Below are 70,639 nucleotides of genomic sequence, written 5' to 3'. Positions count from 1 at the left end.
ACCCTCTCCCTTTGGAAAACGGTGTCAGGGCTGGGGAGGAGTAGCCTCCCCCAGCCTCTGGAAATGCTTTGATGGGCACAGATGGTGCCCATCTCTGCATAAGCCAGACTACACCGGTTCAGGGATCCCCCAGCCCTACTCTGGCGCAAAACTGGACAAAGGAAAGGGGAGTGACCACTCCCCTGACCTGCACCTCCCCTGGGAGGTGCCCATAGCTCCTCCAGTGTGCTCCAGACCTCTGCCATCTTGGAAACAGAGGTGCTGCTGGCACACTGGACTGCTCTGAGTGGCCAGTGCCAGCAGGTGACGTCAGAGACTCCTTCTGATAGGCTCCTTCAGGTGTTGCTAGCCTATCCTCTCTCTTAAGTAGCCAAACCTCCTTTTCTGGCTATTTAGGGTCTCTGCTTTGGGGAATTCTTTAGATAACGAATGCAAGAGCTCATCAGAGTTCCTCTGCATCTCTCTCTTCACCTTCTGCCAAGGAATCGACTGCTGACCGCGCTGGAAGCCTGCAAAACTGCAACAAAGTAGCAAAGATGACTACTGCGACCTTGTAACGCTGATCCTGCCGCCTTCTCAACTGTTTTCCTGGTGGTGCATGCTGTGGGGGTAGTCTGCCTCCTCTCTGCACTAGAAGCTCCGAAGAAATCTCCCGTGGGTCGACGGAATCTTCCCCCTGCAACCGCAGGCACCAAAGAACTGCATCACCGGTCCTCTGGGTCTCCTCTCAGCTCGACGAGCGAGGTCCCTTGAACTCAGCAACTCTGTCCAAGTGACTCCCACAGTCCAGTGACTCTTCAGTCCAAGTTTGGTGGAGGTAAGTCCTTGCCTCCCCACGCTAGACTGCATTGCTGGGAACTGCGTGTTTTGCAGCTACTCCGACTCCTGTGCACTCTTCCAGGATTTCCTTTGTGCACAGCCAAGCCTGGGTCCCCGGCACTCTAACCTGCAGTGCACGACCTCCTGAGTTGTCCTCCGGCGCGTGGGACCCTCTTTTGTGACTTTGGGTGAGCTCCGGTTCACTCCACTTAGTAGTGCCTGTTCTGGCACTTCTGCGGGTGCTGCTTGCTTCTGAGAGGGCTCCTTGTCTTGCTGGGCGCCCCCTCTGTCCCCTCACGCAATTGGCGACATCCTGGTCCCTCCTGGGCCACAGCAGCATCCAAAAACCCTAACCGCAACCCTTGCAGCTAGCAAGGCTTGTTTGCGGTCTTTCTGCACGGAAACACCTCTGCACGACTCTTTACGACGTGGACATCCATCCTCCAAAGGGGAAGTTTCTAGCCCTTGTCGTTCTTGCAGAATCCACAGCTTCTACCATCCTGTGGCAGCTTCTTTGCACCCACAGCTGGCATTTCTTGGGCATCTACCCACTCCCGACTTGATCGTGACTTTTGGACTTGGTCCCCTTATTCCACAGGTACTCTCGTCAGGAAATCCATTGTTGTTGCATTGCTGGTGTTGGTCTTCCTTGCAGAATTTCCCTATCACGACATCTGTGCTCTCTGGGGAACTTAGGTGCACTTTGCACCCACTTTTCAGGGTCTTGGGGTGGGCTATTTTTCTAACCCTCACTGTTTTCTTACAGTCCCAGCGACCCTCTACAAGGTCACATAGGTTTGGGGTCCATTCGTGGTTCGCATTCCACTTCTAGAGTATATGGTTTGTGTTGCCCCATCCCTATGTGCCCCCATTGCATTCTATTGTGACTATACATTGTTTGCACTGTTTTCTATTGCTATTACTGCATATTTTGGTATTGTGTACATATATCTTGTGTATATTTGCTATCCTCATACTGAGGGTACTCACTGAGATACTTTTGGCATATTGTCATAAAAATAAAGTACCTTTATTTTTAGTATATCTGTGTATTGTGTTTTCTTATGATATTGTGCATATGACACTAGTGGTACTGTAGGAGATTCACTCGTCTCCTAGTTCAGCCTAAGCTGCTCTGCTAAGCTACCTTTTCTATCAGCCTAAGCTGCTAGACACCCCTCTACACTAATAAGGGATACCTGGGCCTGGTGCAAGGTGTGAGTACCCCTTGGTACCCACTACAAGCCAGTCCAGCCTCCTACAGTCCTGAGCTGAGGTGACTCTGACTTTTAGAAATCCTCCATCTTGCAGATGGAGGTTTCCCCAATAGGGATAGGAATGTGACCCCCTCCCCTCGGGAGAAGGCGCAAAGAGGGTGTACCCACCCTCAGGGCTAGTAGCCATTGGCTACTAACCTCCCAGACCTAAACGCGCCCTTAAATTGAGTATTTAAGGGCTCCCCAGAACCTAGGAACTCAGATTCCTGCAACCTAAGCAGAAGAGGACTGCTAAGCTGAAAAACCCTGCAGAGAAGACGGAGACACCAACTGCTTTGGCCCCAGCTCTACCAGCCTGTCTCCCCACTTCTAAAGACACTGCTCCAGCGACGCTTTTCCCAGGGACCAGCGACCTCTGAATCCTCAGAGGACTGCCCTGCATCTAGAAGGACCAAGAACTCCTGAGGACAGCGGCTCTGTTCACCAAAGACTGCAACTTTGAAACAAAGAAGCAACTTTGCAACACCTTGCGTTTCCTGCCGGAAGCGTGAGACTTGACACTCTGCACCCGACGCCCCCGGCTCGACTTATGGAGAACAATCACTTCAGGGAGGACTCCCCGGCGACTGCGAGACTGTGAGTAGCCAGAGTTGCCCCCCCTGAGCCCACACAGCGACGCCTGCAGAGGGAATCCCGAGGCTCCCCCTGACCACGACTGCCTGCTTCTAAGAACCCGACGCCTGGTAGGGACACTGCACCGCAGCCCCCAGGACCTAAAGGATCTGAACTCCAGTGCAGGAGTGACCCCCAGGAGGCCCTCTCCCTTGCCCAGGAGGTGGCTACCCCGAGGAGCCCCACCTTGCCTGCCTGCATCGCTGAAGAGACCCCTTGGTCTCCCATTGATATCTATTGAAAACCCGACGCGTGTTTGCACACTGCACCCGGCCGCCCCTGTGCTGCTGAGGGTGTACTTTCTGTGTGGACTTGTGTCCCCCCCGGTGCCCTACAAAACACCCTGGTCTGCCCTCCGAAGACGCGGGTACTTACCTGCTGGCAGACTAGAACCGGGGCACCCCCTTCTTCATCGAAGCCTATGCAATTTGGGCACCACTTTGACCTCTGCACCTGACCGGCCCTGAGCTGCTGGTGTTGTAACTTTGGGGTTGCTCTGAACCCCCAACGGTGGGCTACCTTGGACCCAAACTTGAACCCCGTAGGTGGTTTACTTACCTGCAAAAACTAACAAACTTTTACTCCCCCCAGAAACTGTTGAAAATTGCACTGTGTCTAGTTTTAAACGTTTTAAACATTTAAAAATGCGATTTATGTGAAAACTGTATAAGCTATTTTGCTAATTCAAAGTTCCTAAAGTACCTACCTGCAATACCTTTCATTTGAAGTATTACATGTAAATCTTGAACCTGTGGTTCTTAAAATAAACGAAGAAAAGATATTTTTCTATACAAAAACCTATTGACCTGGAATTGTCTCTGAGTGTGTGTTCCTCATTTATTGCTTGTGTATGTACAACAAATGCTTAACACTACTCCTTTGATAAGCCTACTGCTCGACCACACTACCACAAAATAGAGCATTAGAATTATCTCTTTTTGCCACTATCTTATCTCTAAGGGGAGCCCTTCGACTCTGTGCATACTATTACTTACTTTGAAATAGTGCATACAGAGCCAACCTCCTACACCCACTGGTTCTGGAGGGGGCAACAAGCCCATTGCTCTTTCCTGTGGAGTGCAAGGCCACAATCTCTCATGTGGGTGACTTGCACACTGGTTCTGGAGGGGGCAACATGCCCTGTGCTTGGTCCTGGGGAGGGCAAGGCCACAGTCTCTCAAGTGGATGACTTGCCCACTGGTTCTGGAGGGGGCAACATGCCTCGTGCTAGGTCCTGGGGAGTGCAAGGCCACAGTCTCTCGAGTGGGTGACTTCCCCAATGGTTCTGGAGGGGCCAACATGCCCATTGCTCTGTCCTGCGGAGTGCAAGTCCACAGTCTGTCAAGTGGGTGACTTGCACACTGGTTCTGGAGGGGGCAACATGCCCTGTGCTTTTTCCATGGGGAGTGCAAGGCCACAGTCTCTCGATTTGGTTACTTCCCCACCTCTGGAGCTGGCAACATGCCCATTGCTCTGTCCTGTGGAGTTCAATGCCACAGTCTCTCAAGAGGGTGACTTGCCCACTGGTTCTGGAGGGGGCAACATGCCCTGTGCTTGGTCCTGGGGAGTGTAAGGCCACAGTCTCTCAAGTGGCTGACTTGCCCACTGGTTCTGGAGGGGGCAACATGCCCTGTGCTTGGTCCTGGGGAGTGCAAGGCCACAGTCTCTTGAGTAGGTGACTTCCCCAATGGTTCTGGAGGGGGCAACATGCCTATTGCTTTGTCCTGCGGAGTGGAAGGCCGCAGTCTGTCAAGTGGGTGACTTGCCCACTGGTTCTGGAGGGGGCAACATGCCCTGTGCTTGGTCCTGGGGAGCACAATGCCACAGTCTCTCGAGTGGGTGACTTCCCCACTGGTTCTGGAGGGGGCAACGTGCCCACTGCTTTGTCCAGCGGAGTGCAAGGCCACAGTCTCTCAAGTGGGTGACTTGCACACTGGTTCTGGAGGGGGTAACATGCCCTGTGCTTGGTCCTGGGGAATGCAAGGCCACAGTCTTTCGAGTGGTTGACTTCCCCACTTGTTCTGGAGGGGGCAACATGCCCATTGCTCTGTCCTGCAGAGTGGAAGGCCACAGTCTCTCAAGTGGGTGACTTGCACACTGGTTCTGGAGGGGGTAACATGCCCTGTGCTTGGTCCTGGGGAGCGCAAGGCCACAGTCTCTTGAGTGGGTGACTTCCCCACCGGTTCTGGAGAGGGCAACATGCCCATTGCTCTGCCCCGGGGATTGCAAGGCCACAGTCTCTCAAGAGGGTGACTTGCCCACTGGTTTTGGAGGGGGCAACATGCCCTGTGCTTGGTCCTGGGGAGTGCAAGGCAACAGTCTCTCAAGTGGATGACTTGCCCACTGGTTCTGGAGGGGGCGACATGTCCTGTGCTTGGTCCTGGGCAGTGCAAGGCCACAGTCTCTCAAGTGGATGACTTGCCCACTGAATCTGGATAGGGACAAATGCCCTGTGCTTGGTCCTGGGGAGCGCAAGTCTCTCGAGTGGGTGACATCCACACTGGTTCTGGAGGGGGCAACGTGCCCACTGCTTTGTCCAGCGGAGTGCAAGGCCACAGTCTCTCAAGTGGGTGACTTGCACACTGGTTCTGGAGGGGGTAACATGCCCTGTGCTTGGTCCTGGGGAATGCAAGGCCACAGTCTTTAGAGTGGTTGACTTCCCCACTTGTTCTGGAGGGGGCAACATGCCCATTGCTCTGTCCTGCAGAGTGCAAGGCCACAGTCTCTCAAGTGGGTGACTTGCACACTGGTTCTGTAGGGGGTAACATGCCCTGTGCTTGGTCCTGGGGAGCGCAAGGCCACAGTCTCTTGAGTGGGTGACTTCCCCACCGGTTCTGGAGAGGGCAACATGCCCATTGCTCTGTCCCGGGGATTGCAAGGCCACAGTCTCTCAAGAGGGTGACTATCCCAATGGTTCTGGAGGGGGCAACATGCCCATTGCTCTGTCCTGGGGAGAGCAAGGCCACAGTCTCTAAAGTGGGTGACTTGCCCACTGGTTCTGGAGGGGGCAACATGCCCTGTGCTTGGTCCTGGTTAGTGCAGGGCCACAGTCTCTCAAGTGGATGACTTGCCCACTTGTTCTGGATAGGGACAAATGCCCTGTGCTTGGTCCTGGGGAGCGCAAGTCTCTCGAGTGGGTGACTTCCCCACTGGTTCTGGAGGGGGCAACATGCCCATTGCTCTTTCCAGCGGAGTGCAAGGGCACAGTCTCTCAACAGGGTGACTTGCCCACTGGTTCTGGAGGGGGCAACATGCCCTGTGCTTGGTCCTGAGGAGTGTAAGGCTACAGTCTCTTAAGTGGATGACTTGCCCACTCATTCTGGAGGGGGCAACATGACCATTGCTCTGTCCTGGGGAGAACAAGGCCACAGTCTCTCAAAAGGGTGACTTGCCCACTGGTTCTGGAGGGGGAAACATGCCCTGTGCTTGGTCCTGGTGAGTGCAGGGCCACAGTCTCTCAAGTGGATGACTTGCCCACTGGTGTTGGAGGGGTCAACATGCCCTGTGCTTAGTCCTGGGGAGCGCAAGTCTCTCGAGTGGGTGACTTCCCCACTGGTTCTGGAGGGGGCAAAATGCCCATTGCTCTTTCCTGCGGAGTGTAAGGCCACAGTCTCTCATGTGGGTAACTTGCACACTGGTTCTGGAGTGGCCAACATGCCCTGTGCTTGGTCCTGGGGAGTGCAAGGCCACAGTGTCTCAAGTGGGGACCTCCCAACTGGTTCTGGAGGGGGCAACATGCCCTGTGCTTGGTCCTGAGGAGTGTAAGGCTACAGTCTCTCAAGTGGATGACTTGCCCACTCATTCTGGAGGGGGCAACATGACCATTGCTCTGTCCTGGGGAGAACAAGGCCACAGTCTCTCAAAAGGGTGACTTGCCCACTGGTTCTGGAGGGGGAAACATGCCCTGTGCTTGGTCCTGGTGAGTGCAAGGCCAGAGTCTCTCAAAAGGGTGACTTGCCCACTGGTTCTGGAGGGGGCAACATGCCCTGTGCTTGGTCCTGGGGAGCGCAAGTCTCTCGAGTGGGTGACTTCCCCACTGGTTCCGGAGGGGGCAATATGCCCATTGCTCTTTCCTGCGGAGTGCAAGGCCACAGTCTCTCACGTGGGTGACTTGCACACTGGTTCTGGAGGGGGCAACATGCCCTGTGCTTGGTCCTGGGAGTGCAAGGTGACAGTCTCTCGAATGGGTGACTTCCCCACTGGTTCTGGAGTGGGCAACATACCGATTGCTCTATCCTGGGAAGTGCAAGGCCACAGTCTCTCAACAGGGTGACTTGCCCACTGGTTCTGGAGCTGGCAACATGCCCATTGCTCTGTCCTGGGGAGTGCAAGGCCAGAGTCTCTCAAAAGGGTGACTTGCCCACTGGTTCTGGAGGGGTCAACATGCCCTGTGCTTGGTCCTGGGGAGCGCAAGTCTCTCGAGTGGGTGACTTCCCCACAGGTTCTGGAGGGGGCAACATGCCCATTGCTCTTTCCTGCAGAGTGCAAGGCCACAGTCTCTCATGTGGGTGACTTGCACACTGGATCTGCAGGGGGCAACATGCCCTGTGCTTGGTCCTGGGGAGTGCAAGGCCACAGTCTCTCGAGTGGGTGACCTCCCTACTGGTTCTGGAGAGGGCAACATGCCCATTGCTCTGTCCTGGTGAGTGCAAGGCCACAGTCTCTCAAGTGGATGACTTGCCCATTGGTTCTGGAGGGGGCAACATGCCCTGTGCTTGGTCCTGGGGAGTGCAAGGCCACAGTCTCTCAAGTGGGTGACTTCCCCACTGGTTCTGGAGGGGGCAACATGCCCATTGCTCTGTCCTGCAGAGTGCAAGGCCACAGTCTCTCAAGTGGGGGACTTGCACACTGGTTCTGGAGGGGGTAACATGCCCTGTGCTTGGTCCTGGGGAGCGCAAGGCCACAGTCTCTTGAGTGGTGACTTCCCACCGGTTCTGGAGAGGGCAACATGCCCATTGCTCTGTCCCGGGGATTGCAAGGCCACAGTCTCTCAAGAGGGTGACTTGCCCACTGGTTTTGGAGGGGGCAACATACCCTGTGCTTGGTCCTGGGGAGTGCAAGGCAACAGTCTCTCAAGTGGATGACTTGCCCACTGGTTCTGGAGGGGGCAACATGTCCTGTGCTTGGTCCTGGGCATTGCAAGGCCACAGTCTCTCGAGTGGGTGACTTTCCCAATGGTTCTGGAGGGGGCAACATGCCCATTGCTCTGTCCTGGGGAGAGCAAGGCCACAGTCTCTCAAGTGGGTGACTTGCCCACTGGTTCTGGAGTGGGCAACATGCCCTGTGCTTGGTCCTGGTGAGTGCAGGGCCACAGTCTCTCAAGTGGATGAGTTGCCCACTGGTTCTGGATAGGGACAAATGCCCTGTGCTTGGTCCTAGGGAGCGCAAGTCTCTCGAGTGGGTGACTTCCCCACTGGTTCCGGAGGGGGCAATATGCCCATTGCTCTTTCCTGCGGAGTGCAAGGCCACAGTCTCTCACGTGGGTGACTTGCACACTGGTTCTGGAGGGGGCAACATGCCCTGTGCTTGGTCCTGGGAGTGCAAGGCGACAGTCTCTCGAATGGGTGACTTCCCCACTGGTTCTGGAGTGGGCAACATACCGATTGCTCTATCCTGGGAAGTGCAAGGCCACAGTCTCTCAACAGGGTGACTTGCCCACTGGTTCTGGAGCTGGCAACATGCCCATTGCTCTGTCCTGGGGAGTGCAAGGCCAGAGTCTCTCAAAAGGGTGACTTGCCCACTGGTTCTGGAGGGGTCAACATGCCCTGTGCTTGGTCCTGGGGAGCGCAAGTCTCTCGAGTGGGTGACTTCCCCACTGGTTCTGGAGGGGGCAACATGCCCATTGCTCTTTCCTGCAGAGTGCAAGGCCACAGTCTCTCATGTGGGTGACTTGCACACTGGTTTTGCAGGGGGCAACATGCCCTATGCTTGGTCCTGGGGAGTGCAAGGCCACAGTCTCTCGAGTGGGTGACCTCCCTACTGGTTCTGGAGAGGGCAACATGCCCATTGCTCTGTCCTGGTGAGTGCAAGGCCGCAGTCTCTCAAGTGGATGACTTGCCCATTGGTTCTGGAGGGGGCAACATGCCCTGTGCTTGGTCCTGGGGAGTGCAAGGCCACAGTCTCTCAAGTGGGTGACTTCCCCACTGGTTCTGGAGGGGGCAACATGCCCATTGCTCTGTCCTGCAGAGTGCAAGGCCACAGTCTCTCAAGTGGGTGACTTGCACACTGGTTCTGGAGGGGGTAACATGCCCTGTGCTTGGTCCTGGGGAGCGCAAGGCCACAGTCTCTTGAGTGGTTACTTCCCACCGGTTCTGGAGAGGGCAACATGCCCATTGCTCTGTCCCGGGGATTGCAAGGCCACAGTCTCTCAAGAGGGTGACTTGCCCACTGGTTTTGGAGGGGGCAACATGCCCTGTGCTTGGTCCTGGGGAGTGCAAGGCAACAGTCTCTCAAGTGGATGACTTGCCCACTGGTTCTGGAGGGGGCAACATGTCCTGTGCTTGGTCCTGGGCATTGCAAGGCCACAGTCTCTCGAGTGGGTGACTTTCCCAATGGTTCTGGAGGGGGCAACATGCCCATTGCTCTGTCCTGGGGAGAGCAAGGCCACAGTCTCTCAAGTGGGTGACTTGCCCACTGGTTCTGGAGTGGGCAACATGCCCTGTGCTTGGTCCTGGTGAGTGCAGGGCCACAGTCTCTCAAGTGGATGAGTTGCCCACTGGTTCTGGATAGGGACAAATGCCCTGTGCTTGGTCCTGGAGAGTGCAAGTCTCTCGAGTGGGTGACTTCCCCACTGGTTCTGGAGGGGGCAACATGCCCATTGCTCTTTCCTGCAGAGTGCAAGGGCACAGTCTCTCAACAGGGTGACTTGCCCACTGGTTCTGGAGGGGGAAACATGCCCTGTGCTTGGTCCTGGGGAGTGTAATGCTACAGTCTCTCAAGTGGATGACTTGCCCACTCATTCTGGAGGGGGCAACATGCCCTGTGCTTGGTCCTGGGGAGCGCAAGTCTCTTGAGTGGGTGACTTCCCCACTGGTTCTGGAGGGGGCAACATGCCCATTGCTCTTTCCTGCAGAGTGCAAGGCCACAGTCTCTCATGTGGGTGACTTGCACACTGGTTCTGCAGGGGCAACATGCCCTGTGCTTGGTCCTGGGGAGTGCACGGCCACAGTCTCTCGAGTGGGTGACCTCCCTACTGGTTCTGGAGAGGGCAACATGCCCATTGCTCTGTCCTGGGGAGTGCAAGGCCACAGTCTCTCAAGTGGGTGACTTGCCCACTGGTTTTAGAGGGGGTAACATGCCCTGTACTTGGTCCTGGTGAGTGCAAGGCCACAGTCTCTGAAGTGGATGACTTGCCCATTGGTTCAGGAGGGGGCAACATGCCCTGTGCTTGGTCCTGGGGAGTGCAAGGCCACAGTCTCTCAAGTGGGTGACTTCCCCACTGGTTCTGGAGGGGGCAACATGCCCATTGCTCTGTCCTGTGGAGTGCAAGGTCACAGTCTCTCAAGTGGGTGACTTGCAAACTGGTTCTGGAGGGGGTAAGATGCCCTGTGCTTGGTCCTGGGGGGTGCAAGGCCAAAGTCTCTAGAGTGGGTGACTTCCCCACTGGTTTTGGAGGGGGCAACATGCCCTGTGCTTGGTCCTGGGGAGTGCAAGGCCACAGTCTCTCAAGTGGATGACTTGCCCACTGGTTCGGGAGGGGGCAACATGTCCTGTGCTTGGTCCTGGGGAGTGCAAGGCCATAGTCTCTCGAGTGGGTGACTTCCCGACTGGTTCTGGAGGGGGCAACATGCCCATTGCTCTTTACTGCGGAGTGCAAGGCCACAGTCTCTCAAGTGGGTGACTCCACACTGGTTCTTGAGGGGACAACATGCCCTGTGCTTGGTCCTGGGAGTGCAAGGCCACAGTCTCTCGAGTGGGTGACTTCTCCACTGGTTCTGGAGTGGGCAACATGCCCATTGCTCTGTCCTCGGGAGTGCATGGCCACAGTCTCTCAACAGGGTGACTTACCCACTGGTTCTGGAGGGGGCAACATGCCCTGTGCTTGCTCCTGAGGAGTGCAAGGCCACAGTCTCTCAAGTGGATGACTTGCCCACTGGTTCTGGAGGGGGCAACATACCCTGTGCTTGGTCCTGGTGAGTGCAGGGCCACAGTCTCTCAAGTGGATGACTTGCCCACAGGTGTTGGAGGGGTCAACATGCCCTGTGCTTGGTCCTGGGGAGCGCAAGTCTCTCGAGTGGGTGACTTCCCCACTGGTTCTGGAGGGGGCAACATGCCCATTGCTCTTTCCTGCGGAGTGCAAGGCCACAGTCTCTCATGTAGGAAACTTGCACACTGGTTCTGATGGATACAACTACCTGTGGATTCCTCACCTAATGAATACTCCCATGGCGCCAGCATTCGACGGAAATCTTCTTCCTAGTCTCTGCACGTCGACGAGGACGTCACTCTAGCCCACGCGACGCCGTCTGACGTCATACAGACAATAAGAGGTCCTCGACGACGTGCCGACGTCAGTTCCCTTTTATCCGTGCATTCGAAACGGTTATCTTCGAGTGAGCTACTGTTACTTTAGTGGTTACAGTGTGTTTTCTGCTGCGTAGTTCTTCTCTGCGGTAACAATGTCTCAGAGAAAGTCGGGTTTCAAGCCCTGTCGAGAGTGTGGGGGCAAGATGTCCGTTACAGATCCTCACTCCGACTGTCTCTGGTGCTTGAGCTCCGATCACGACGTTGTGACTTGCGATTCATGTCAGCACATGAATCCGAAGGCCCTCAAGGAACGTGAGGCTAAATTATTCCTGGCGAAGTCGAAGAGAAAGGAAAAACATCACAAGAAGTCTTCCTCGCCAAGGTCTCATCGGCGTCATCGAGACTCCCGGCGCCGTAGAGATTCACGGCGTCATTCAAGCAAGGAGACTCGTTCGAGGTCGCCTTTGGCTCGACGTCGGAGGACTTGGGAGGTCAGTCCCACGGTCACGCCGCATCCATCGACGCCGTTGCCCTCTCCGGCGTCACCGACTTCGCCTGGACAAGCGTCTGTGGTTGAGGTGATGCAGCCTCTTGTGATGTCTCCGGCGTAGCGGACGTCGAGGCCGGCGTCGGGGTCGCCTTCGATCCAGGCACCCCAGGCACCCCAGTATCCGGCTTTTCCAGCCCCTGGAGCCGATAGTACCGCATTTCTGAATGCGATGTATACCATCTTTTAGCAGATGGCTCCAGGAGGTGCTCCGGCTGGTCCTTCGGGGCCTTTGGCCTTTTCATTGGGTGATCCTGCGTCTCTTCGGCCGGCACCCTTTATGCCCTTTCTCCCTTTTGGGAATGTGGGCTCGGCGTCGGTGTCGGCGCCGGTGGCCGCTCCGGTGGCTTCAGAGGGATTGGCTCCGGATGTTTCCATCCCGTCGACGTCGGGATTTCGTCCTGTGACTCCGGTGGGTCCATCGGCTCCAAGATCCCTTTGTCCTGTTCCTTCATCGGCGCCGAAGCTGTCTGTGGCGCCGGATGCGGCGTCGGATGCTTCTGGAGATCGGCGCCGATCTTCAACTTCGGCAGAGGCCATGTCGACTCCGCGCATTGAGCAGAGACTACATTCAAGGAGGCGTGCTCTCCGTCTGTTGGAAGAGCAGGAGTACCAGCGAGTCCTGGAGGAAGGAGAGGTTGAGGACTCGGGTGATGGACTGCATGGTCTGGATACGGCCAGTGGGCTGGATTCCCCTGAGTGGGACCTTTCATCTTCAGGGGAGTATACGGAGGAGGCTGCTTCCTTTCACGCGGTGGTGAGGAAGGCGGCTAATTTTCTGGGCCTGGCTTTGCCGGTGGCAGAGGCGAAGCAGAATTTATTAACGGAGGTGCTGCATCCGGCCTCTGCTGCAGCGGAGCCTCTCTTGCCGTTTAATGAGGCTTTGCTTGATCCGGTGTTGGAGGTGTGGAAGAAGCCTGTATCTTCCTCGGCAGTTCATAGGGCTGTGGCCAGGAGATATCGGACTACACCACCTGATCCTGGCTTTCTTTCAAGACACCCTACGCCGGAGAGCTTGGTGGTACAAGCCTCCTGTTCTTCAAAATCAGCGCCTGGATCCTTCCCAACGGTGCCAGGAGACAGGGACTCCAAAAAACTGGATGCGCAATCCAAGAAAATATTTTCTTCTTGCAGTTTGGCGTTGAAGGCCACCAACGCAACTTGCATTCTGGGGAGATATGTCCATGCTCTTATGGATGATATTTCATCTTCTTTTACGGAGCTTCCCCAGGAACTCTTGGATTTTGTCTCAGACGCCCAGGCTGCCGCAACCCAGATTATTCAGTCTGGACTGGACACGACCGACTCGGTGGCTAGGGCGATGGGCACGGCTGTGGTGGCAAGGAGACAGACCTGGCTCCGTAATTCAGGGTTTTCTGCGGATGTACAGTCGACCCTATTAGACCTCCCGTTTGATGGGGACAAACTGTTTGGAGCAAAGGCAGATTCGGCCTTGGAGCGATTTAAAGAGAGCAGGGCCACAGCCAAATCGTTAGGGCTGCAAGCTCCTTCTTCCTCTGCCTCTTCCAGATTTTTCAGGAGGTTTCGTGGATTTGGGCGTGGCTCTTCCTCCTCTTCCTTTCGGGGGAGGTTCCAGCAAGCCGCCTCCTCTCACCCCTATAGATCATTTAGAGGGATCTCCAAGAGAGAACTCTGTGGCTGAAGCTCCCCATGACAAAATAGACGGCCTAGTTACCATCCTTAGTTGGAATATTGCAGGCTTGGAGAACAAAATGAATAACCCTGAATGGGGCAAATTTATAGACGAACACAATCTATGTATTTTCCAAGAAACATGGGCACTGGAACCCAAATATAGAATTGGCTATAAAAGCTACTGGGTCCCAGCAATTAAGACGAATTCAGGGAGGCCCTCAGGCGGCCTGCTAATATGGCTCAGTTGCTCTTTTAAATGTCGGATTGAAATAACTGACTTGGGCTGCCCTGATTTAATGGGTTTATTAATACCATCCCTTAGAGAGAAACCATTTTTAATAATTAATATTTACAATAGGAGTCTGGGCAGCAAGTATGAGTCCGACGCACTGACTATTTTGGATAGTTTTCTTACTTATAAATCACCTTCTCATTTTATTCTCATTGCTGGAGATTTTAATGCCACTTTTGAACCCTACTCGCTGGCCCAGGAATTATATAAAGATGAAGACGCTTATTGGGGTATTCCCCAGCTGGTGTCAAGAAAAAGACCAAAAATTAATAGATTATCTCACCAGGTCATGGACATTACACTGGCACATGGCTTGCGGGCCTGTAATGGTCGCTCCCGTTCGGACCCTAATCTCCACCCTACATTTAGGCGCGGGTCACAGAAGAGCCAAATAGATTATATCTTGCTCGATATCCGCTTGTGGGGCCATATGGTCGACATGAACATTGTAGAACATGAGGAAAGTGACCACGAACCACTGATTTTATCTCTTAGGAATTTATTACCCCTTCCTGAAGTCTCTTGTCCCAAGACCTACGGACAACAGCTCGCACTGTCCAACAATAGACGTAATGTCAGATGGGAATCCCTGAACACTGACACAACCATTTTGACAACGGCGTATAGGCAGCTGGCAGATCATATGGACCATATATCTCAATTTCCAGAAGATAGTGGTGGGCTTATAGCAGCCCACACACAATTTTTTAACTCCTTAAAAAATCTATTTACCAAAGAGTCGGTGAGAGAACCTAAAAAGAAATGTAATACAAGATGGTTCAACGCCGCATGTAGAGAAGCACAGCACAAATTGCTGAGAGCTCTAAGAGGAGGTCAGATAGACTTTATAAGGGAAACTAGGAAAGCCTATAAACAGGAACAAGCTAGAGCCCGTAGGAAATGGGACGAATCAAGATGGGTCTCCCTTCTGGAATCTGCTAAAATAAACAACACCTCTAAATTTTGGAAATTGGTGGCTGATGCCAGCGATGAACCTAACTGTTTGCCTGGCGCCTCAATACTCCCTGTAGAGTGGACCGATCATTTTTCCCGATTATATCTTGGGACCATTGGTGCCACCGCCAGGGAACTGACCCACATCATGACCACTGAGACCCCCAAAATTGAATTTTCCCTGGCAGAAACCAAGGCTGCGATCGTCTCACTTAAATGGGGAAAGGCCCCCGGCCTTGACAAAATACCAGGTGATCTCTACAAGACTGACCCAGATGTTTGGGCTCCATATTTAAACCTCATCTCTAATGTGATAGCTGCAGGAGCACCTGTTCCGAGCTCCTGGTTAGGAGCAGAGATAGTTCCCATTTTTAAGAAAGGCAACCCCTCTAACCCTGCTAACTACCGCCCAATCTCCTTACTCGACAACTTCCAAAAAATTTTTGCAAAGCAAACTTTGTCTTCTCTAGAGGAATGGATTTTGGAAAACAATGCCATTTCTAATTTACAAGCAGGGTTTAGACCAGCAATCAGTACCATAGATCAAGTACTAAGATTTCTAACAATAAAATGGAATACTGTAGAAGTAGGAGGGGGTAACCTTTATGTAGTTTTTATCGATCTTAGAGCCGCGTTTGATCTGGTCCCTAGAAATCAGTTATGGCTGACACTAGCCAACATGGGTGTCCCGCATGGCCTTTTGAAACTTATCGCCCGACTACATGAGAATATCTATGCCCAAATTAGGAATGGCAAGAATGGTGATCTTACTGAACCAGTGGCTATCGAGAGAGGAGTCAGACAGGGGTGTGTGTTGGCCCCAACTCTTTTTCTTTTATATATCAATAACTGTATCAAGTACTTAGTAAATTGCACAAATGACTCCCCCATGCAGGCTGGAACCAAAGTCCCTTGCTTACTCTATGCAGACGACACTATTCTTCTGTCTAAATCATCTATGGGAATACAAAATCTGGTCAACCAGTTCGGTGCATACTGCAGAGACTTTGGGTTAGACATTAATCTTAAGAAAACCAAACTCATGATATACAGCGCCAGGAAAAAGAAGCTCAGCGCAAACACAAAGATGGATTCAATCCTTGTGGAGAGAGTAACGGAATATGATTATCTGGGCATCAGACTATCTGACAAGGGCGGTTGGGATCCAGCTATAAGGAAAGGGGCATTAACAATCAGCCAAAGATGTGGAGTAATAGGACGTAAAGCTAGCACCGCAACAAGCCCCCCTCTGATCCTCATCTCTGAAATATACAAAGTACAAATCCGTGCTGCGGCCCTGTATGGAGCAGAACTTTGGGGATCCCACAGACAAATGGATACTCTTCAAACCATAGAAAATAACTTCTTCAGACACATAGCCAGACTGGGGAGGGGCACACCAATGCTCCCCCTCAGACTGGACCTGGGTCTACACAGTATCAAAGACATAGCATATCTAAGACGACTCCTGTACTGGGTCAGACTATGGAAAACGGATGAACTCGAACCCTACAGGGCAGCAGTTAAAGAACTACTGCCACCTCGTCATGGATGGGAAAAAGTACGGTGGCTTAGGGAGATGAAAGCAGCATGGACCAAACTGAGTCTATCCCATTATTGGGAGAATCCCGAGATGATTCCTGGCAATGCTAAACGCCTGATCAAAGACCACTATTGGGAAAAGATCTATGAGGAATCCCTCGGCTCAAATAGTTCAGGTCGGCTGACAGCAGAGTTCCTGCTGGTAAAGCATGTTCCTCTGTCTGAAAGCTTCCTGGACCTCCCTATACCAGCCCACGCTCGCTCCTTATTACTCCAACTTAGGTACGGAACATTGGCAGTCAACAGTTTCACGGCCGGCTGGTCGACTAACAGTTCTCCATCGGACAAATGTATAAACTGTCACCTATGTAAGGAAACTTATGAACACGTTCTATTTTTTTGCCCTCTGTATAAATGTCCTCGAGGGAAGTGGATTACCCCTCTGTGCAGAACACTGCCCTCGCCATCTCGCAATAGTGTACTCAGAATATGTAAATATGATACTTCCATACTGACAGTGTGCTCTGTTTCCAAATATTTGGCAGCAGCATGGAAAATTCGCAGCAGGATTATTTCAGATCCCAATCCATCAGTTGAAGAGCGGTCTAGCAGCCAGTAAACCAGCATTCGATCATATTAGTCTGGGACTCTAACGAAAACCGAGACCTATCATGGATATTAGATTGTATCCCCGAGTATGCTGTTTAGTGGGTTACCACAACTATATAATTTTATAAATGCTAAGTTATATCCTATTCTGACCAATCTATTTAATAGAACTGACCAATCATGGGTACCATTCCTTATGGCCCGACCTCTTAACTTTCTTTTTTTTTAATCTGTGCTATTTTCTGGAGTTTTAATGTCTGATTTTATATAGTGATTGGTCTTAGAACAGTTTTTATCTTTTTAATAATCGATTAGATTGGTTCTAGAACAGTTTTTATCTTTTTAATAATTGATTAGTATTATTTTAGTGTCCAGCATTATGTACAGGGCAAGATCCGGAGACCACCCTGAGTATTCTTCTTTTTACAACTATTTATGGAAATATTTTAGCTATACGACCCCTTCTTATCCTTTCTTTTACTATACATTGGTTTATGGTTTTTATTTCTATGTATGTATGTTTACTTTTAAAAATGGCCTAAATTTGGACCGAATAAACTATTGATTGATTGATTTAGAGGGAGAGGTAGGGCCCGCACCAGAGGAGCCTCTCAACAGCACTCTGCCTCTTCCTCGTCCTCTGGAGGGGTGCAGCAGGGAAAGCAGCCTTAGGCTTCCACCATTTCCCACTCACTCCTCTCCTGTAGGGGGAAGATTACGGCATTTTCTCCACAAGTGGGAGACTATTACAACGGACACTTGGGTTATCAGTATTGTGGAGAAAGGCTACACCCTTCCCTTTTGGGAGTTTCCGCCCCCCCTCCCGCCCGCCCATCTTATTGTTCAGAAGAACACCTCCTGTTGCTAGAACAGGAGGTTCAAGTCCTCCTTTCAAAGGGCGCAGTGGAGTTGGTTCCAGAGCAGGAAAGGGGTCAAGGTTGTTACTCAAGGTACTTCCTGATTCCCAAGAAAGATGGTCGGTTGAGACCGATCCTGGATCTGAGGATCTTGAATTGGTTCCTCAATCAGGAAAAGTTCAAGATGCTGACCCTAGCACAGGTGCTTTTGGCGTTGAACAAAGAAGATTGGATGGTGTCTGTCGACTTGCAGGATGCTTATTTTCATATCCCGATACTCAAGTCGCACAGGAAGTATCTCCGGTTTGTGGTAGGGTAGCAGCACTATCAGTTTGCGGTCCTCCCGTTTGGTCTTACTTCAGCACCTCGAGTCTTCACGAAGGTGATGTCAGTGGTTGCGGCAGAGCTCAGAAGGAAGGGGATAGCAGTATTCCCTTACTTGGACGACTGGTTGATCAAAGCCAAGTCCCCGGAGCTTGTGTCGTATCATCTGCAGTCAACAACCCAGTTGTTGTTCGACCTGGGCTTTTCGGTGAACGTGCCCAAATCTCACCTGGAGCCCTCTCAGCGCCTCCTGTTCATAGGGGCAGTACTGGATACAACATTGAATCGAGCCTTTCCTCCGCCTCAGCGGGTTCAAGATATTCAGGAATTGGTTCCAATGTTTCGAAATGGAGCGGTAGTTCCAGTCCTCAAGGTCCTTCGTCTGCTCGGTCTGTTTGACTCCTGCATACTGTTGGTCACGCATGCTCGCTGGCACATGAGGGCTCTTCAGTGGTGCCTCCGAAGGCAGTGGTCTCCACACAAGGGAGATCTAGAAGGTGCGGTCAAGATCTCCAGAGATGCTGCTGTGGACTTGAAGTGGTGGATTGCGAGCAACAATCTTTCACAAGGAAAGCCGTTCGCGCAGTCGCCACCAGTGGCCACGGTCATAACGGATGCTTCCACTCTAGGGTGGGGAGCTCATCTGGGGGATCTGGAGATCAAAGGACTTTGGTCTCCAGAGGAACAGAGGTTTCATATCAATCTGTTAGAGTTACGGGCTGTACGTCTGGCTCTCAAGGCCTTCCTCCCTTCCCTTCGTGGTCAGTCGGTACAGGTCCTGACGGACAATACTACCACGATGTGGTACATAAACTAACAGGGAGGAGTAGGGTCGTACCTTCTCTGCAGAGAAGCTCTTCGACTATGGTCCTGGGCAAAGGACCATCAGATTTGCTTGGTAGCAAATCATCTGGCCGGGGTCTTGAATGGACGTGCGGACAGTCTCAGTCGCCAATTCTCGGCCGACCACGAGTGGCGTCTCCATCCAGATCAAGTCCGTTTAATCTTCCAGATGTGGGGGTTTCCTCGGATAGATCTGTTTGCCACTCGGGAGAACGCGCATTGTCCGTTATTCTGCAGCCTCCAGTATCCGGGCAGGGAGCATTGGGGGACGCGTTTCTGATAACCTGGTGCGACCAGTTGCTTTACGCGTTTCCCCCCATACCCTTGATTCCTCGAGTATTGAGGAAGATTCGCCAAGACCGGGCTCAAGTCATCTTAATAGCTCCGGATTGGCCAAGTTGGGTGTGGTACTCCGACCTTCTCCAACTCTCGCTGTGCCCTCCGCTCCGTCTCCCTCTCAGGGCAGACCTCCTCTCGCAGTCGCAGGGGCAGGTTTTACACCCCAATCTCCAGAGTCTACACCTACATGCCTGGAGATTGAACGGGGCCACCTGAGTTCCTTCTCTCTCCCGCCTGATGTAGTGGATGTTATATTAGCGGCCAGGTGACACTCCACTAAATCTATCTACGCTAATAGGTGGTCTAAATTTGTTATATGGTGTGGAGAGAGACAGATTGATCCCTTACATGCTCATCTGTCAGATGTTTTGTCTTTTGCTCTGTCTCTAGCGCAGAAAGGTTGTGCAGTGGCTACCATTAAAGGTTATTTGTCTGCCCTGTCAGCCTTCATTTGTCTTCCAGATCAACCATTGTTATTTAAATCCCCTATTGTTCTCAGATTCTTGAAAGGTCTTCTAAATAAATATCCTCCAAAACCATTCGTGATGCCTCAATGGGATTTGGCCTTGGTCCTCACTTTCCTTATGGGGTCCCCTTTTGAGCCTATGCATTCTTGCCCATTAAGGTATTTGGTTATTAAAACAGTCTTCCTGGTGGCTATAACATCTGCAAGGAGAGTGAGTGAGTTGCAGGCCTTATCGGTAAAACCCCCTTATACAACTTTTTATGGGGATAAGGTGGTGTTGAGGACCAAGGCTGCTTTCCTCCCGAAGGTTGTTTCACCCTTCCATTTGGCCCAGACAATTACTTTGTCCACGTTCTATCCTCCGCCTCATCCTTCAAAGGAGGAAGAGAGACTACATTGATTGGACCCAAAGAGGGCGTTGAGCTTCTTCATTGATAGAACGAAGGATTTCAGGCTGGAGGATCAGCTGTTCATCGGATACGTGGGCAAGAGGAGAGGAAAGGCAGTCCACAAGAGAACACTCTCCAGGTGGGTTGTTCTTTGCATTAAAATCTGTTACTCTTTGGCAAAGAAGGATCCTCCTGATGGCATTAGAGCTGATTCCACCAGAGCTAAGTCGGCCACTACGGCCTTGGCCAGAGGTGTTCCTGTGGTCGACATCTGCAAGGCCGCAACTTGGTCGTCCCTTCACACTTTTGCGAAACATTACTGTTTGGACTCTGAGGTCAGAAGGGACGGCCATTTTGCAAGGTCAGTGCTGCAGGATTTCTTGGTTTGACCATACAGGCACCCTCCACCGGGAGTGGTACTGCTTTGGGACTCTATTCATTAGGTGAGGAATCCACAGGTAGTTGTCTCCATCAGAAGAACGAGTTACTTACCTTCGGTAGCGACTTTTCTGGTGGATACATTAGCTACCTGTGGATTCCTCACGGTCCCACCCGCCTCCCCGTTGCCTTTCTGGTCTTACCAAGTAATCCTTGAGTGCGCTCCTCTTGGTATTCAAGGTTGTAATAGATGTTGTATATATGGATACTTGTGTATATTTATATGTATATATATATGTATATATCTTTGTGTATATACATGATTTGCATATATTTGTTCGTTTAAAAAAAAAAGAGAGAGTTATATTAAATTTACAGCCATTTTATTGCAATGTTGTGTATTTTACAATGTTATGGGATGTTGCCTTGCTCTTTCATTGCATTGGGTTGTTGTTCTCATGCACGTAAAAAAATGTTGGTACTGACGTCGGCACGTCGTCGAGGACCTCTTATTGTCTGTATGACGTCAGACGGCGTCGCGTGGGCTAGAGTGACGTCCTCGTCGACGTGCAGAGACTAGGAAGAAGATTTCCGTCGAATGCTGGCGCCATGGGAGTATTCATTAGGTGAGGAATCCACAGGTAGCTAATGTATCCACCAGAAAAGTCGCTACCGAAGGTAAGTAACTCGTTCTTCTGGAGTGGGCAACATGCCCTGCGCTTGGTCCTGGGGAGTGCAAGGCCACAGTCTCTCGAGGGGGTGACCTCCCTACTGGTTCTGGAAAGTGCAACATGCCCATTGCTCTGTCCTGGGGAGTGCAAGGCCACAGTCTCTCAAGTGGATGACTTGCCCACTGGTTCAGGAGGGGGCAACATACCCTGTGCTTGGTCCTGGTGAGTGCAGGGCCACAGTCTCTCAAGTGGATGACTTTCCCACTGGTGTTGGAGGGGTCAACATGCCCTGTGCTTGGTCCTGGGGAGCGCAAGTCTCTCGAGTGGGTGACTTCCCCACTGGTACCGGAGGGGGCAACATGCCCATTGCTCTTTCCTGCGGAGTGCAAGGTCACAGTCTCTCAAGTGGGTGACTTGCACACTGGTTCTGGAGGGGGCAACATGCCCTGTGCTTGGTCCTGGGAGTGCAAGGCCGCAGTCTCTCGAGTGGGTTACTTCCCCACTGGTTCTGGAGCTGGCAACATGCCCATTGCTCTGTCCTGGGGAGTGCAAGGCCACAGTCTCTCAAGTGGGTGACTTGCCCACTGGTTCTGGAGGAGGCAACATGCCCTGTGCTTGGTCCTGGTGAGTGCAGGGCTACAGTCTCTCAAGTGGATGACTTGCCCACTGGTTCTGGATGGGGCAACATGCCATGTGCTTGGTCCTGGGGAGCAAAAGTCTCTCGAGTGGGTGACTTCCCCACTGGTTCTGGAGGGGGCAACATGCCCATTGCTCTTTCCTGCGGAGTGCAAGGCCACAGTCTCTCATGTGGGTGACTTGCACACTGGTTCTGGAGGGGGCAACATGCCCTGTGCTTGGTCCTGGGGAGTGCAAGGCCACAGTCTCTCGAGTGGGTGACTTCCCTACTGGTTCTGGAGAGGGCAAGATGCCCATTGCTCTGTCCTGGGGAGTGCAAGGCCAGAGTCTCTCAACAGGGTGACTTGCCCACTGGTTCTGGAGCTGGCAACATGCCCATTGCTCTGTCCTGGGGAGTGCAAGGCCAGAGTCTCTCAAAAGGGTGACTTGCCCACTGGTTCTGGAGGGGTCAACATGCCCTGTGCTTGGTCCTGGGGAGCGCAAGTCTATCGAGTGGGTGACTTCCCCACTGGTTCTGGAGGGGGCAACATGCCCATTGCTCTTTCCTGCAGAGTGCAAGGCCACAGTCTCTCATGTGGGTGACTTGCACACTGGTTCTGCAGGGGGCAACATGCCCTGTGCTTGGTCCTGGGGAGTGCAAGGCCACAGTCTCTCGAGTGGGTGACCTCCCTACTGGTTCTGGAGAGGGCAACATGCCCATTGCTCTGTCCTGGGGAGTGCAAGGCCACAGTCTCTCAAGTGGGTAACTTGCCCTCTGGTTTTAGAGGGGGCAACATGCCCTGTGCTTGGTCCTGGTGAGTGCAAGGCCACAGTCTCTCAAGTGGATGACTTGCCCATTGGTTCTGGAGGGGGCAACATGCCCTGTGCTTGGTCCTGGGGAGTGCAAGGCCACAGTCTCTCAAGTGGGTGACTTCCCCACTGGTTCTGGAGGGGGCAACATGCCCATTGCTCTGTCCTGTGGAGTGCAAGGCCACAGTCTCTCAAGTGGGTGACTTGCAAACTGGTTCTGCAGGGGGTAAGATGCCCTGTGCTTGGTCCTGGGGAGTGCAAGGCCACAGTCTCTAGAGTGGGTGATTTCCCCACTGGTTCTGGAAAGGGCAACATGCCCATTGCTCTGTGCTGGGTAGTGCAAGGCCACAGTCTCTCAAGAGGGTGACTTGCCCACTGGTTTTGGAGGGGGCAACATGCCGTGTGCTTGGTCCTGGGGAGTGCAAGGCCACAGTCTTTCGAGTGGTTGACTTCACCACTTGTTCTGGAGGGGGCAACATGCCCATTGCTCTGTCCTGCAGAGTGCAAGGCCACAGTCTCTCAAGTGGGTGACTTGCACACTGGTTCTGGAGGAGGTAACATGCCCTGTGCTGGGTCCTGGGGAGCGCAAGGCCACAGTCTCTTGAGTGGTGACTTCCCCACCGGTTCTGGAGAGGGCAACATACCCATTGCTCTGTCCCAGGGATTGCAAGGCCACAGTCTCTCAAGAGGGTGACTTGCCAACTGGTTTTGGAGGGGGCAACATGCCCTGTGCTTGGTCCTGGGGAGTGCAAGGCAACTGTCTCTCAAGTGGATGACTTGCCCACTGGTTCTGGAGGGACAACATGTCCTGTGCTTGGCCCTGGGCAGTGCAAGGCCACAGTTCTCGAGTGGGTGACTTTCCCAATGGTTCTGGAGGGGGCAACATGCCCATTGCTCTGTCCTGGGGAGAGCAAGGCCACAGTCTCTCAAGTGGGTGACTTGCCCAATGGTTCTGGAGGGGGCAACATGCCCTGTGCTTGGTCCTGGTTAGTGCAGGGCCACAGTCTCTCAAGTGGATGACTTGCCCACTGGTTCTGGATAGGGACAAATGCCCTGTGCTTGGTCCTGGGGAGTGCAAGTCTCTCGAGTGGGTGACTTCCCCACTGGTTCTGGAGGGGGCAACATGCCCATTGCTCTTTCCTGCGGAGTGCAAGGGCACAGTCTCTCAACAGGGTGACTTGCCCACTGGTTCTGGAGGGGGCAACATGCCCTGTGCTTGGTCCTGGGGAGTGTAAGGCTACAGTCTCTCAAGTGGATGACTTGCCCACTCATTCTGGAGGGGGCAACATGCCCTGTGCTTGGTCCTGGGTAGCGCAAGTCTCTCGAGTGGGTGACTTCCCCAGTGGTTCTGAAGAGGGCAACATGCCCATTGCTCTGTCCTGGGGAGTGCAAGGCCACAGTCTCTCAACAGGGTGACTTGCCCACTGGTTCTAGAGGGGGCAACATGCCCTGTGCTTGGTCCTGGGGAGGGCGAGGCCACAGTCTCTCAAGTGGATGACTTGCCCACTGGTTCTGGAGGGGGCAACATGCCCTGTGCTTGGTCATGGGGAGTGAAGGCCACAGTCTCTCGAGTGGGTGACTTCCCCAATGGTTCTGGAGGGGGCAACATGCCCATTGCTGTGTCCTGCGGAGTGCAAGGCCACAGTCTGTCAAGTGGGTGACTTGCACACTGGTTCTGGAGGGGGCAACATGCCCTGTGCTTGTTCCTGGGGATTGCAAGGCCACAGTCTCTCGAGTTGGTTACTTCCCCACTGGTTCTGGAGCTGGCAACATGTCCATTGCTCTGTCCTGGGGAGTGCAATGCCACAGTCTCTCAAGAGGGTGACTTGCACACTGGTTCTGGAGAGGGCAACATGCCCTGTCCTTGGTCCTGGGGAGTGAAAGGCCACAGTCTCTCAAGTGGATGACTTGCCCACTGGTTCTGGAGGGTGCAACATGCCCTGTGCATGGTCCTAGGGAGGGCAATGCCACAGTCTCTCGAGTGGGTGACTTCCCCACTGATTCTGGAGGGGGCAACACAGCCATTGTTCTGACATGCGGAGTGCAAGGCCGCAGTCTCACAAGTGGGTGACTTGCACACTGGTTCTGGAGGGGGCAACATGCCCTATGCTTGGTCCTGGTCAGTGGAAAGCCACAGTCTCTCGAGTGGGTGACTTCCCCACTGGTTCTGAAGAGGGCACCATGCCCATTGCTCTGTCCTGGGGAGTGCAAGGCCACAGTCTCTCAACAGGGTGACTTGGCCACTGGTTCTGGAGGGGGCAACATGCCCTGTGCTTGGTCCTGGGGAGGGCAAGGCCACAGTCTCTCAAATGGATGAATTGCCCACTGGTTCTGGAGGGGGCAACATGCCCTGTGCTTGGTCCTGGGGAGTGAAGGCCACAGTCTCTCGAGTGGGTGAGTTCCCCAATGGTTCTGGAGGGGGCAATATGCCCATTGCTCTGTCCTGCGGAGTGCAAGGCCACAGTATGTCAAGTGGGTGACTTGCACACTCGTTCTGGAGGGGGCAACATGCCCTGTGCTTGTTCCTGGGGAGTGCAAGGCCACAGTCTCTCGAGTTGGTTACTTCCCCACTGGTTCTGGAGCTGGCAACATGCCCATTGCTCTGTCCTGGGGACTGCCATGCCACAGTCTCTCAAGAGGGTGACTTGCACACTGGTTCTGGAGGGGGCAACATGCCGTGTCCTTGGTCCTGGGGAGTGAAAGGCCACAGTCTCTCAAGTGGATGACTTGCCCACTGGTTCTGGAGGGTGCAACATGCCCTGTGCTTGGTCCTAGGGAGGGCAATGCCACAGTCTCTCGAGTGGGTGACTTCTCCACTGATTCTGGAGGGGGCAACACACCCATTCTTCTGACCTGTGGAGTGCAAGGCTGCAGTCTCACAAGTGGGTGATTTGCACACTGGTTCTGGAGGGGGCAACATGCCCTATGCGGTCCTGGGGAGTGGAAGGCCACAGTCTCTCGAGTGGGTGACTTCCCCACTGGTTCTGAAGAGGGCAACATGTCCATTGCTCTGTCCTGGGAAGTGCAAGACCACAGTCTCTCAACAGGGTGACTTGCCCACTGGTTCTGGAGGGGGCAACATGCCCTGTATTTGGTCCTGGGGAGTGAAGGCCACAGTCTCTCGAGTGGGTGACTTCCCCAATGGTTCTGGAGGGGGCAACATTCCCATTGCTCTGTCCTGCAGAGTGCAAGGCCACAGTCTGTCAAGTGGGTGACTTGCACACTGGTTCTGGAGGGGGCAACATGCCCTGTGCTTGTTCCTGGCGAGTGCAAGGCCACAGTCTCTCGAGTTGGTTACTTCCCCACTGGTTCTGGAGCTGGCAACATGCCCATTGCTCTGTCCTGGGGAGTGCGATGCCACAGTCTTTCAAGAGGGTGACTTGCACACTGGTTCAGGAGGGGGCAGCATGCCCTGTCCTTGGTCCTGGGGAGTGTAAGGCCACAGTCTCTCAAGTGGATGACTTCCCCACTGGCTCTGGAGGGGGCAACATGCCCATTGCTCTGTCCTGGGGAGTGCAAGGCCACAGTCTCTCAAGTGGGTGACTTGCCCACTGGTTTTAGAGGGGGCAACATGCCCTGTGCTTGGTCCTGGTGAGTGCAGGGCCACAGTCTCTGAAATGGATGACTTGCCCACTGGTTCTGGGGGGGGGCAACATGCCATGTGGTTAGTCCTGTGGAGCGCAATACCACAGTCTCTTGAGTGGGTGACATCCCCACTGGTTCTGGAGGGGGCAACATGTTCATTGCTCTGTCCTGCGGAGTGCAAGGCCACAGTCTCTCAAGTGGGTGACTTGCACACTGGTTCTGCACGGGGTAACATGCCCTGTGCTTGGTCCTGGGGAGTGCAAGGCCACAGTCTCTTGAGTGGGTGACTTCCCCACTGGTTCTGGAGAGGGCGACATGCCCATTGCTCTCTCCTGGGGAGTGCAATGCCACAGTCTCTCAAGAGGGTGACTTGCACACTGGTTCTGGAGGGGGCAACATGCCCTGTCCTTGGTCCTGGGGAGTGAAAGGCCACAGTCTCTCAAGTGGATGACTTGCCCACTGGTTTTGGAGGGTGCAACATGCCCTGTGCTTGGTCCTAGGGAGGGCAATGCCACAGTCTCACGAGTGGGTGACTTCCCCACTGATTCTGGAGGGTGCAACACGGCCATTGTTCTGACATGGGGAGTGCAAGACCGCAGTCTCACAAGTGGGTGACTTGCACACTGGTTCTGGAGGGGGCAACATGCCCTATGCTTGGTCCTGGGGAGTGGAAGGCCACAGTCTCTCGAGTGGGTGACTTCCCCACTGGTTCTGAAGAGGGCAACATGCCCATTTCTCTGTCCTGGGGAGTGCAAGGCCACAGTCTCTCAACAGGGTGACTTGCCCACTGGTTCTGGAGGGGCAAAATGCCCTGTGCTTGGTCCTGGGGAGTGCAAGGCCACAGTCTCTCAAGTGGATGACTTGCCCACTGGTTCTGGAGGGTGCAACATGCCCTGTGCTTGGTCCTGGTGAGTGCAGGGCCACAGTCTCTCAAGTGGATGACTTGCCCACTGGTGTTGGAGGGGTCAACATGCCCTGTGCTCGGTCCGGGGGAGCGCAAGTCTCTCGAGTGGGTGACTTCCCCACTGGTTCTGGAGGGGGCAACGTACCCATTGCTCTTTCCTGCAGAGTGCAAGGCCACAGTCTCTCATGTGGGTGACTTGCACACTGGTTCTGGAGGGGGCAACATGCCCTGTGCTTGGTACTGGGGAGTGCAAGGCCACAGTCTCTCAAGTGGGTGACCTCCCTACTGGTTCTGGAGAGGGCAACAGGCCCATTGCTGTGTCCTGGGGAGTGCAAGGCCACAGTCTCTCAACAGGGTGACATGCCCACTGGTTCTGGAGGGGGCAACATGCCCTGTGCTTGGTTCTGGGGAGCGCAAGTCTTTCGAGTGGGTGACTTCCCCACTGGTTCTGGAGGGGCCAACATGCCCATTGCTCTTTCCTGCGGAGTGCAAGGCCACAGTCTCCCAAGTGGGGACTTGCACACTGGTTCTGGAGGGGGCAACATGCCCATTGCTCTGTCCAGCGGAGTACAAGGCCACAGTCTGTCAAGTGGGTGACTTGCACATTGGTTCTGGAGGGGGCAACATGCCTTGTGCTTGTTCCTGGGGAGTGCAAGGCCACAGTCTCTCGAGTTGGTTACTTCCCCACTGGTTCTGGAGCTGGCAACATGCCCATTGCTCTGTCCTGGGGAGTGCCATGCCACAGTCTCTCAAGAGGGTGACTTGCACACTGGTTCTGGAGGGGGCAACATGCCCTATCCTTGGTGCTGGGGAGTGTAAGGCCACAGTCTCTCAAGTGGATGACTTGCCCACTGGTTGTGGAGGGTGCAACATGCCCTGTACTTGGTCCTAGGGAGGGCAATGCCACAGTCTCTCGAGTGGGTGACTTCCCCACTGATTCTGGAGGTGGCAACACGGCCAGTGTTCTGCCCTGCGGAGTGCAAGGCCGCAGTCTCACAAGTGGGTGACTTGCACACTGGTTCTGGAGGGGGCAACATGCCCTATGCTTGGTCCTGGGGAGTGGAAGGCCACAGTCTCTCGAGTGGGTGACTTCCCCACTGGTTCTGAAGAGGGCAACATGCCCATTGCTCTGTCCTGGGGAGTGCAAGGCCACAGTCTCTCAACAGGGTGACTTGCCCACTGGTTCTGGAGGGGGCAACATGCCCTGTGCTTGGTCCTGGGGAGGGCAAGGCCACAGTCTCTCAAGTGTATGACTTGCCCACTGGTTCTGGAGGGGGCAACATGCCCTGTGCTTGGTCCTGGGGAGTGAAGGCCACAGTCTCTCGAGTGGGTGACTTCCCCAATGGTTCTGGAGGGGGCAACATGCCCATGCTCTGTCCTGCGGAGTGCAAGGTCACAGTCTGTCAAGTGGGTGACTTGCACACTGGTTCTGGAGGGGGCAACATGCCCTGTGCTTGTTCCTGGGGAGTGCAAGTCCACAGTCTCTCGAGTTGGTTACTTCCCCACTGGTTCTGGAGCTGGCAACATGCCCATTGCTCTGTCCTGGGGAGTTCAATGCCACAGTCTCTCAAGAGGGTGACTTGCACACTGGTTCTGGAGGGGGCAACATGCCCTGTCCTTGGTCCTGGGGAGTGTAAGGCCACAGTCTCTCAAGTGGAAGACTTGCCCACTGGTTCTGGAGAGTGCAACATGCCCTGTGTTTGGTCCTAGGGAGGGCAATGCCACAGTCTCTCGAGTGGGTGACTTCCCCACTGATTCTAGAGGGGGCAACACGGCCATTCTTCTGACCTGCGGAGTGCAAGGCCGCAGTCTCACAAGTGGGTGACTTGCACACTGGTTCTGGAGGGGGCAACATGCCCATTGCTCTGTCCAGCGGAGTGCAAGGCCACAGCCTGTCAAGTGGGTGACTTGCACATTGGTTCTGGAGGGGGCAACATGCCCTGTGCTTGTTCCTGGGGAGTGGAAGGCCACAGTCTCTCGAGTTGGTTACTTCCCCACTGGCTCTGGAGCTGGCAACATGCCCATTGCTCTGTCCTGGGGAGTGCCATGCCACAGTCTCTCAAGAGGGTGACTTGCACACTGGTTCTGGAGGGTGCAACATGCCCTATCCTTGGTGCTGGGGAGTGTAAGGCCACAGTCTGTCAAGTGGATGACTTGCCCACTGGTTGTGGAGGGTGCAACATGCCCTGTACTTGGTCCTAGGGAGGGCAATGCCACAGTCTGTCGAGTGGGTGACTTCCCCACTGATTCTGGAGGTGGCAACACGGCCAGTGTTCTGACCTGCGGAGTGCAAGGCCGCAGTCTCACAAGTGGGTGACTTGCACACTGGTTCTGGAGGGGGCAACATGCCCTATGCTTGGTCCTGGGGAGTGGAAGGCCACAGTCTCTCGAGTGGGTGACTTCCCCACTGGTTCTGAGAGGGCAACATGCCCATTGCTCTGTCCTGGGGAGTGCAAGGCCACAGTCTCTCAACAGGGTGACTTGGCCACTGGTTCTGGAGGGGGCAACATGCCCTGTGCTTGGTCCTGGGGAGGGCAAGGCCACAGTCTCTCAAGTGTATGACTTGCCCACTGGTTCTGGAGGGGGCAACATGCCCTGTGCTTGGTCCTGAGGAGTGAAGGCCACAGTCTCTCGAGTGGGTGACTTCCCCAATGGTTCTGGAGGGGGCAACATGCCCATGCTCTGTCCTACGGAGTGCAAGGCCACAGTCTGTCAAGTGGGTGACTTGCACACTGGTTCTGGAGGGGGCAACATGTCCTGTGCTTGTTCCTGGGGAGTGCAAGGCCACAGTCTCTCGAGTTGGTTACTTCCCCACTGGTTCTGGAGCTGGCAACATGCCCATTGCTCTGTCCTGGGGAGTTCAATGCCACAGTCTCTCAAGAGGGTGACTTGCACACTGGTTCTGGAGGGGGCAACATGCCCTGTCCTTGGTCCTGGGGAGTGTAAGGCCACAGTCTCTCAAGTGGAAGACTTGCCCACTGGTTCTGGAGGGTGCAACATGCCCTGTGTTTGGTCCTAGGGAGGGCAATGCCACAGTCTCTCGAGTGGGTGACTTCCCCACTGATTCTAGAGGGGGCAACACGGCCATTCTTCTGACCTGCGGAGTGCAAGGCCACAGTCTCACAAGTGGGTGACTTGCACACTGGTTCTGGAGGGGGCAACATGCCCTATGCTTGGTCCTGGGGAGTGCAAGGCCACAGTCTCTCAAGTGGATGAGTTGCCCACTGGTTCTGGAGGGGGCAACATGCCCTGTGCTTGGTCCTGGTGAGTGCAGGGCCACAGTCTCTCAAGTGGATGGCTTGCCCACTGGTGTTGGAGGGGTCAACATGCCCTGTGCTTGTCCGGGGGAGCGCAAGTCTCTCGAGTGGGTGACTTCCCCACTGGTTCTGGAGGGGGCAACGTGCCCATTGCTCTGTCCTGGGGAGTGCCATGCCACAGTCTCTCAAGAGGGTGACTTGCACACTGGTTCTGGAGGGGGCAACATGCCCTATCCTTGGTGCTGGGGAGTGTAAGGCCACAGTCTCTCAAGTGGATGACTTGCCCACTGGTTGTGGAGGGTGCAACATGCCCTGTACTTGGTCCTAGGGAGGGCAATGCCACAGTCTCTCGAGTGGGTGACTTCCCCACTGATTCTGGAGGTGGCAACACGGCCAGTGTTCTGCCCTGCGGAGTGCAAGGCCGCAGTCTCACAAGTGGGTGACTTGCACACTGGTTCTGGAGGGGGCAACATGCCCTATGCTTGGTCCTGGGGAGTGGAAGGCCACAGTCTCTCGAGTGGGTGACTTCCCCACTGGTTCTGAAGAGGGCAACATGCCCATTGCTCTGTCCTGGGGAGTGCAAGGCCACAGTCTCTCAACAGGGTGACTTGCCCACTGGTTCTGGAGGGGGCAACATGCCCTGTGCTTGGTCCTGGGGAGGGCAAGGCCACAGTCTCTCAAGTGTATGACTTGCCCACTGGTTCTGGAGGGGGCAACATGCCCTGTGCTTGGTCCTGGGGAGTGAAGGCCACAGTCTCTCGAGTGGGTGACTTCCCCAATGGTTCTGGAGGGGGCAACATGCCCATGCTCTGTCCTGCGGAGTGCAAGGTCACAGTCTGTCAAGTGGGTGACTTGCACACTGGTTCTGGAGGGGGCAACATGCCCTGTGCTTGTTCCTGGGGAGTGCAAGTCCACAGTCTCTCGAGTTGGTTACTTCCCCACTGGTTCTGGAGCTGGCAACATGCCCATTGCTCTGTCCTGGGGAGTTCAATGCCACAGTCTCTCAAGAGGGTGACTTGCACACTGGTTCTGGAGGGGGCAACATGCCCTGTCCTTGGTCCTGGGGAGTGTAAGGCCACAGTCTCTCAAGTGGAAGACTTGCCCACTGGTTCTGGAGAGTGCAACATGCCCTGTGTTTGGTCCTAGGGAGGGCAATGCCACAGTCTCTCGAGTGGGTGACTTCCCCACTGATTCTAGAGGGGGCAACACGGCCATTCTTCTGACCTGCGGAGTGCAAGGCCGCAGTCTCACAAGTGGGTGACTTGCACACTGGTTCTGGAGGGGGCAACATGCCCATTGCTCTGTCCAGCGGAGTGCAAGGCCACAGCCTGTCAAGTGGGTGACTTGCACATTGGTTCTGGAGGGGGCAACATGCCCTGTGCTTGTTCCTGGGGAGTGGAAGGCCACAGTCTCTCGAGTTGGTTACTTCCCCACTGGCTCTGGAGCTGGCAACATGCCCATTGCTCTGTCCTGGGGAGTGCCATGCCACAGTCTCTCAAGAGGGTGACTTGCACACTGGTTCTGGAGGGTGCAACATGCCCTATCCTTGGTGCTGGGGAGTGTAAGGCCACAGTCTGTCAAGTGGATGACTTGCCCACTGGTTGTGGAGGGTGCAACATGCCCTGTACTTGGTCCTAGGGAGGGCAATGCCACAGTCTGTCGAGTGGGTGACTTCCCCACTGATTCTGGAGGTGGCAACACGGCCAGTGTTCTGACCTGCGGAGTGCAAGGCCGCAGTCTCACAAGTGGGTGACTTGCACACTGGTTCTGGAGGGGGCAACATGCCCTATGCTTGGTCCTGGGGAGTGGAAGGCCACAGTCTCTCGAGTGGGTGACTTCCCCACTGGTTCTGAGAGGGCAACATGCCCATTGCTCTGTCCTGGGGAGTGCAAGGCCACAGTCTCTCAACAGGGTGACTTGGCCACTGGTTCTGGAGGGGGCAACATGCCCTGTGCTTGGTCCTGGGGAGGGCAAGGCCACAGTCTCTCAAGTGTATGACTTGCCCACTGGTTCTGGAGGGGGCAACATGCCCTGTGCTTGGTCCTGAGGAGTGAAGGCCACAGTCTCTCGAGTGGGTGACTTCCCCAATGGTTCTGGAGGGGGCAACATGCCCATGCTCTGTCCTACGGAGTGCAAGGCCACAGTCTGTCAAGTGGGTGACTTGCACACTGGTTCTGGAGGGGGCAACATGTCCTGTGCTTGTTCCTGGGGAGTGCAAGGCCACAGTCTCTCGAGTTGGTTACTTCCCCACTGGTTCTGGAGCTGGCAACATGCCCATTGCTCTGTCCTGGGGAGTTCAATGCCACAGTCTCTCAAGAGGGTGACTTGCACACTGGTTCTGGAGGGGGCAACATGCCCTGTCCTTGGTCCTGGGGAGTGTAAGGCCACAGTCTCTCAAGTGGAAGACTTGCCCACTGGTTCTGGAGGGTGCAACATGCCCTGTGTTTGGTCCTAGGGAGGGCAATGCCACAGTCTCTCGAGTGGGTGACTTCCCCACTGATTCTAGAGGGGGCAACACGGCCATTCTTCTGACCTGCGGAGTGCAAGGCCACAGTCTCACAAGTGGGTGACTTGCACACTGGTTCTGGAGGGGGCAACATGCCCTATGCTTGGTCCTGGGGAGTGCAAGGCCACAGTCTCTCAAGTGGATGAGTTGCCCACTGGTTCTGGAGGGGGCAACATGCCCTGTGCTTGGTCCTGGTGAGTGCAGGGCCACAGTCTCTCAAGTGGATGGCTTGCCCACTGGTGTTGGAGGGGTCAACATGCCCTGTGCTTGTCCGGGGGAGCGCAAGTCTCTCGAGTGGGTGACTTCCCCACTGGTTCTGGAGGGGGCAACGTGCCCATTGCTCTGTCCTGGGGAGTGCCATGCCACAGTCTCTCAAGAGGGTGACTTGCACACTGGTTCTGGAGGGGGCAACATGCCCTATCCTTGGTGCTGGGGAGTGTAAGGCCACAGTCTCTCAAGTGGATGACTTGCCCACTGGTTGTGGAGGGTGCAACATGCCCTGTACTTGGTCCTAGGGAGGGCAATGCCACAGTCTCTCGAGTGGGTGACTTCCCCACTGATTCTGGAGGTGGCAACACGGCCAGTGTTCTGCCCTGCGGAGTGCAAGGCCGCAGTCTCACAAGTGGGTGACTTGCACACTGGTTCTGGAGGGGGCAACATGCCCTATGCTTGGTCCTGGGGAGTGGAAGGCCACAGTCTCTCGAGTGGGTGACTTCCCCACTGGTTCTGAAGAGGGCAACATGCCCATTGCTCTGTCCTGGGGAGTGCAAGGCCACAGTCTCTCAACAGGGTGACTTGCCCACTGGTTCTGGAGGGGGCAACATGCCCTGTGCTTGGTCCTGGGGAGGGCAAGGCCACAGTCTCTCAAGTGTATGACTTGCCCACTGGTTCTGGAGGGGGCAACATGCCCTGTGCTTGGTCCTGGGGAGTGAAGGCCACAGTCTCTCGAGTGGGTGACTTCCCCAATGGTTCTGGAGGGGGCAACATGCCCATGCTCTGTCCTGCGGAGTGCAAGGTCACAGTCTGTCAAGTGGGTGACTTGCACACTGGTTCTGGAGGGGGCAACATGCCCTGTGCTTGTTCCTGGGGAGTGCAAGTCCACAGTCTCTCGAGTTGGTTACTTCCCCACTGGTTCTGGAGCTGGCAACATGCCCATTGCTCTGTCCTGGGGAGTTCAATGCCACAGTCTCTCAAGAGGGTGACTTGCACACTGGTTCTGGAGGGGGCAACATGCCCTGTCCTTGGTCCTGGGGAGTGTAAGGCCACAGTCTCTCAAGTGGAAGACTTGCCCACTGGTTCTGGAGAGTGCAACATGCCCTGTGTTTGGTCCTAGGGAGGGCAATGCCACAGTCTCTCGAGTGGGTGACTTCCCCACTGATTCTAGAGGGGGCAACACGGCCATTCTTCTGACCTGCGGAGTGCAAGGCCGCAGTCTCACAAGTGGGTGACTTGCACACTGGTTCTGGAGGGGGCAACATGCCCATTGCTCTGTCCAGCGGAGTGCAAGGCCACAGCCTGTCAAGTGGGTGACTTGCACATTGGTTCTGGAGGGGGCAACATGCCCTGTGCTTGTTCCTGGGGAGTGGAAGGCCACAGTCTCTCGAGTTGGTTACTTCCCCACTGGCTCTGGAGCTGGCAACATGCCCATTGCTCTGTCCTGGGGAGTGCCATGCCACAGTCTCTCAAGAGGGTGACTTGCACACTGGTTCTGGAGGGTGCAACATGCCCTATCCTTGGTGCTGGGGAGTGTAAGGCCACAGTCTGTCAAGTGGATGACTTGCCCACTGGTTGTGGAGGGTGCAACATGCCCTGTACTTGGTCCTAGGGAGGGCAATGCCACAGTCTGTCGAGTGGGTGACTTCCCCACTGATTCTGGAGGTGGCAACACGGCCAGTGTTCTGACCTGCGGAGTGCAAGGCCGCAGTCTCACAAGTGGGTGACTTGCACACTGGTTCTGGAGGGGGCAACATGCCCTATGCTTGGTCCTGGGGAGTGGAAGGCCACAGTCTCTCGAGTGGGTGACTTCCCCACTGGTTCTGAGAGGGCAACATGCCCATTGCTCTGTCCTGGGGAGTGCAAGGCCACAGTCTCTCAACAGGGTGACTTGGCCACTGGTTCTGGAGGGGGCAACATGCCCTGTGCTTGGTCCTGGGGAGGGCAAGGCCACAGTCTCTCAAGTGTATGACTTGCCCACTGGTTCTGGAGGGGGCAACATGCCCTGTGCTTGGTCCTGAGGAGTGAAGGCCACAGTCTCTCGAGTGGGTGACTTCCCCAATGGTTCTGGAGGGGGCAACATGCCCATGCTCTGTCCTACGGAGTGCAAGGCCACAGTCTGTCAAGTGGGTGACTTGCACACTGGTTCTGGAGGGGGCAACATGTCCTGTGCTTGTTCCTGGGGAGTGCAAGGCCACAGTCTCTCGAGTTGGTTACTTCCCCACTGGTTCTGGAGCTGGCAACATGCCCATTGCTCTGTCCTGGGGAGTTCAATGCCACAGTCTCTCAAGAGGGTGACTTGCACACTGGTTCTGGAGGGGGCAACATGCCCTGTCCTTGGTCCTGGGGAGTGTAAGGCCACAGTCTCTCAAGTGGAAGACTTGCCCACTGGTTCTGGAGGGTGCAACATGCCCTGTGTTTGGTCCTAGGGAGGGCAATGCCACAGTCTCTTGAGTGGGTGACTTCCCCACTGATTCTAGAGGGGGCAACACGGCCATTCTTCTGACCTGCGGAGTGCAAGGCCACAGTCTCACAAGTGGGTGACTTGCACACTGGTTCTGGAGGGGGCAACATGCCCTATGCTTGGTCCTGGGGAGTGCAAGGCCACAGTCTCTCAAGTGGATGAGTTGCCCACTGGTTCTGGAGGGGGCAACATGCCCTGTGCTTGGTCCTGGTGAGTGCAGGGCCACAGTCTCTCAAGTGGATGGCTTGCCCACTGGTGTTGGAGGGGTCAACATGCCCTGTGCTTGTCCGGGGGAGCGCAAGTCTCTCGAGTGGGTGACTTCCCCACTGGTTCTGGAGGGGGCAACGTGCCCATTGCTCTTTCCTGCAGAGTGCAAGGCCACAGTCTCTCATGTGGGTGACTTGAACACTGGTTCTGAAGGGGGCAACATGCCCTGTGCTTGGTCCTGGGGAGGGCAAGGCCACAGTCTCTCAAGTGGATGACTTGCCCACTGGTTCTGGAGGGGGCAACATGCCCTGTATTTGGTCCTGGGGAGTGAAGGCCACAGTCTCTTGAGTGGGTGACTTCCGCAATGGTTCTGGAGGGGGCAACATTCCCATTGCTCTGTCCTGCAGAGTGCAAGGCCACAGTCTGTCAAGTGGGTGACTTGCACACTGGTTCTGGAGGGGGCAACATGCCCTGTGCTTGTTCCTGGGGAGTGCAAGGCCACAGTCTCTCGAGTTGGTTACTTCCCCACTGGTTCTGGAGCTGGCAACATGCCCATTGCTCTGTCCTGGGGAGTGCAATGCCACAGTCTTTCAAGAGGGTGACTTGCACACTGGTTCTGGAGGGGGCAACATGCCCTGTCCTTGGTCCTGGGGAGTGTAAGGCCACAGTCTCCCAAGTGGATGACTTGCCCACTGGTTCTGGAGGGTGCAACATGCCCTGTGCTTGGTCGTAGGGAGGGCAATGCCACAGTCTCTCGAGTGGGTGACTTCCCCACTGATTCTGGAGGGGGCAACACGGCCAGTGTTCTGACATGCGGAGTGCAAGGCCGCAGTCTCACAAGTGGGTGACTTGCACACTGGTTCTGGAGGGGGCAACATGCCCTATGCTTGGTCCTGGGGAGTGGAAGGCCACAGTCTCTCGAGTGGGTGACTTCCCCACTGGTTCTGAAGAGGGCAACATGCCCATTGCTCTGTACGGGGGAGTGCAAGGCCACAGTCTCTCAACAGGGTGACTTGCCCACTGGTTCTGGAGGGGGCAACATGCCCTGTGCTTGCCACAGTCTCTCAAGCCACATGCCACAGTCTCTCAAGTGGATGACTTGCCCACTGGTGTTGGAGGGGTCAACATGCTCTGTGCTTGGTCCGGGGGAGCACAAGTCTCTCGAGTGGGTGACTTCTCCACTGGTTCTGGAGGGGGCAACGTGCCCATTGCTCTTTCCTGCAGAGTGCAAGGCCACAGTCTCTCAACAGGGTGACATGCCCACTGGTTCTGGAGGGGGCAACATGCCCTGTGCTTGGTACTGGGGAGCGCAAGTCTTTCGAGTGGGTGACTTTCCCACTGGTTCTGGAGGGGCCAACATGCCCATTGCTCTTTCCTGCGGAGTGCAAGGCCACAGTCTCCCAAGTGGGTGACTTGCACACTGGTTCTGGAGGGGGCAACATGCCCACTGCTCTGTCCAGCGGAGTGCAAGGCCATAGTTTGTCAAGTGGGTGACTTGCACATTGGTTCTGGAGGGGGCAACATGCCCTGTGCTTGTTCCTGGGGAGTGCAAGGCCACAGTCTCTCGAGTTGGTTACTTCCCCACTGGTTCTGGAGCTGGCAACATGCCCATTGCTCTGTCCTGGGGAGTGCCATGCCACAGTCTCTCAAGAGGGTGACTTGCACACTGGTTCTGGAGGGGGCAACATGCCCTATCCTTGGTGCTGGGGAGTGTAAGGCCACAGTCTCTCAAGTGGATGACTTGCCCACTGGTTGTGGAGGGTGCAACATGCCCTGTACTTGGTCCTAGGGAGGGCAATGCCACAGTCTCTCGAGTGGGTGACTTCCCCACTGATTCTGGAGGTGGCAACACGGCCAGTGTTCTGACCTGCGGAGTGCAAGGCCGCAGTCTCACAAGTGGGTGACTTGCACACTGGTTCTGGAGGGGGCAACATGCCCTATGCTTGGTCCTGGGGAGTGGAAGGCCACAGTCTCTCGAGTGGGTGACTTCCCCACTGGTTCTGAAGAGGGCAACATGCCCATTGCTCTGTCCTGGGGAGTGCAAGGCCACAGTCTCTCAACAGGGTGACTTGCCCACTGGTTCTGGAGGGGGCAACATGCCCTGTGCTTGGTCCTGGGGAGGTCAAGGCCACAGTCTCTCAAGTGTATGACTTGCCCACTGGTTCTGGAGGGGGCACCATGCCCTGTGCTTGGTCCTGGGGAGTGAAGGCCACAGTCTCTCGAGTGGGTGACTTCCCCAATGGTTCTGGAGGGGGCAAAATGCCCATGCTCTGTCCTGCGGAGTGCAAGGCCACAGTCTCTCAAGTGGGTGACTTGCACACTGGTTCTGGAGGGGGCAACATGCCCTGTGCTTGTTCCTGGGGAGTGCAAGGCCACAGTCTCTCGAGTTGGTTACTTCCCCACTGGTTCTGGAGCTGGCAACATGCCCATTGCTCTGTCCTGGGGAGTTCAATGCCACAGTCTCTCAAGAGGGTGACTTGCACACTGGTTCTGGAGGGGGCAACATGCCCTGTCCTTGGTCCTGGGGAATGTAAGGCCACAGTCTCTCAAGTGGAAGACTTGCCCACTGGTTCTGGAGGGTGCAACATGCCCTGTGTTTGGTCCTAGGGAGGGCAATGCCATAGTCTCTCGAGTGGGTGACTTCCCCACTGATTCTAGAGGGGGCAACACGGCCATTCTTCTGACCTGCGGAGTGCAAGGCCGCAGTCTCACAAGTGGGTGACTTGCACACTGGTTCTGGAGGGGGCAACATGCCCTGTGCTTGGTCCTGGGGAGTGAAGGCCACAGTCTCTCGAGTGGGTGACTTCCCCACTGGTTCTAAAGAGGGCAACATGCCCATTTCTCTGTCCTGGGGAGTGCAAGGCCACAGTCTCTCAACAGGGTGATTTGCCCACTGGTTCTGGAGGGGGCAACATGCCCTGTGCTTGGTCCTGGGGAGTGCAAGGCCACAGTCTCTCAAGTGGATGACTTGCCCACTGGTTCTAGAGGGTGCAACATGCCCTGTGCTTGGAGAATTTGCAAAATTAATCACTATGCAATCACCTTCAAATGCTTTTTTGGATAAGCCTAAACACTTCACCCTTCTAGCCATAATTATTCTATTATTGAAACCATCTTGGTGTCTAAGCTTTTGGCTCATCCAATGTTCACATTTCCTTATTAGCGCATGAGTATCTTCCTTCTGAACGCAATCAAGAGGTGGAACATTTGCTAAAACTAAAACATATGGCAAGCTATCCGGAGGAAGCTGTAGAACCTCCTTTGTGCTAGTAAAAGATCTAGGTTTAAAAACAACTTCAGGCCTCGATAAGTCAATCGCATCACCAACCAGAGAAGACCGAGAATCAGTTAATAAGTCATCATGGGGATTGCGGATCGGTATGCAATGGGACGGGAGTTGGTTGCAGTTCATTGGACGATTAGCCTGCTGAGAAGCAGTGAAATCAGACACCAAATTCGGAGTAGGGGGAAGGGAGTTTAAACTAGATTTTGGAGTGGGCTGCCGAGGCAGATATTTAAAAATAGTTTCTTGTAACTGCTCAAATTTGGAATCAATGAGTAATATTAGCTTCTCCTCTAAAGCCGAAAAAAAAGGTTTGAGAAATAAGTCTAAGTTGGTCGAATGAATGTCTCTTGACATCCTACAGTCTGAGCCTGGAGCGCCCAGTGTTGAAATTTCCTTTGGAAGAGAGTCGGCCGGGATATCCGTTGGTGTGAAAGAACGTTCCTTGACCTTCATTGGGTGTTTGAGTAGCTTATTACACTTACGGGATCCTCCAGCTTTCCTTTTTTTAGGGGGAGGGGGAGTGTCAGCTAAGTGATCGTTGTTCGCTATGTTAAACGGCTGTAAAGAATGCGAAGCATTAACGTCATCTTCGGGCAGGGGCAAGATAAACTCACGGGAAACAATTGGAGAGACAGCGGACTGTATATAAGTTGTAGGTTCTAAAGAGGGTCTTTGGGTCCAATTATTTGCCACCCCAATTCTTTCTTCCACTTGGACAATTTCAGTTTCAATGGCCCCAATAACTGAAGATAAGTAACTAGTTATTGATGATTGGACGGGCATAACGTGTGCTCCATCGGCCCCAGGTGTGGTGGTCTTTCTTTTACCCATCGTCTTACAAATAATAGAACACCAATCTGAGCCAATATGAGTAAAATAAAATGCAGGGAAATGCTGGGAAGTAGTAACAGTATGAAATAGTAATTAGATAAATGCAACTGCTCCCTTAGCGGATCTTACTTAGATATCAATTACTTAGGGCCTCCTGAGCCGTGAAAAGCCAACTATGAAGAAGCAATCACAGGAGAAAAAAAAGAGCAATACCTCTTGAATCTGATAAGCCTGATCCAGAAGTCCCAAGTGAATTCTCAGGGGGGTGGCCCAGCCCAGCCTCTTCCGGGCGCTGACGGGCGAAGACCGGGCCCCGCCCGCGCGCGTCCCGCGACAGCGGGAGCGCGATCCAAGATTAAAGGGCTCCTGCCCTAAGGTCCGCCTCCTGCCTCCTCCGTACAACGCGCTTCCCGCGACAACGGGAGCGCGATCCAAGATTAAAGGGCTCCTGCCCTAAGGTCCGCCTCCTGCCTCCTCCGTACAACGCGCTTCCCGCGACAGCGGGAGCGCGATCCAAGATTAAAGGGCTCCTGCCCTAACGTCCGCCTCCTGCCTCCTCCGTACAATGCGCTTCCCGCGACAGCGGGAGCGCGATCCAAGATTAAAGGGCTCCTGCCCTAAGGTCCGCCTCCTGCCTCCTCCGTACAACGCGCTTCCCGCAGGACAGAGCATGTGCATGTTCCCCACTGGTTCTGAAGAGGGCAACATGTCCATTGCTCTGTCCTGGGGAGTGCAAGGCCACAGTCTCTCAACAGGGTGACTTGCCCAGTGGTTCTGAAGGGGGCAACATGCCCTGTGCTTGGTCCTGGGGAGGGCAAGGCCACAGTCTCTCAAGTGGATGACTTGCCCACTGGTTCTGGAGGGGGCAACATGCCCTGTATTTGGTCCTTGGGAGTGAAAGCCACAGTCTCTCGAGTGGGTGACTTCCGCAATGGTTCTGGAGGGGGCAACATTCCCATTGCTCTGTCCTGCAGAGTGCAAGGCCACAGTCTGTCAAGTGGGTGACTTGCACACTGGTTCTGGAGGGGGCAACATGCCCTGTGCTTGTTCCTGGGGAGTGCAAGGCCACAGTCTCTTGAGTTGGTTACTTCCCCACTGGTTCTGGAGCTGGCAACATGCCCATTGCTCTGTCCTGGGGAGTGCAATGCCACAGTCTTTCAAGAGGGTGACTTGCACACTGGTTCTGGAGGGGGCAACATGCCCTGTCCTGGGGAGTGTAAGGTCACAGTCTCCCAAGTGGATGACTTGCCCACTGGTTCTGGAGGGTGCAACATGCCCTGTGCTTGGTCCTAGGGAGGGCAATGCCACAGTCTCTCGAGTGGGTGACTTCCCCACTGATTCTGGAGGGGGCAACACGGCCAGTGTTCTGACATGCGGAGTGCAAGGCCGCAGTCTCACAAGTGGGTGACTTGCACACTGGTTCTGGAGGGGGCAACATGCCCTATGCTTGGTCCTGGGGAGTGGAAGGCCACAGTCTCTCGAGTGGGTGACTTCCCCACTGGTTCTGAAGAGGGCAACATGCCCATTGCTCTGTCCTGGGGAGTGCAAGGCCACAGTCTCTCAACAGGGTGACTTGCCCACTGGTTCTGGAGGGGGCAACATGCCCTGTGCTTGGTCCTGGGGAGTGCAAGGCCACAGTCTCTCAAGTGGATGACTTGCCCACTGGTGTTGGAGGGGTCAACATGCTCTGTGCTTGGTCCGGGGGAGCGCAAGTCTCTCGAGTGGGTGACTTCCCCACTGGTTCTGGAGGGGGCAACGTGCCCATTGCTCTTTCCTGCAGAGTGCAAGGCCACAGTCTCTCATGTGGGTAACTTGCACACTGGTTCTGGAGGGGGCAACATGCCCTGTGCTTGGTTCTGGGGAGCGCAAGTCTTTCGAGTGGGTGACTTCTCCACTGGTCCTGGAGGGGGCAACTTGCCCATTGCTCTTTCCTGCGGAGTGCAAGGCCATAGTCTCTCAAGTGGGTGACTTGCACACTGGTTCTGGAGGGGGCAACATGCCCATTGCTCTGTCCAACGGAGTGCAAGGCCACAGTCTGTCAAGTGGGTGACTTGCACACTGGTTCTGGAGGAGGCAACATGCCCTGTGCTTGTTCCTGGGGAGTGCAAGGCCACAGTCTCTTGAGTTGGTTACTTCTCCACTGGTTCTGGATCTGGCAACATGCCCATTGCTCTGTCCTGGGGAGTGCCATGCCACAGTCTCTCAAGAGGGTGACTTGCCCACTGGTTGTGGAGGGTGCAACATGCCCTGTACTTGGTCCTAGGGAGGGCAATGCCACAGTCTCTCGAGTGGGTGACTTCCCCACTGATTCTGGAGGGGGCAACACGGCCAGTGTTCTGACCTGCGGAGCGCAAGGCCGCAGTCTCACAAGGGGGTGACTTGCACACTGGTTCTGGAGGGTGCAACATGCCCTATGCTTGGTCCTGGGGAGTGGAAGGCCACAGTCTCTCGAGTGGGTGACTTCCCCACTGGTTCTGAAGAGGGCAACATGCCCATTTCTCTGTCCTGGGCAGTGCAAGGCCACAGTCTCTCAACAGGGTGATTTGCCCACTGGTTCTGGAGGGGGCAACATGCCCTGTGCTTGGTCCTGGGGAGTGCAAGGCCACAGTCTCTCAGGTGGATGACTTGCCCACTGGTTCTAGAGGGTGCAACATGCCCTGTGCTTGGTCCTGGTGAGTGCAGGGCCACAGTCTCTCAAGTGGATGACTTGCCCACTGGTGTTGGAGGGGTCAACATGCCCTGTGCTTGGTCCGGGGGAGCGCAAGTCTCTAGAGTGGGTGACTTCCCCACTGGTCTGGAGGGGGCAATGTGACCATTGCTCTTTCCTGCAGAGTGCAAGGCCACAGTCTCTCATGTGGGTGACTTGCACACTGGTTCTGGATGGGGCAACATGCCCTATGCTTGGTCCTGGGGAGTGCAAGGCCACAGTCTCTCATGTGGGTGACCTCCCTACTGGTTCTGGAGAGGGCAACATGCCCATTGCTGTGTCCTGGGGAGTGCAAGGCCACAATCTCTCAACAGGGTGACTTGCCCACTGGTTCTGGAGGGGGCAACATGCCCTGTGCTTGGTTCTGGGGAGCGCAAGTCTTTCGAGTGGGTGACTTCCCCACTGGTTCTGGAGGGGCCAACATGCCCATTGCTCTTTCCTGCGGAGTGCAAGGCCACAGTCTCCCAAGTGGGTGACTTGCACACTGGGTCTGGAGGGGGCAACATGCCCATTGCTCTGTCCAGCGGAGTGCAAGGCCACAGTCTGTCAAGTGGGTGACTTGCACATTGGTTCTGGAGGGGGCAACATGCCCTGTGCTTGTTCCTGGGGAGTGCAAGGCCACAGTCTCTCGAGTTGGTTACTTCCCCACTCGTTCTGGAGCTGGCAAAATGCCCATTGCTCTGTCCTGGGGAGTGCCATGCCACAGTCTCTCAAGAGGGTGACTTGCACACTGGTTCTGGAGGGGGCAACATGCCCTGTCCTTGGTGCTGGGGAGTGTAAGGCCACAGTCTCTCAAGTGGATGACTTGCCCACTGGTTTGTGGAGGGGGCAACACAGCCAGTGTTCTGACCTGCGGAGTGCAAGGCCGCAGTCTCACAAGTGGGTGACTTGCACACTGGTTCTGGAGGGGGCAACATGCCCTATGCTTGGTCCTGGGGAGTGGAAGGCCACAGTCTCTTGAGTGGCTGACTTCCCCACTGGTTCTGAAGAGGGCAACATGCCCATTGCTCTGTCCTGGGGAGTGCAAGGCCACAGTCTCTCAACAGGGTGACTTGCCCACTGGTTCTGGAGGGGGCAACATGCCCTGTGCTTGGTCCTGGGGAGGGCAAGGCCACAGTCTCTTGAGTGTATGACTTGCCCACTGGTTCTGGAGGGGGCAACATGCCCTGTGCTTGGTCCTGGGGAGTGAAGGCCACAGTCTCTCGAGTGGGTGACTTCCCAATGGTTCTGGAGGGGGCAACATGCCCATGCTCTGTCCTGCGGAGTGCAAGGCCACAGTCTGTCAAGTGGGTGACTTGCCCACTGGTTCTGGAGGGGGCAACATGCCCTGTGCTTGGTCCTGAGGAGTGAAGGCCACAGTCTCTCGAGTGGGTGACTTCCCCAATGGTTCTGGAGGGGGCAACATGCCCATGCTCTGTCCTACGGAGTGCAAGGCCACAGTCTGTCAAGTGGGTGACTTGCACACTGGTTCTGGAGGGGGCAACATGTCCTGTGCTTGTTCCTGGGGAGTGCAAGGCCACAGTCTCTCGAGTTGGTTACTTCCCCACTGGTTCTGGAGCTGGCAACATGCCCATTGCTCTGTCCTGGGGAGTTCAATGCCACAGTCTCTCAAGAGGGTGACTTGCACACTGGTTCTGGAGGGGGCAACATGCCCTGTCCTTGGTCCTGGGGAGTGTAAGGCCACAGTCTCTCAAGTGGAAGACTTGCCCACTGGTTCTGGAGGGTGCAACATGCCCTGTGTTTGGTCCTAGGGAGGGCAATGCCACAGTCTCTTGAGTGGGTGACTTCCCCACTGATTCTAGAGGGGGCAACACGGCCATTCTTCTGACCTGCGGAGTGCAAGGCCACAGTCTCACAAGTGGGTGACTTGCACACTGGTTCTGGAGGGGGCAACATGCCCTATGCTTGGTCCTGGGGAGTGCAAGGCCACAGTCTCTCAAGTGGATGAGTTGCCCACTGGTTCTGGAGGGGGCAACATGCCCTGTGCTTGGTCCTGGTGAGTGCAGGGCCACAGTCTCTCAAGTGGATGGCTTGCCCACTGGTGTTGGAGGGGTCAACATGCCCTGTGCTTGTCCGGGGGAGCGCAAGTCTCTCGAGTGGGTGACTTCCCCACTGGTTCTGGAGGGGGCAACGTGCCCATTGCTCTTTCCTGCAGAGTGCAAGGCCACAGTCTCTCATGTGGGTGACTTGAACACTGGTTCTGAAGGGGGCAACATGCCCTGTGCTTGGTCCTGGGGAGGGCAAGGCCACAGTCTCTCAAGTGGATGACTTGCCCACTGGTTCTGGAGGGGGCAACATGCCCTGTATTTGGTCCTGGGGAGTGAAGGCCACAGTCTCTCGAGTGGGTGACTTCCGCAATGGTTCTGGAGGGGGCAACATTCCCATTGCTCTGTCCTGCAGAGTGCAAGGCCACAGTCTGTCAAGTGGGTGACTTGCACACTGGTTCTGGAGGGGGCAACATGCCCTGTGCTTGTTCCTGGGGAGTGCAAGGCCACAGTCTCTCGAGTTGGTTACTTCCCCACTGGTTCTGGAGCTGGCAACATGCCCATTGCTCTGTCCTGGGGAGTGCAATGCCACAGTCTTTCAAGAGGGTGACTTGCACACTGGTTCTGGAGGGGGCAACATGCCCTGTCCTTGGTCCTGGGGAGTGTAAGGCCACAGTCTCCCAAGTGGATGACTTGCCCACTGGTTCTGGAGGGTGCAACATGCCCTGTGCTTGGTCGTAGGGAGGGCAATGCCACAGTCTCTCGAGTGGGTGACTTCCCCACTGATTCTGGAGGGGGCAACACGGCCAGTGTTCTGACATGCGGAGTGCAAGGCCGCAGTCTCACAAGTGGGTGACTTGCACACTGGTTCTGGAGGGGGCAACATGCCCTATGCTTGGTCCTGGGGAGTGGAAGGCCACAGTCTCTCGAGTGGGTGACTTCCCCACTGGTTCTGAAGAGGGCAACATGCCCATTGCTCTGTACGGGGGAGTGCAAGGCCACAGTCTCTCAACAGGGTGACTTGCCCACTGGTTCTGGAGGGGGCAACATGCCCTGTGCTTGCCACAGTCTCTCAAGCCACATGCCACAGTCTCTCAAGTGGATGACTTGCCCACTGGTGTTGGAGGGGTCAACATGCTCTGTGCTTGGTCCGGGGGAGCACAAGTCTCTCGAGTGGGTGACTTCTCCACTGGTTCTGGAGGGGGCAACGTGCCCATTGCTCTTTCCTGCAGAGTGCAAGGCCACAGTCTCTCAACAGGGTGACATGCCCACTGGTTCTGGAGGGGGCAACATGCCCTGTGCTTGGTACTGGGGAGCGCAAGTCTTTCGAGTGGGTGACTTTCCCACTGGTTCTGGAGGGGCCAACATGCCCATTGCTCTTTCCTGCGGAGTGCAAGGCCACAGTCTCCCAAGTGGGTGACTTGCACACTGGTTCTGGAGGGGGCAACATGCCCACTGCTCTGTCCAGCGGAGTGCAAGGCCATAGTTTGTCAAGTGGGTGACTTGCACATTGGTTCTGGAGGGGGCAACATGCCCTGTGCTTGTTCCTGGGGAGTGCAAGGCCACAGTCTCTCGAGTTGGTTACTTCCCCACTGGTTCTGGAGCTGGCAACATGCCCATTGCTCTGTCCTGGGGAGTGCCATGCCACAGTCTCTCAAGAGGGTGACTTGCACACTGGTTCTGGAGGGGGCAACATGCCCTATCCTTGGTGCTGGGGAGTGTAAGGCCACAGTCTCTCAAGTGGATGACTTGCCCACTGGTTGTGGAGGGTGCAACATGCCCTGTACTTGGTCCTAGGGAGGGCAATGCCACAGTCTCTCGAGTGGGTGACTTCCCCACTGATTCTGGAGGTGGCAACACGGCCAGTGTTCTGACCTGCGGAGTGCAAGGCCGCAGTCTCACAAGTGGGTGACTTGCACACTGGTTCTGGAGGGGGCAACATGCCCTATGCTTGGTCCTGGGGAGTGGAAGGCCACAGTCTCTCGAGTGGGTGACTTCCCCACTGGTTCTGAAGAGGGCAACATGCCCATTGCTCTGTCCTGGGGAGTGCAAGGCCACAGTCTCTCAACAGGGTGACTTGCCCACTGGTTCTGGAGGGGGCAACATGCCCTGTGCTTGGTCCTGGGGAGGTCAAGGCCACAGTCTCTCAAGTGTATGACTTGCCCACTGGTTCTGGAGGGGGCACCATGCCCTGTGCTTGGTCCTGGGGAGTGAAGGCCACAGTCTCTCGAGTGGGTGACTTCCCCAATGGTTCTGGAGGGGGCAAAATGCCCATGCTCTGTCCTGCGGAGTGCAAGGCCACAGTCTCTCAAGTGGGTGACTTGCACACTGGTTCTGGAGGGGGCAACATGCCCTGTGCTTGTTCCTGGGGAGTGCAAGGCCACAGTCTCTCGAGTTGGTTACTTCCCCACTGGTTCTGGAGCTGGCAACATGCCCATTGCTCTGTCCTGGGGAGTTCAATGCCACAGTCTCTCAAGAGGGTGACTTGCACACTGGTTCTGGAGGGGGCAACATGCCCTGTCCTTGGTCCTGGGGAATGTAAGGCCACAGTCTCTCAAGTGGAAGACTTGCCCACTGGTTCTGGAGGGTGCAACATGCCCTGTGTTTGGTCCTAGGGAGGGCAATGCCATAGTCTCTCGAGTGGGTGACTTCCCCACTGATTCTAGAGGGGGCAACACGGCCATTCTTCTGACCTGCGGAGTGCAAGGCCGCAGTCTCACAAGTGGGTGACTTGCACACTGGTTCTGGAGGGGGCAACATGCCCTGTGCTTGGTCCTGGGGAGTGAAGGCCACAGTCTCTCGAGTGGGTGACTTCCCCACTGGTTCTAAAGAGGGCAACATGCCCATTTCTCTGTCCTGGGGAGTGCAAGGCCACAGTCTCTCAACAGGGTGATTTGCCCACTGGTTCTGGAGGGGGCAACATGCCCTGTGCTTGGTCCTGGGGAGTGCAAGGCCACAGTCTCTCAAGTGGATGACTTGCCCACTGGTTCTAGAGGGTGCAACATGCCCTGTGCTTGGAGAATTTGCAAAATTAATCACTATGCAATCACCTTCAAATGCTTTTTTGGATAAGCCTAAACACTTCACCCTTCTAGCCATAATTATTCTATTATTGAAACCATCTTGGTGTCTAAGCTTTTGGCTCATCCAATGTTCACATTTCCTTATTAGCGCATGAGTATCTTCCTTCTGAACGCAATCAAGAGGTGGAACATTTGCTAAAACTAAAACATATGGCAAGCTATCCGGAGGAAGCTGTAGAACCTCCTTTGTGCTAGTAAAAGATCTAGGTTTAAAAACAACTTCAGGCCTCGATAAGTCAATCGCATCACCAACCAGAGAAGACCGAGAATCAGTTAATAAGTCATCATGGGGATTGCGGATCGGTATGCAATGGGACGGGAGTTGGTTGCAGTTCATTGGACGATTAGCCTGCTGAGAAGCAGTGAAATCAGACACCAAATTCGGAGTAGGGGGAAGGGAGTTTAAACTAGATTTTGGAGTGGGCTGCCGAGGCAGATATTTAAAAATAGTTTCTTGTAACTGCTCAAATTTGGAATCAATGAGTAATATTAGCTTCTCCTCTAAAGCCGAAAAAAAAGGTTTGAGAAATAAGTCTAAGTTGGTCGAATGAATGTCTCTTGACATCCTACAGTCTGAGCCTGGAGCGCCCAGTGTTGAAATTTCCTTTGGAAGAGAGTCGGCCGGGATATCCGTTGGTGTGAAAGAACGTTCCTTGACCTTCATTGGGTGTTTGAGTAGCTTATTACACTTACGGGATCCTCCAGCTTTCCTTTTTTTAGGGGGAGGGGGAGTGTCAGCTAAGTGATCGTTGTTCGCTATGTTAAACGGCTGTAAAGAATGCGAAGCATTAACGTCATCTTCGGGCAGGGGCAAGATAAACTCACGGGAAACAATTGGAGAGACAGCGGACTGTATATAAGTTGTAGGTTCTAAAGAGGGTCTTTGGGTCCAATTATTTGCCACCCCAATTCTTTCTTCCACTTGGACAATTTCAGTTTCAATGGCCCCAATAACTGAAGATAAGTAACTAGTTATTGATGATTGGACGGGCATAACGTGTGCTCCATCGGCCCCAGGTGTGGTGGTCTTTCTTTTACCCATCGTCTTACAAATAATAGAACACCAATCTGAGCCAATATGAGTAAAATAAAATGCAGGGAAATGCTGGGAAGTAGTAACAGTATGAAATAGTAATTAGATAAATGCAACTGCTCCCTTAGCGGATCTTACTTAGATATCAATTACTTAGGGCCTCCTGAGCCGTGAAAAGCCAACTATGAAGAAGCAATCACAGGAGAAAAAAAAGAGCAATACCTCTTGAATCTGATAAGCCTGATCCAGAAGTCCCAAGTGAATTCTCAGGGGGGTGGCCCAGCCCAGCCTCTTCCGGGCGCTGACGGGCGAAGACCGGGCCCCGCCCGCGCGCGTCCCGCGACAGCGGGAGCGCGATCCAAGATTAAAGGGCTCCTGCCCTAAGGTCCGCCTCCTGCCTCCTCCGTACAACGCGCTTCCCGCGACAACGGGAGCGCGATCCAAGATTAAAGGGCTCCTGCCCTAAGGTCCGCCTCCTGCCTCCTCCGTACAACGCGCTTCCCGCGACAGCGGGAGCGCGATCCAAGATTAAAGGGCTCCTGCCCTAACGTCCGCCTCCTGCCTCCTCCGTACAATGCGCTTCCCGCGACAGCGGGAGCGCGATCCAAGATTAAAGGGCTCCTGCCCTAAGGTCCGCCTCCTGCCTCCTCCGTACAACGCGCTTCCCGCAGGACAGAGCATGTGCATGTTCCCCACTGGTTCTGAAGAGGGCAACATGTCCATTGCTCTGTCCTGGGGAGTGCAAGGCCACAGTCTCTCAACAGGGTGACTTGCCCAGTGGTTCTGAAGGGGGCAACATGCCCTGTGCTTGGTCCTGGGGAGGGCAAGGCCACAGTCTCTCAAGTGGATGACTTGCCCACTGGTTCTGGAGGGGGCAACATGCCCTGTATTTGGTCCTTGGGAGTGAAAGCCACAGTCTCTCGAGTGGGTGACTTCCGCAATGGTTCTGGAGGGGGCAACATTCCCATTGCTCTGTCCTGCAGAGTGCAAGGCCACAGTCTGTCAAGTGGGTGACTTGCACACTGGTTCTGGAGGGGGCAACATGCCCTGTGCTTGTTCCTGGGGAGTGCAAGGCCACAGTCTCTTGAGTTGGTTACTTCCCCACTGGTTCTGGAGCTGGCAACATGCCCATTGCTCTGTCCTGGGGAGTGCAATGCCACAGTCTTTCAAGAGGGTGACTTGCACACTGGTTCTGGAGGGGGCAACATGCCCTGTCCTGGGGAGTGTAAGGTCACAGTCTCCCAAGTGGATGACTTGCCCACTGGTTCTGGAGGGTGCAACATGCCCTGTGCTTGGTCCTAGGGAGGGCAATGCCACAGTCTCTCGAGTGGGTGACTTCCCCACTGATTCTGGAGGGGGCAACACGGCCAGTGTTCTGACATGCGGAGTGCAAGGCCGCAGTCTCACAAGTGGGTGACTTGCACACTGGTTCTGGAGGGGGCAACATGCCCTATGCTTGGTCCTGGGGAGTGGAAGGCCACAGTCTCTCGAGTGGGTGACTTCCCCACTGGTTCTGAAGAGGGCAACATGCCCATTGCTCTGTCCTGGGGAGTGCAAGGCCACAGTCTCTCAACAGGGTGACTTGCCCACTGGTTCTGGAGGGGGCAACATGCCCTGTGCTTGGTCCTGGGGAGTGCAAGGCCACAGTCTCTCAAGTGGATGACTTGCCCACTGGTGTTGGAGGGGTCAACATGCTCTGTGCTTGGTCCGGGGGAGCGCAAGTCTCTCGAGTGGGTGACTTCCCCACTGGTTCTGGAGGGGGCAACGTGCCCATTGCTCTTTCCTGCAGAGTGCAAGGCCACAGTCTCTCATGTGGGTAACTTGCACACTGGTTCTGGAGGGGGCAACATGCCCTGTGCTTGGTTCTGGGGAGCGCAAGTCTTTCGAGTGGGTGACTTCTCCACTGGTCCTGGAGGGGGCAACTTGCCCATTGCTCTTTCCTGCGGAGTGCAAGGCCATAGTCTCTCAAGTGGGTGACTTGCACACTGGTTCTGGAGGGGGCAACATGCCCATTGCTCTGTCCAACGGAGTGCAAGGCCACAGTCTGTCAAGTGGGTGACTTGCACACTGGTTCTGGAGGAGGCAACATGCCCTGTGCTTGTTCCTGGGGAGTGCAAGGCCACAGTCTCTTGAGTTGGTTACTTCTCCACTGGTTCTGGATCTGGCAACATGCCCATTGCTCTGTCCTGGGGAGTGCCATGCCACAGTCTCTCAAGAGGGTGACTTGCCCACTGGTTGTGGAGGGTGCAACATGCCCTGTACTTGGTCCTAGGGAGGGCAATGCCACAGTCTCTCGAGTGGGTGACTTCCCCACTGATTCTGGAGGGGGCAACACGGCCAGTGTTCTGACCTGCGGAGCGCAAGGCCGCAGTCTCACAAGGGGGTGACTTGCACACTGGTTCTGGAGGGTGCAACATGCCCTATGCTTGGTCCTGGGGAGTGGAAGGCCACAGTCTCTCGAGTGGGTGACTTCCCCACTGGTTCTGAAGAGGGCAACATGCCCATTTCTCTGTCCTGGGCAGTGCAAGGCCACAGTCTCTCAACAGGGTGATTTGCCCACTGGTTCTGGAGGGGGCAACATGCCCTGTGCTTGGTCCTGGGGAGTGCAAGGCCACAGTCTCTCAGGTGGATGACTTGCCCACTGGTTCTAGAGGGTGCAACATGCCCTGTGCTTGGTCCTGGTGAGTGCAGGGCCACAGTCTCTCAAGTGGATGACTTGCCCACTGGTGTTGGAGGGGTCAACATGCCCTGTGCTTGGTCCGGGGGAGCGCAAGTCTCTAGAGTGGGTGACTTCCCCACTGGTCTGGAGGGGGCAATGTGACCATTGCTCTTTCCTGCAGAGTGCAAGGCCACAGTCTCTCATGTGGGTGACTTGCACACTGGTTCTGGATGGGGCAACATGCCCTATGCTTGGTCCTGGGGAGTGCAAGGCCACAGTCTCTCATGTGGGTGACCTCCCTACTGGTTCTGGAGAGGGCAACATGCCCATTGCTGTGTCCTGGGGAGTGCAAGGCCACAATCTCTCAACAGGGTGACTTGCCCACTGGTTCTGGAGGGGGCAACATGCCCTGTGCTTGGTTCTGGGGAGCGCAAGTCTTTCGAGTGGGTGACTTCCCCACTGGTTCTGGAGGGGCCAACATGCCCATTGCTCTTTCCTGCGGAGTGCAAGGCCACAGTCTCCCAAGTGGGTGACTTGCACACTGGGTCTGGAGGGGGCAACATGCCCATTGCTCTGTCCAGCGGAGTGCAAGGCCACAGTCTGTCAAGTGGGTGACTTGCACATTGGTTCTGGAGGGGGCAACATGCCCTGTGCTTGTTCCTGGGGAGTGCAAGGCCACAGTCTCTCGAGTTGGTTACTTCCCCACTGGTTCTGGAGCTGGCAAAATGCCCATTGCTCTGTCCTGGGGAGTGCCATGCCACAGTCTCTCAAGAGGGTGACTTGCACACTGGTTCTGGAGGGGGCAACATGCCCTGTCCTTGGTGCTGGGGAGTGTAAGGCCACAGTCTCTCAAGTGGATGACTTGCCCACTGGTTTGTGGAGGGGGCAACACAGCCAGTGTTCTGACCTGCGGAGTGCAAGGCCGCAGTCTCACAAGTGGGTGACTTGCACACTGGTTCTGGAGGGGGCAACATGCCCTATGCTTGGTCCTGGGGAGTGGAAGGCCACAGTCTCTTGAGTGGCTGACTTCCCCACTGGTTCTGAAGAGGGCAACATGCCCATTGCTCTGTCCTGGGGAGTGCAAGGCCACAGTCTCTCAACAGGGTGACTTGCCCACTGGTTCTGGAGGGGGCAACATGCCCTGTGCTTGGTCCTGGGGAGGGCAAGGCCACAGTCTCTTGAGTGTATGACTTGCCCACTGGTTCTGGAGGGGGCAACATGCCCTGTGCTTGGTCCTGGGGAGTGAAGGCCACAGTCTCTCGAGTGGGTGACTTCCCAATGGTTCTGGAGGGGGCAACATGCCCATGCTCTGTCCTGCGGAGTGCAAGGCCACAGTCTGTCAAGTGGGTGACTTGCACACTGGTTCTGGAGGGGGCAACATGCCCTGTGCTTGGTCCTGGGGAGTGTAAGGCCACAGTCTCTCAAGTGGATGATTTGCCCACTGGTTCTGGAGGGGGCAACATGCCCATGCTCTGTTCAACGGAGTGCAAGGCCACAGTCTGTCAAGTGGGTGACATGCACACTGGTTCTGGGGAAGGCAACATGCCCTGTGCTTGTTCCTGGGGAGTGCAAGGCCACAGTCTCTCGAGTTGGTTACTTCTCCACTGGTTCTGGATCTGGCAACATGCCCATTGCTCCGTCCTGGGGAGTGCCATGCCACAGTCTCTCAAGAGGGTGACTTGCCCACTGGTTGTGGAGGGTGCAACATGCCCTGTACTTGGTCCTAGGGAGGGCAATGCCACAGTCTCTCGAGTGGGTGACTTCCCCACTGATTCTGGAGGGGGCAACACGGCCAGTGTTCTGACCTGCGGAGCGCAAGGCCGCAGTCTCACAAGGGGGTGACTTGCACACTGGTTCTGGAGGGTGCAACCTGCCCTATGCTTGGTCCTGGGGAGTGGAAGGCCACAGTCTCTCGAGTGGGTGACTTCCCCACTGGTTCTGAAGAGGGCAACATGCCCATTTCTCTGTCCTGGGGAGTGCAAGGCTACAGTCTCTCAACAGGGTGACTTGCCCACTGGTTCTGGAGGGGGCAACATGCCCTGTGCTTGGTCCTGGGGAGTGCAAGGCCACAGTCTCTCAAGTGGATGACTTGCCCACTGGTTCTAGAGGGTGCAACATGCCCTGTGCTTGGTCCTGGTGAGTGCAGGGCCACAGTCTCTCAAGTGGATGACTTGCCCACTGGTGTTGGAGGGGTCAACATGCCCTGTGCTTGGTCCGGGGGAGCGCAAGTCTCTCGAGTGGGTGACTTCCCCACTGGTCTGGAGGGGGCAATGTGCCCATTGCTCTTTCCTGCAGAGTGCAAGGCCACAGTCTCTCTTGTGGGTGACTTGCACACTGGTTCTGGAGGGGGCAACATGCCCTGTGCTTGGTCCTGGGGAGTGCAAGGCCACAGTCTCTCAAGTGGATGACTTGCCCACTGGTGTTGGAGGGGTCAACATGCTCTGTGCTTGGTCCGGGGGAGCGCGAGTCTCTCGAGTGGGTGACTTCCCCACTGGTTCTGGAGGGGGCAACGTGCCCATTGCTCTTTCCTGGGGAGTGCCATGCCACAGTCTCTCAAGAGGGTGACTTGCACACTGGTTCTGGAGGGGGCAACATGCCCTGTCCTTGGTGCTGGGGAGTGTAAGGCCACAGTCTCTCAAGTGGATGACTTGCCCACTTGTTGTGGAGGGTGCAACATGCCCTGTACTTGGTCCTAGGGAGGGCAATGCCACAGTCTCTCGAGTGGGTGACTTCCCCACTGATTCTGGAGGTGGCAACATGGCCAGTGTTCTGACCTGCGGAGTGCAAGGCCGCAGTCTCACAAGTGGGTGACTTGCACACTGGTTCTGGAGGGGGCAACATGCCCTATGCTTGGTCCTGGGGAGTGGAAGGCCACAGTCTCTCGAGTGGGTGACTTCCCCACTGGTTCTGAAGAGGGCAACATGCCCATTGCTCTGTCCTGGGGAGTGCAAGGCCACAGTCTCTCAACAGGGTGACTTGCCCACTGGTTCTGGAGGGGGCAACATGCCCTGTGCTTGGTCCTGGGGAGGGCAAGGCCACAGTCTCTCAAGTGTATGACTTGCCCACTGGTTCTGGAGGGGGCAACATGCCCTGTGCTTGGTCCTGGGGAGTGAAGCCACAGTCTCTCGAGTGGGTGACTTCCCCAATGGTTCTGGAGGGGGCAACATGCCCATGCTCTGTCCTGCGGAGTGCAAGGCCACAGTCTGTCAAGTGGGTGACTTCCACACTGGTTCTGGAGGGGGCAACATGCCCTGTGCTTGTTCCTGGGGAGTGCAAGGCCACAGTCTCTCGAGTTGGTTACTTCCCCACTGGTTCTGGAGCTGGCAACATGCCCATTGCTCTGTCCTGGGGAGTTCAATGCCACAGTCTCTCAAGAGGGTGACTTGCACACTGGTTCTGGAGGGGGCAACATGCTCTGTCCTTGGTCCTGGGGAGTGTGAGGCCACAGTCTCTCAAGTGGAAGACTTGCCCACTGGTTCTGGAGGGTGCAACATGCCCTGTGTTTGGTCCTAGGGAGGGCAATGCCACAGTCTCTCGAGTGGGTGACTTCCCCACTGATTCTAGAGGGGGGCAACACGGCCATTCTTCTGACCTGCGGAGTGCAAGGCCGCAGTCTCACAAGTGGGTGACTTGCACACTGGTTCTGGAGGGGGCAACATGCCCTGTGCTTGGTCCTGGGGAGTGAAGGCCACAGTCTCTCGAGTGGGTGACTTCCCCAATGGTTCTGGAGGGGGCAACATGCCCATGCTCTGTCCTGCGGAGTGCAAGGCCACAGTCTGTCAAGTGGGTGACTTGCACACTGGTTCTGGAGGGGGCAACATGCCCTGTGCTTGTTCCTGTTGAGTGCAAGGCCACAGTCTCTCGAGTTGGTTACTTCCCCACTGGTTCTGGAGCTGGCAACATGCCCATTGCTCTGTCCTGGGGAGTTCAATGCCACAGTCTCTCAAGAGGGTGACTTGCACGCTGGTTCTGGAGGGGGCAACATGCCCTGTCCTTGGTCCTGGGGAGTGTAAGGCCACAGTCTCTCAAGTGGAAGACTTGCCCACTGGTTCTGGAGGGTGCAACATGCCCTGTGCTTGGTCCTAGGGAGGGCAATGCCACAGTCTCTCGAGTGGGTGACTTCCCCACTGATTCTGGAGGGGGCATCACGGCCATTCTTCTGACCTGCGGAGTGCAAGGCCGCAGTCTCACAAGTGGGTGACTTGCACACTGGTTCTGGAGGGGGCAACATGCCCTATGCTTGGTCCTGTGGAGTGGAAGGCCACAGTCTCTCGAGTGGGTGACTTCCTCACTGGTTCTGAAGAGGGCAACATGCCAATTGCTCTGTCCTGGGGAGTGCAAGGCCACAGTCTCTCAACAGGGTGACTTGCCCACGGGTTCTGGAGAGGGCAACATGCCCTGTGCTTGGCCCTGGGGAGTGCAAGGCCACAGTCTCTCAAGTGGATGAGTTGCCCACTGGTTCTGGAGAGGGCAACATGCCCTGTGCTTGGTCCTGGTGAGTGCAGGGCCACAGTCTCTCAAGTAGATGGCTTGCCCACTGGTGTTGGAGGGGTCAACATGCCCTGTGCGTGGTCCGGGGGAGCGCATGTCTCTCGTGTGGGTGACTTCCCCACTGGTTCTGGAGGGGGCAACGTGCCCATTGCTCTTTCCTGCAGAGTGCAAGGCCACAGTCTCTCACGTGGGTGACTTGAACACTGGTTCTGGAGGGGGCAACATGCCCTGTGCTTGGTCCTGGGGAGTGCAAGGCCACAGTCTCTCGAGTGGGTGACCTCCCTACTGGTTCTGGAGAGGGCAACATACCCATTGCTGTGTCCTGCGGAGTGCAAGGCCACAGTCTCTCAACAGGGTGACTTGACCACTGGTTCTGGAGGGGGCAACATGCCCTGTGCTTGGTCCTGGGGACTGAAGGCCACAGTCTCTCGAGTGGGTGAGTTCCCCAATGGTTCTGGAGGGGGCAACATGCCCATTGCTCTGTCCTGCGGAGTGCAAGGCCACAGTCTGTCAAGTGGGTGACTTGCACACTCGTTCTGGAGGGGGCAACATGCCCTGTGCTTGTTTCTGGGGAGTGCAAGGCCACAGTCTCTCGAGTTGGTTACTTCCCCACTGGTTCTCGAGGTGGCAACATGCCCATTGCTCTGTCCTGGGGAGTGCCATGCCACAGTCTCTCAAGAGGGTGACTTGCACACTGGTTCTGGAGGGGGCAACATTCCCTGTCCTTGGTCCTGGGGAGTGTAAGGCCACAGTCTCTCAAGTGGATGACTTGCCCACTGGTTCTGGAGGGTGCAACATGCCCTGTGCTTGGTCCTAGGGAGGGCAATGCCACAGTCTCTCGAGTGGGTGACTTCTCCACTGAATCTGGAGGGGGCAACACGGCCATTCTTCTGACCTGCGTAGTGCAAGGCCGCAGTCTCACAAGTGGGTGACTTGCACACTGACTCTGGAGGGGGCAACATGCCCTATGCGGTCCTGGGGAGTGGAAGGCCACAGTCTCTCGAGTGGGTGACTTCCCCACTGGTTCTGAAGAGGGCAACATGTCCATTGCACTGTCCTGGGGAGTGCAAGTCCACAGTCTCTCAACAGGGTGACTTGCCCACTGGTTCTGAAGGGGGCAACATGCCCTGTGCTTGGTCCTGGGGAGGGCAAGGCCACAGTCTCTCAAGTGGATGACTTGCCCACTGGTTCTGGAGGGGGCAACATGCCCTGTATTTGGTCCTGGGGAGTGAAGGCCGCAGTCTCACAAGGGGGTGACTTCCGCAATGGTTCTGGAGGGGGCAACATGCCCTATGCTTGGTCCTGGGGAGTGGAAGGCCACAGTCTCTCGAGTGGGTGACTTCCCCACTGGTTCTGAAGAGGGCAACATGCCCATTTCTCTGTCCTGGGGAGTGCAAGGCCACAGTCTCTCAACAGGGTGATTTGCCCACTGGTTCTGGAGGGGGCAACATGCCCTGTGCTTGGTCCTGGGGAGTGCAAGGCCACAGTCTCTCAAGTGGATGACTTGCCCACTGGTTCTAGAGGGTGCAACATGCCCTGTGCTTGGTCCTGGTGAGTGCAGGGCCACAGTCTCTCAAGTGGATGACTTGCCCACTGGTGTTGGAGGGGTCAACATGCCCTGTGCTTGGTCCGGGGGAGCGCAAGTCTCTAGAGTGGGTGACTTCCCCACTGGTCTGGAGGGTCAATGTGCCCATTGCTCTTTCCTGCAGAGTGCAAGGCCACAGTCTCTCATGTGGGTGACTTGCACACTGGTTCTGGATGGGGCAACATGCCCTATGCTTGGTCCTGGGGAGTGCAAGGCCACAGTCTCTCATGTGGGTGACCTCCCTACTGGTTCTGGAGAGGGCAACATGCCCATTGCTGTGTCCTGGGGAGTGCAAGGCCACAACAGGGTGACTTGCCCACTGGTTCTGGAGGGGGCAACATGCCCTGTGCTTGGTTCTGGGGAGCGCAAGTCTTTCGAGTGGGTGACTTCCCCACTGGTTCTGGAGGGGGCAACATGCCCATTGCTCTTTCCTGCGGAGTGCAAGGCCACAGTCTCCCAAGTGGGTGACTTGCACACTGGTTCTGGAGGGGGCAACATGCCCATTGCTCTGTCCAGCGGAGTGCAAGGCCACAGTCAGTCAAGTGGGTGACTTGCACACTGGTTCTGGAGGGGGCAACATGCCCTGTGCTTGTTCCTGGGGAGTGCAAGGCCACAGTCTCTCGAGTTGATTACTTCCCCACTGGTTCTGGAGCTGGCAACATGCCCATTGCTCTGTCCTGGGGAGTGCCATGCCACAGTCTCTCAAGAGGGTGACTTGCACACTGGTTCTGGAGGGGGCCACATTCCCTGTCCTTGGAGCTGGGGAGTGTAAGGCCACAGTCTCTCAAGTGGATGACTTGCCCACTGGTTTGTGGAGGGGGCAACACAGCCAGTGTTCTGACCTGCGGAGTGCAAGGCCGCAGTCTCACAAGTGTATGACTTGCACACTGGTTCTGGAGGGGGCAACATGCCCTATGCTTGGTCCTGGGGAGTGGAAGGCCACAGTCTCTCGAGTGGGTGACTTCTCCAATGGTTCTGGAGGGGGCAACATGCCCATGCTCTGTCCAGCGGAGTGCAAGGCCACAGTCTGTCAAGTGGGTGACTTGCACACTGGTTCTGGAGGGGGCAACATGCCCTGTGCTTGGTCTTGGGGAGTGTAAGGCCACAGTCTCTCAAGTGGATGATTTGACCACTGGTTCTGGAGGGGGCAACATGCCCATGCTCTGTTCAATGGAGTGCAAGGACACAGTCTGTCAAGTGGGTGACTTGCACACTGGTTCTGGAGGAGGCAACATGCCTGTGCTTGTTCCTGGGGAGTGCAAGGCCACAGTCTCTCGAGTTGGTTACTTCTCCACTGGTTCTGGATCTGGCAACATGCCCATTGCTCTGTCCTGGGGAGTGCCATGCCACAGTCTCTCAAGAGGGTGACTTGCCCACTGGTTGTGGAGGGTGCAACATGCCCTGTACTTGGTCCTAGGGAGGGCAATGCCACAGTCTCTCGAGTGGGTGACTTCCCCACTGATTCTGGAGGGGGCAACACGGCCAGTGTTCTGACCTGCGGAGCGCAAGGCCGCAGTCTCACAAGGGGGTGACTTGCACACTGGTTCTGGAGGGTGCAACATGCCCTATGCTTGGTCCTGGGGAGTGGAAGGCCACAGTCTCTCGATTGGGTGACTTCCCCACTGGTTCTGAAGAGGGCAACATGCCCATTTCTCTGTCCTGGGGAGTGCAAGGCCGCAGTCTCTCAACAGGGTGACTTGCCCACTGGTTCTGGAGGGGCAACATGTCCTGTGCTTGGTCCTGGGGAGTGCAAGTCTCTCGAGTGGGTGACTTCCCCACTGGTCTGGAGGGGGCAATGTGTCCATTGCTCTTTCCTGCAGAGTGCAAGGCCACAGTCTCTCATGTGGGTGACTTGCACACTGGTTCTGGAGGGGGCAACATGTCCTGTGCTTGGTCCTGGGGAGTGCAAGGCCACAGTCTCTCATGTGGGTGACCTCCCTACTGGTTCTGGAGAGGGCAACATGCCCATTGCTGTGTCCTGGGGAGTGCAAGGCCACAGTCTCTCAACAGGGTGACTTGGCCACTGGTTCTGGAGGGGGCAACATGCCCTGTGCTTGGTTCTGGGGAGCGCAAGTCTTTCGAGTGGGTGACTTCCCCACTGGTTCTGGAGGGGGCAACATGCCCATTGCTCTTTCCTGCAGAGTGCAAGGCCACAGTCTCCCAAGTGGGTGACTTGCACACTGGTTCTGGAGGGGGCAACATGCCCATTGCTCTGTCCAGCAGAGTGCAAGGCCACAGTTTGTCAAGTGGGTGACTTGCACACTGGTTCTGGAGGGGGCAACATGCCCTGTGCCTGTTCCTGGGGAGTGCAAGGCCACAGTCTCTAGAGTGGGTGACTTCCCCACTGATTCTGGAGGGGGCAACACAGCCAGTGTTCTGACCTGCGGAGTGCAAGGCCGCAGTCTCACAAGTGGGTGACTTGCACACTGGTTCTGGAGGGGGCACCATGCCCTATGCTTGGTCCTGGGGAGTGGAAGGCCACAGTCTCTCGAGTGGGTGACTTCCCCACTGGTTCTGAAGAGGGCAACATGCCCATTGCTCTGTCCTGGGGAGTGCAAGGCCACAGTCTCTCAACAGGGTGACTTCCCCACTGGTTCTTGAGGGGGCAACATGCCCTGTGCTTGGTCCTGGGGAGGGCAAGGCCACAGTCTCTCGAGTGTATGACTTGCCCACTGGTTATGGAGGGGGCAACATGCCCTGTGCTTGGTCCTGGGGAGTGAAGGCCACAGTCTCTCGAGTGGGTGACTTCCCCAATGGTTCTGGAGGGGGCAACATGCCCATGCTCTGTCCTGGGGAGTGCAAGGCCACAGTCTGTCAAGTGGGTGACTTGCACACTGGTTCTGGAGGGGGCAACATGCCCTGTGCTTGTTCCTGGGGAGTGCAAGGCCACAGTCTCTCGAGTTGGTTACTTCCCCACTGGTTCTGGAGCTGGCAACATGCCCATTGCTCTGTCCTGGGGAGTGCAATGCCACAGTCTTTCAAGAGGGTGACTTGCACACTGGTTCTGGAGGGGGCAACATGCCCTGTCCTTGGTCCTGGGGAGTGTAAGGCCACAGTCTCCCAAGTGGATGACTTGCCCACTGGTTCTGGAGGGTGCAACATGCCCTGTGCTTGGTCCTAGGGAGGGGAATGACACAGTCTCTCGAGTGGGTGACTTCCCCACTGATTCTGGAGGGGGCAACACGGCCAGTGTTCTGACATGCGGAGTGCAAGGCCGCAGTCTCACAAGTGGGTGACTTGCACACTGGTTCTGGAGGGGGCAACATGCCCTATGCTTGGTCCTGGGGAGTGGAAGGCCACAGTCTCTCGAGTGGGTGACTTCCTCACTGGTTCTGGAGTGGGCAACATCCCCTGTGCTTGGTCCTGGGGAGTGCAAGGCCACAGTCTCTCAAGTGGATGAGTTGCCCACTGGTTCTGGAGGGGGCAACATGCCCTGTGCTTGGTCCTGGTGAGTGCAGGGCCACAGTCTCTCAAGTGGATGGCTTGCCCACTGGTGTTGGAGGGGTCAACATGCCCTGTGCTTGGTCCGGGGGAGCGCAGTCTCTCGAGTGGGTGACTTCCCCACTGGTTCTGGAGGGGGCAATGTGCCCATTGCTCTTTCCTGCAGAGTGCAAGGCCACAGTCTCTCAAGAGGGTGACTTGAACACTGGTTCTGGAGGGGGCAACATGCCCTGTGCTTGGTCCTGGGGAGTGCAAGGCCACAGTCTCTCGAGTGGGTGACCTCCCTACTGGTTCTGGAGAGGGCAACATACCCATTGCTGTGTCCTGCGGAGTGCAAGGCCACAGTCTCTCAACAGGGTGACTTGCCCACTGGTTCTGGAGCTGGCAACATGCCCTGTGCTTGGTCCTGGGAAGGGCAAGACCACAGTCTCTCAAGTGGATGACTTGCCCACTGGTTCTGGAGGGGGCAACATGCCCTGTGCTTGGTCCTGGGGAGTGAAGGCCACAGTCTCTCGAGTGGGTGAGTTCCCCAATGGTTCTGGAGGGGGCAACATGCCCATTGCTCTGTCCTGTGGAGTGCAAGGCCACAGTCTGTCAAGTGGGTGACTTGCACACTCGTTCTGGAGGGGGCAACATGCCCTGTGCTTGTTCCTGGGGAGTGCAAGGCCACAGTCTCTCGAGTTGGTTACTTCCCCACTGGTTCTCGAGGTGGCAACATGCCCATTGCTCTGTCCTGGGGAGTGCCATGCCACAGTCTCTCAAGAGGGTGACTTGCACACTGGTTCTGGAGGGGGCAACATGCCCTGTCCTTGGTCCTGGGGAGTGTAAGGCCACAGTCTCTCGAGTGGGTGACTTCCTCACTGGTTCTGAAGAGGGCAACATGCCAATTGCTCTGTCCTGGGGAGTGCAAGGCCACAGTCTCTCAACAGGGTGACTTGCCCACTGGTTCTGGAGTGGGGAAAATGCCCTGTGCTTGGTCCTGGGGAGTGCAAGGCCACAGTCTCTCAAGTGGATGAGTTGCCCACTGGTTCTGGAGGGGGCAACATGCCCTGTGCTTGGTCCTGGTGAGTGCAGGGCCACAGTCTCTCAAGTGGATGGCTTGCCCACTGGTGTTGGAGGGGTCAACATGCCCTGTGCTTGGTCCGGGGGAGCGCAGTCTCTCGAGTGGGTGACTTCCCCACTGGTTCTGGAGGGGGCAACGTGCCCATTGCTCTTTCCTGCAGAGTGCAAGGCCACAGTATCTCATGTGGGTGACTTGAACACTGGTTCTGGAGGGGGCAACATGCCCTGTGCTTGGTCCTGGGGAGTGCAAGGCCACAGTCGCTTGAGTGGGTGACCTCCCTACTGGTTCTGGAGAGGGCAACATACCCATTGCTGTGTCCTGGGGAGTGCAAGGCCACAGTCTCTCAACAGGGTGACTTGCCCACTGGTTCTGGAGTGGGCAACATGCCCTGTGCTTGGTCCTGGGGAGTGCAAGGCCACAGTCTCTCAAGTGGATGAGTTGCCCACTGGTTCTGGAGGGGGCAACATGCCCTGTGCTTGGTCCTGGTGAGTGCAGGGCCACAGTCTCTCAAGTGGATGGCTTGCCCACTGGTGTTGGAGGGGTCAACATGCCCTGTGCTTGGTCCGGGGGAGCGCAGTCTCTCGAGTGGGTGACTTCCCCACTGGTTCTGGAGGGGGCAACGTGCCCATTGCTCTTTCCTGCAGAGTGCAAGGCCACAGTCTCTCATGTGGGTGACTTGAACACTGGTTCTGGAGGGGGAAACATGCCCTGTGCTTGGTCCTGGGGAGTGCAAGGCCACAGTCTCTCGAGTGGGTGACATCCCTATTGGTTCTGGAGAGGGCAACATGCCCATTGCTCTGTCCAACGGAGTGCAAGGCCACAGTATGTCAAGTGGGTGACTTGCACACTGGTTCTGGAGGGGGCAACATGCCCTGTGCTTGGTCCTGGGGAGGGCAAGACCACAGTCTCTCAAGTGGATGACTTGCCCACTGGTTCTGGAGGGGGCAACATGCCCTGTGCTTGGTCCTGGGGAGTGAAGGCCACAGTCTCTCGAGTGGGTGAGTTCCCCAATGGTTCTGGAGGGGGCAACATGCCCATTGCTCTGTCCTGCGGAGTGCAAGGCCACAGTCTCTCAAGTGGGTGACTTGCCCACTGGTTTTAGAGGGGGCAACATGCCCTGTGCTTGGTCCTGGTGAGTGCAGGGCCACAGTCTCTGAAATGGATGACTTGCCCACTGGTTCTGGGGGGGGCAACATGCCATGTGCTTAGTCTTGTGGAGCGCAATACCACAGTCTCTCGAGTGGGTGACATCCCCACTGGTTATGGAGGGGGCAACATGTTCATTGCTCTGTCCTGCGGAGTGCAAGGCCACAGTCTCTCAAGTGGGTGACTTGCACACTGGTTCTGGAGTGGGTAACATGCCCTGTGCTTGGTCCTGGGGAGTGCAAGGCCACAGTCTCTTGAGTGGGTGACTTCCCCACTGGTTCTGGAGAGGGCGAGATGCCCATTGCTCTGTCCTGGGGAGTGCCATGCCACAGTCTCTCAAGAGGGTGACTTGCACACTGGTTCTGGAGGGGGCAACATCCCTGTCCTTGGTCCTGGGGAGTGTAAGGCCACAGTCTCTCAAGTGGATGACTTGCCCACTGGTTCTGGAGGGTGCAACATGCCCTGTGTTTGGTCCTAGGGAGGGCAATGCCACAGTCTCTCGAGTGGGTGACTTCCCCACTGATTCTGGAGGGAGCAACACGGCCAGTGTTCTGACCTGCGGAGTGCAAGGCCGCAGTCTCACAAGTGGGTGACTTGCACACTGGTTCTGGAGGGGGCAACATGCCCTATGCTTGGTCCTGGGGAGTGGAAGGCCACAGTCTCTCGAGTGGATGACTTCCCCACTGGTTCTGAAGAGGGCAACATGCCCATTGCTCTGTCCCGGGGAGTGCAAGGCCACAGTCTCTCAACAGGGTGACTTGCCCAGTGGTTCTGGAGGGGGCAACATGCCCATTGCTCTGTCCTGGGGAGTGCAAGGCCACAGTCTCTCAACAGGGTGACTTGCCCAGTGGTTCTGGAGGGGGCAACATGCCCTGTGCTTGGTCCTGGGGAGGGCAAGGCCACAGTCTCTCAAGTGGATCACTTGCCCACTGGTTCTGGAGGGGGCAACATGCCCTGTGCTTGGTCCTGGGGAGGGCAAGGCCACAGTCTCTCAAGTGGATGACTTGCCCACTGGTTCTGGAGGGGGCAACATGCCCTGTGCTTGGTCCTGGGGAGTGAAGGCCACAGTCTCTCGAGTGGGTGACTTCCCCAATGGTTCTGGAGGGGGCAACATTCCCATTGCTCTGTCCTGCAGAGTGCAAGGCCACAGTCTGTCAAGTGGGTGACTTGCACACTGGTTCTGGAGGGGGCAACATGCCCTGTGCTTGTTCCTGGGGAGTGCAAGGCCACAGTCTCTCGAATTGGTTACTTCCCCACTGGTTCTGGAGCTGGCAACATGCCCATTGCTCTGTCCTGGGGAGTGCAATGCCACAGTCTTTCAAGAGGGTGACTTGCACACTGGTTCTGGAGGGGGCAACATGCCCTGTCCTTGGTCCTGGGGAGTGTAAGGCCACAGTCTCCCAAGTGGATGACTTGCCCACTGGTTCTGGAGGGTGCAACATGCCCTGTGCTTGGTCCTAGGGAGGGCAATGCCACAGTCTCTCGAGTGGGTGACTTCCCCACTGATTCTAGAGGGGGCAACACGGCCATTCTTCTGACCTGCGGAGTGCAAGGCCGCAGTCTCACAAGTGGGTGACTTGGACACTGGTTCTGGAGGGGGCAACATGCCCAGTGCTTGGTCCTGGGGAGTGAAGGCCACAGTCTCTCAACAGGGTGACTTGCCCTCTGGTTCTGAAGGGGGCAACATGCCCTGTGCTTGGTCCTGGGAGGGCAAGGCCACAGTCTCTCAAGTGGATGACTTGCCCACTGGTTCTGGAGGGGGCAACATGCCCTGTATTTGGTCCTGGGGAGGGCAAGGCCACAGTCTCTCGAGTGGGTTACTTCCCCAATGGTTCTGGAGGGGGCAACATTTACATTGCTCTGTCCTGCAGAGTGCAAGGCCACAGTCTGTCAAGTGGGTTACTTGCACACTGGTTCTGGAGGGTGCAACATGCCCTGTGCTTGTTCCTGGGGAGTGCAAGGCCACAGTCTCTCGAGTTGGTTACTTCCCCACTGGTTCTGGAGCTGGCAACATGCCCATTGCTCTGTCCTGGGGAGTGCAATGCCACAGTCTTTCAAGAGGGTGACTTGCACACTGGTTCAGGAGGGGGCAACATGCCCTGTCCTTGGTCCTGGGGAGTGTAAGGCCATAGTCTCTCAAGTGAATGACTTCCCCACTGGCTCTGGAGGAGGCAACATGCCCATTGCTCTGTCCTGGGGAGTGCAAGGCCACAGTCTCTCAAGTGGGTGACTTGCCCACTGGTTTTAGAGGGGGAAACATGCCCTGTGCTTGGTCCTGGTGAGTGCAGGGCCACAGTCTCTGAAATGGATGACTTGCCCACTGGTTCTGGGGGGGGCAACATGCCATGTGCTTAGTCTTGTGGAGCGCAATACCACAGTCTCTCGAGTGGGTGACATCCCCACTGGTTCTGGAGGGGGCAACATGTTCATTGCTCTGTCCTGCGGAGTGCAAGGCCACAGTCTCTCAAGTGGGTGACTTGCACACTGGTTCTGGAGTGGGTAACATGCCCTGTGCTTGGTCCTGGGGAGTGCAAGGCCACAGTCTCTTGAGTGGGTGACTTCCCCACTGGTTCTGGAGAGGGCGACATGCCCATTGCTCTGTGCTGGGGAGTGCCATGCCACAGTCTCTCAAGAGGGTGACTTGCACACTGGTTCTGGAGGGGGCAACATCCCTGTCCTTGGTCCTGGGGAGTGTAAGGCCACAGTCTCTCAAGTGGATGACTTGCCCACTGGTTCTGGAGGGTGCAACATGCCCTGTGTTTGGTCCTAGGGAGGGCAATGCCACAGTCTCTCGAGTGGGTGACTTCCCCACTGATTCTGGAGGGAGCAACACGGCCAGTGTTCTGACCTGCGGAGTGCAAGGCCGCAGTCTCACAAGTGGGTGACTTGCACACTGGTTCTGGAGGGGGCAACATGCCCTATGCTTGGTCCTGGGGAGTGGAAGGCCACAGTCTCTCGAGTGGATGACTTCCCCACTGGTTCTGAAGAGGGCAACATGCCCATTGCTCTGTCCTGGGGAGTGCAAGGCCACAGTCTCTCAACAGGGTGACTTGCCCAGTGGTTCTGGAGGGGGCAACATGCCCTGTGCTTGGTCCTGGGGGGGGCAAGGCCACAGTCTCTCAAGTGGATGACTTGCCCACTGGTTCTAGAGGGGGCAACATGCCCTGTGCTTGGTCCTGGGGAGGGCAAGGCCACAGTCTCTCAAGTGGATGACTAGCCCACTGGTTCTGGAGGGGGCAACATGCCCTGTGCTTGGTCCTGGGGAGTGAAGGCCACAGTCTCTCGAGTGGGTGACTTCCCCAATGGTTCTGGAGGGGGCAACATTCCCATTGCTCTGTCCTGCAGAGTGCAAGGCCACAGTCTGTCAAGTGGGTGACTTGCACACTGGTTCTGGAGGGGGCAACATGCCCTGTGCTTGTTCCTGGGGAGTGCAAGGCCACAGTCTCTCGAGTTGGTTACTTCCCCACTGGTTCTGGAGCTGGCAACATGCCCATTGCTCTGTCCTGGGGAGTGCAATGCCACAGTCTTTCAAGAGGGTGACTTGCACACTGGTTCTGGAGGGGGCAACATGCCCTGTCCTTGATCCTGGGGAGTGTAAGGCCACAGTCTCCCAAGTGGATGACTTGCCCACTGGTTCTGGAGGGTGCAACATGCCCTGTGCTTGGTCCTAGGGAGGGCAATGCCACAGTCTCTCGAGTGGGTGACTTCCCCACTGATTCTGGAGGGGGCAACACGGCCATTGTTCTGACATGCGGAGTACAAGGCCGCAGTCTCACAAGTGGGTGACTTGCACATTGGTTCTGGAGGGGGCAACATGCCCTATGCTTGGTACTGGGGAGTGGAAGGCCACAGTCTCTCGAGTGGGTGACTTCCCCCCTGGTTCTGAAGAGGGCAACATTCCCATTGCTCTGTCCTGGGAGTGCAAGGCCACAGTCTCTCAACAGGGTGACCTGCCCACTGGTTCTGGAGGGGGCAACATGCCCTGTGTTTGGTCCTGGGAAGTGCAAGGCCACAGTCTCTCAAGTGGATGACTTGCCCACTGGTTCTGGAGGGTGCAACATGCCCTGTGCTTGGTCCTGGTGAGTGCAGGGCCACAGTCTCTCAAGTGGATGACTTGCCCACTGGTGTTGGAGGGGTCAACATGCCCTGTGCTTGGTCCGGGGGAGCGCAAGTCTCTAGAGTGGGTGACTTCCCCACTGGTCTGGAGGGTCAATGTGCCCATTGCTCTTTCCTGCAGAGTGCAAGGCCACAGTCTCTCATGTGGGTGACTTGCACACTGGTTCTGGATGGGGCAACATGCCCTATGCTTGGTCCTGGGGAGTGCAAGGCCACAGTCTCTCATGTGGGTGACCTCCCTACTGGTTCTGGAGAGGGCAACATGCCCATTGCTGTGTCCTGGGGAGTGCAAGGCCACAATCTCTCAACAGGGTGACTTGCCCACTGGTTCTGGAGGGGGCAACATGCCCTGTGCTTGGTTCTGGGGAGCGCAAGTCTTTCGAGTGGGTGACTTCCCCACTGGTTCTGGAGGGGGCAACATGCCCATTGCTCTTTCCTGCGGAGTGCAAGGCCACAGTCTCCCAAGTGGGTGACTTGCACACTGGTTCTGGAGGGGGCAACATGCCCATTGCTCTGTCCAGCGGAGTGCAAGGCCACAGTCAGTCAAGTGGGTGACTTGCACACTGGTTCTGGAGGGGGCAACATGCCCTGTGCTTGTTCCTGGGGAGTGCAAGGCCACAGTCTCTCGAGTTGATTACTTCCCCACTGGTTCTGGAGCTGGCAACATGCCCATTGCTCTGTCCTGGGGAGTGCCATGCCACAGTCTCTCAAGAGGGTGACTTGCACACTGGTTCTGGAGGGGGCCACATTCCCTGTCCTTGGAGCTGGGGAGTGTAAGGCCACAGTCTCTCAAGTGGATGACTTGCCCACTGGTTTGTGGAGGGGGCAACACAGCCAGTGTTCTGACCTGCGGAGTGCAAGGCCGCAGTCTCACAAGTGGGTGACTTGCACACTGGTTCTGGAGGGGGCAACATGCCCTATGCTTGGTCCTGGGGAGTGGAAGGCCACAGTCTCTCGAGTGGGTGACTTCCCCACTGGTTCTGAAGAGGGCCACATGCCCATTGCTCTGTCCTGGGGAGTGCAAGGCCACAGTCTCTCAACAGGGTGACTTGCCCACTGGTTCTGGAGGGGGCAACATGCCCTGTGCTTGGTCCTGGGGAGGGCAAGGCCACAGTCTCTCGAGTGTATGACTTGCCCACTGGTTCTGGAGGAGGCAACATGCCCTGTGCTTGGTCCTGGGGAGTGAAGGCCACAGTCTCTCGAGTGGGTGACTTCTCCAATGGTTCTGGAGGGGGCAACATGCCCATGCTCTGTCCAGCGGAGTGCAAGGCCACAGTCTGTCAAGTGGGTGACTTGCACACTGGTTCTGGAGGGGGCAACATGCCCTGTGCTTGGTCTTGGGGAGTGTAAGGCCACAGTCTCTCAAGTGGATGATTTGACCACTGGTTCTGGAGGGGGCAACATGCCCATGCTCTGTTCAATGGAGTGCAAGGACACAGTCTGTCAAGTGGGTGACTTGCACACTGGTTCTGGAGGAGGCAACATGCCTGTGCTTGTTCCTGGGGAGTGCAAGGCCACAGTCTCTCGAGTTGGTTACTTCTCCACTGGTTCTGGATCTGGCAACATGCCCATTGCTCTGTCCTGGGGAGTGCCATGCCACAGTCTCTCAAGAGGGTGACTTGCCCACTGGTTGTGGAGGGTGCAACATGCCCTGTACTTGGTCCTAGGGAGGGCAATGCCACAGTCTCTCGAGTGGGTGACTTCCCCACTGATTCTGGAGGGGGCAACACGGCCAGTGTTCTGACCTGCGGAGCGCAAGGCCGCAGTCTCACAAGGGGGTGACTTGCACACTGGTTCTGGAGGGTGCAACATGCCCTATGCTTGGTCCTGGGGAGTGGAAGGCCACAGTCTCTCGAGTGGGTGACTTCCCCACTGGTTCTGAAGAGGGCAACATGCCCATTTCTCTGTCCTGGGGAGTGCAAGGCCGCAGTCTCTCAACAGGGTGACTTGCCCACTGGTTCTGGAGGGGCAACATGTCCTGTGCTTGGTCCTGGGGAGTGCAAGTCTCTCGAGTGGGTGACTTCCCCACTGGTCTGGAGGGGGCAATGTGTCCATTGCTCTTTCCTGCAGAGTGCAAGGCCACAGTCTCTCATGTGGGTGACTTGCACACTGGTTCTGGAGGGGGCAACATGTCCTGTGCTTGGTCCTGGGGAGTGCAAGGCCACAGTCTCTCATGTGGGTGACCTCCCTACTGGTTCTGGAGAGGGCAACATGCCCATTGCTGTGTCCTGGGGAGTGCAAGGCCACAGTCTCTCAACAGGGTGACTTGGCCACTGGTTCTGGAGGGGGCAACATGCCCTGTGCTTGGTTCTGGGGAGCGCAAGTCTTTCGAGTGGGTGACTTCCCCACTGGTTCTGGAGGGGGCAACATGCCCATTGCTCTTTCCTGCAGAGTGCAAGGCCACAGTCTCCCAAGTGGGTGACTTGCACACTGGTTCTGGAGGGGGCAACATGCCCATTGCTCTGTCCAGCAGAGTGCAAGGCCACAGTTTGTCAAGTGGGTGACTTGCACACTGGTTCTGGAGGGGGCAACATGCCCTGTGCCTGTTCCTGGGGAGTGCAAGGCCACAGTCTCTAGAGTGGGTGACTTCCCCACTGATTCTGGAGGGGGCAACACAGCCAGTGTTCTGACCTGCGGAGTGCAAGGCCGCAGTCTCACAAGTGGGTGACTTGCACACTGGTTCTGGAGGGGGCACCATGCCCTATGCTTGGTCCTGGGGAGTGGAAGGCCACAGTCTCTCGAGTGGGTGACTTCCCCACTGGTTCTGAAGAGGGCAACATGCCCATTGCTCTGTCCTGGGGAGTGCAAGGCCACAGTCTCTCAACAGGGTGACTTCCCCACTGGTTCTTGAGGGGGCAACATGCCCTGTGCTTGGTCCTGGGGAGGGCAAGGCCACAGTCTCTCGAGTGTATGACTTGCCCACTGGTTATGGAGGGGGCAACATGCCCTGTGCTTGGTCCTGGGGAGTGAAGGCCACAGTCTCTCGAGTGGGTGACTTCCCCAATGGTTCTGGAGGGGGCAACATGCCCATGCTCTGTCCTGGGGAGTGCAAGGCCACAGTCTGTCAAGTGGGTGACTTGCACACTGGTTCTGGAGGGGGCAACATGCCCTGTGCTTGTTCCTGGGGAGTGCAAGGCCACAGTCTCTCGAGTTGGTTACTTCGCCACTGGTTCTGGAGCTGGCAACATGCCCATTGCTCTGTCCTGGGGAGTGCAATGCCACAGTCTCTCAACAGGGTGACTTGCACACTGGTTCTGGAGGGGGCAACATGCCCTGTGCTTGGTCCTGGGGAGTGTAAGGCCACAGTCTCTCAAGTGGATGACTTGCCCACTGGTTCTGGAGGGTGCAACATGCCCTGTACTTGGTCCTAGGGAGGGCAATGCCACAGCCTCTCGAGTGGGTGACTTCCCCACTGATTCTGGAGGGGGCAACACGGCCATTCTTCTGACCTGCGGAGTGCAAGGCCGCAGTCTCACAAGTGGGTGACAGGTACACTGGTTCTGGAGGGGGCAACATGCCCTATGCTTGGTCCTGGGGAGTGGAAGGCCACAGTCTCTCGAGTGGGTGACTTCCTCACTGGTTCTGGAGTGGGCAACATCCCCTGTGCTTGG

The sequence above is a fragment of the Pleurodeles waltl genome, chromosome 1_2 (assembly GCF_031143425.1).
Source record: "Pleurodeles waltl isolate 20211129_DDA chromosome 1_2, aPleWal1.hap1.20221129, whole genome shotgun sequence".
Classification (NCBI taxonomy): Eukaryota; Metazoa; Chordata; class Amphibia; order Caudata; family Salamandridae; genus Pleurodeles; species Pleurodeles waltl.
Note: the sequence above shows the minus strand (reverse complement) of the source record.